Here is a 72,089-nt window from a genome sequence, read left to right as displayed (position 1 = left end):
AGCGGGTGCAGGGAATGGTGCAAGTGCAGTGTGTGCAGGGAATGGTGCAAGTGCAGCGTGTGCAGGCAGTGGCAGGGGTGCCAAAATAGAAATGAGGTTTGGGAGACAGTTTTTGTGGGTGGTGAGACAATTAAATATGTAGATTCTTCATTCTGCAGGAAGGATCGTAGACATAGAGTTCTGTGCAGTCTTGAAGGAGCAGGAGTGAGGGACATTGAAGGAAGGGTAAACAATATTTTATTGGGTCATTGTAGGAAGTAGTTGGTTGTGGTCCACCTTGGAGTGAATGATGGAAGGAAAGTTTGCTCAGAGGTTTTGAAAAATAGATACAGGATATTGGGGAAACAGCTGAAAGCAAAGGGTTGTGAGGTCATGTTTTCTGGGATTCTCCCAAGATTAGGAAACAATATAGAAATGATGAGCAGAGCGATAAGACGTCAATCAATGGCTCGAAGAACTGTGTAGGGAGGGAGGTTTTACATTAAAGAAACAGTGGGAATCATTTAGGGGACAAAGGGAGTGTTTCCGGAATGATTGCCGTATGTTAAATAGAAAGGGGGGCAGAAAGGTTTGCAGTGGGAATTGAGGAAGGAATTCAGGCTTTTTACCCCGTGGGGTCGAAGCACCGCTCGCGTTCTCTCTTTTCTCGTGTACAGTTCACTTGAACGTCTATTTCTCCATCATTCGTGAACAGAATTCGATGAAAATTGACAGGCATGTACTGGACACACATGTGCAGGCATTAACTGAGCCCAAAGTGGGATTCCGGCCCTTTGGTTTGAGAACCGGACCTTTCGGCCTATTTTCTTAAAATTATTTCTCGGTTAGTAGTGGACGGAACCGAACCAAACTTGACATGTATATTCTAGAGAACATTCCCCAGGCATTAACTGAGCCCAAAGTGGGATTCCAGCCCTTTGGGCCACCAAACGGCCCTTTCGGCCCATTTTCTTAAAATTGTTATTGAAAAAAATAAATACTTAAATGCGCTGGGCGATGCCCAATGCAAAATTAAGTCGCAAATGATGATATGAAACTAGCCTCACCCTTGTGAAGTCTTCTGGTTTCCTTTTATGATGTGATGAAAATCTTACCAAAATTCAAAACTATCTGTCGTCCGTGCTATCGCTCACCTGAGAGCTGTACAAATGAACTCCCACGGGGTATGTTGGCAATTCGAACTTGTTTAGGTTAGCAGAGAGTGGGGAAGCTATTAAGGAACGGATTATGTAATTGTGATTAGTTAGGCCAGGCAAGAAAATATAATTTCAGGAAGGGAAAAGTTAAACATATTCTATACCAATGCCAGAAGTTTAAATAATAAGATGGAAGAGCTTGAAGCCAAAGTGGATAATGAGAAGTACGATATAGTTGCAGTGAGTGAGACACGGTTTAAGGAGGAGTAACTGGAGGACAGGATTAGAAGGCTACAAGGTGTATCGGTGTGATAGGAAGGAGGGAATAGGAGGAGGAGGAGAAATCTGGGTAAAGGACAGCATTGTATCAAGAGAAAGGGGTGACACTAAAAAGGGAATTGATGGAGAGGATTCTGTATGGGTAGAGATTAGAGATTATAAAAACAGTGAGATACTGGAAGGATGCTTTTATAGGGCTCTGGGTGGGAAGGAGGAGTACATGAAGAATTCAAAAGGGCGCATGATTAGGGAAGAGTATTGATTCTGGGGGATTTTGACTTGCCAGCGATAGATTGGGTCCAGGAACATGGAAAGGGAAGAGCAGATGAGGATTTCCTAGTTTTATTCCAGGATTGCTATTTAACCCAGTTTGTAGATAAGCCCACAAGGGGGAGTACAGTGTTCGACCTCCTTTTAAGTAACGATCCCAATATGGTGGAGGAGGTGGAGGTCAGGGAGCATTTCGGAGAAAGTGACCATAACATTGTGTGTGCAAAGATTCTGTTGAGGGTGAGAGTTCAGGATAGTAGTGTCAGGCTATTCGATCTCAGGAAGGCAAACGTTGAGGGTATGAGGAGAGAATTGGGTGATGTAGATTGAGAGACTAACAACAGGACAATCAGTATCCGAGAAATGGGAAACCTTGAAGGACCAAATGTGTCGAGTGCAGAGTAAGTACATTCGAATGAGGTGTAAAACTAGAGGCAGAAAGAGACCAGGGTGGTTGAGCAGTGAGAGAAGGAACACTATGAAGGAGAAGCAGAAGGTATTTATTTGGTTTAAAATAACAGGACTGGAGTTAGATTTATATCACTATCGGAGTAAACAGAGGCAAGTTAAGAAAATAACTCAGCAAGCCAGAAGAGCGTATGAGAAGGACATGGCTAAGAATATTACACATAATAGGAAGGCTTTCTTTAAGTATATCAGGGAAAATAACAGGTTAGGACCAGTGTGTGCCCATTGAAGAATAGCACCGGGAGAGTGGTTAGTGATGAAAGTGAGACGGCAGGCTTATTAAACAGGTATTTTCCTTCAACTTTTACACAAGAACAGTCAAGAGAATTGCGAATAGCTGAGAGTATCTATCGAGGAGGTGAGGAAGGGCTTTTCCAGAAGATCAAGGTTGGAGTGGAGGAAGTAAAGGAACAGCTGGGTAATTTAAGAGAAGAAAAGGCTCGGGGTCCAGAAAATATGCACCTGAGAGTATTGATGGAGGTGGCTGAGCAGGTAAGCGAGATGTTAACGGATATTTTCAATAGTTCACTGGAGTCAGAACAGGTACCAGAGGATTGGAGAGTAGCAAACGTAACACCATTATTTAAGAAAGGATCCAGAGAAGAATTGAGAAACTATAGACCTGTTAGTTTGACTTCAGTTGTGGGGAAGGTGTTGGAGACATTAATTGAGGACCAGATGAGGAACCATTTAAATAAATACAAACTAATTAAAGGTAGTCAGCATGGGTTTACCAAAGGTAGTTCCTGTGGAACAAATCTTTGAGTTCTTTGAAGCAGTTTCTGATTGGGTGGATGAGGGAAAGGCAGTGGACATAGTATGTATCGACTTCAAGAAGGCATTTGATAAGGTACCACATCGGAGGTTGTTAGCCAAACTGAGGGCTTGTGGAGAGGCTGGTCAGGTAGCTAATTGGATTGTAAACTGGCTTCGTGATCGGAAGCAAAGAGTGGCTGTTAGTGGAAGGATGTCTTGCTGGGAGGATGTAAGTAGTGTGGTACCTCAGGGATCAGTACTCGGACCATTACTCTTCCATATTTACATCAACGATTTGGAGAGTGGGGTGAAGAGTAAGCTTTCCAAATTTGCAGATGACACAAAGCTTGGAGGTGAGGTGGATAGCAGAGGGGTTGGTGATCAGATTCAGGAAAGTATTGATACTTGTATAGATTGGGCAAAAGATTGGCAGATGTAATTTAACCTGAGCAAGTGTAAGGTGTTGGGGATGGGAAAGAACAATGAAAATAGAGATTACAGGATGTAAGGGGTAATTTTGGATCGTGTCACACAGGAGAAGGATCTGGGGGTGGTAATAGATACGGGAGGTAAGCAGGCAGCACAGTGCCAGGCAGCTATAGGTAAAGCAAATAAGGTTTCAGGTTGTATTCGGAGGGGAATCATTTACAAATCAAAAGAGGTGGTGTTTACATTGTACAGGAATTTAGTGAGGACCACATCTGGAATATTGTTTGTAGTTTTGGTCACCACAACTCAGGAAGGACATAAATGCCATGGAGAGGGTTCAGCGTCGGGTTACTCGATTGATTCCGGGCCAAGCTGGACTCAGCTATGAGGAGCGACTGAAGGAGACAGGGCTTTATACACGAGAAAGGAGGCAGTTACAAGGAGATATGATAGATATGTTTAAGATAATGAAAGATATTGATAAAATAAGTGAAGATGAATGATTCAACAGAGTAGAGTGACAGGAGCAGGAGGCACAGACTGAGAGTAATGAAGAGGAGAGTTAAGACGGTAGTGAGGCTTTTACTCAGAGAGTAGTTAATGCATCGAATGGTCTCCCTGGAAAAGGTAGTGGCAGCAGAAAAAGTAGATAAGTTTAAATTATAATTAAATAGGTACCTGGAAGTTATGGAGCTGGAGGGGTATGGGGATGTTGATAAGACTTTTAGGTAGTTTGAGCATTGATGGGTGATTGTGTGCATGTGTGCGGTGTGCTGTTGGTGGTGGTCTTATCAAGGGGGATTGTGTGGTTGATGTGTGTTTTTAACCAAGCCCATGTCCCCTCCCCGGAGAAGGAAAAAAAATACAAACTCCCCCCCCCTCCCCAAAAAAAACCCCACAATTATTTCATTAATTAAAAACTTTTTTTGCATTTTCTTCCTTGGATCTTGTGTAGATGGATTAGTGTCGTGTTCGCACAGGCATGACTGGCTGAATGGCCTCCACCTGTGTTGGATTTTCTTGTTTCACCAGTAAACCTGGTGGGGAAGACGGTTGAGTCACTGACAACCCGACCATTAAACAGGTTACGGGTTTGCATGGTACCTGCACTAAGTCACAGATCTAATCTGGCTTGACCTGACAATGATGATCAGGCACAGGACAGATTTTCTTGGTTGATGGGCAAATTGAAATACGTCAGTGTGATTCACTCGGGGCTGGAGAAGAAAACTCGTGACAATTCTCTCCACACACTTCTTTACCAGTGAGGACAATGCAATCGGCCGGTAGTCATTCAATTCAGAGGGTCGTGCTCACTTGGGGACTGGGATAATGACAGCAGATTTCCAGCTGGATGGGATTGAATGCAACTCCACTGACTGCTGGAAGAGGACAGAGTAGGGAGAACTGCGTGCTGTCTGGAGCATAATTTAAGGACCCGGTCACGTATCATATCCTGACCGACTACTTTGCGAAGATTTTAAATTCTTAAAGCTTTTCCTCTTCATTGACTTTGACTATAAGCTGGCCTTCTGTTTCAGAGGGAGCAGAACACTGCTGAGACCAGATCACTGAAATCACGAGTCAAAGCGATTGTGAAATTGATCAAATTCATTTGCTGTCAACATTCGGTTCCTAAATCAAGGGACGAGTCTTGTTTGTTTGTTTTTTGAAACCTGTGATATTTTGCAGTTCCTGCCAGACTTCTCTTGAAGCAGTTTTCCATTCTTTCTTTATAGTTTTTGACTGAATGACAGTTTTAATTTCATCCTTCCTTTGAAAAACCTGCTCCATTTTCTTTATTTTTAAGAAAATAATAAAAAACATTTTTTGAAAAGTATCTCTTAAGTCCTTTGAAACACAGCGTTTGTGTCATAAGGTTAGGTCAGGTATTGGAGCATGCGCACGTGCTATTGGAACAGCACGTCACTGCGTCCCCTTTCTGCCAGTACTCCAGGGGCCTCTGTCTGGCAATCCCCCTGACAGATGCCTGGCCAATCCCCATCTCCTTGAGATGCCGATCAACCTGCTGCAAACACAAGGCACGTGGTCGGCCCGCGGGCTACCTCCGCTCAAGAGGCTCCCTCGCTGAATCTGGTGAGCCGGATCAGCGTCAGGAAAGAGCCACATGTCATTGGGATATTTTTTTTACAATCTTTACGAAGATGTGAAGGTCAAAACAAAAATTCACATATCCGTTGATTGTCAGTGATGATTATAATCATCGTCTACATTTTCTTTCAATGACAAACACTTCCCATTCATTGATTTGCATCCAGATGGCCTTTTTCTGTGGTTTGTAAGTTTTAGTTTATATTTCGGCAGATGAACAATGTTATAGTCAGAACAACCGATACCTGCTCTCATGATTGGTTTGTAAAGCGTCCTTCACTGAACCGAACAGCGGTTGAGGATAATATTTCCCCACGTAACCTCGTCGACATTTAAAATCATGGGGCAAGATCGCATCCAATTTGCAGTCATTGAAATCACCCAAAATTAACTTTAGCGAGTGTGGTGACGAGTCCAAAATATTACACCGAGAAACACGTATCCACATTCCGATGCCATGACAGGCCACTGGAATAAGGGGAGAGGTGGAAGGATAGCGAGGATGGAGAGAAAGAGGGGAAAAAAATGAGTGCAAATATCTCAATCCTAGAGATCTGAAGAATTCCTTCAACTTACCGATGGCTTCATTCAAAGACCGTCCATATTAGGTGCTGGAGTTTCCATTATCAAAGTTTCAACCTTACGACCTCTTCCTTGGCCCTCATAGAAGAGTCAGCCGGTAGGTCTCCAAATTGTCAATCTGGGTGGGGTCTCACAAGTAGGATGAATCGTGTGCGCCACACTTCGAATGGATGTTAAACGGGGCATCCCATCTGCTGGCATTAGTTACTGGACATTAAATATCATATGATGTATCTCTGAAGAGTAGGTGAGCAATCACCGGCACTGTGAATAAATTACCAATTCCTGCCCTGACACACGGAATTGTATCAGCAGCACAGCCAATGATGCCACCCTACAGCCTTGTGCTGCGTATGAAAGAAGACTGGGCCAAGATTGAAACAGCTCAAAATGGACTCCTCATAGCGTTAAAGGTATCCTGACAAGTTTAATGAGGAAATGTAGGACTTCCGGTTCTGGTTTTTGAAGCGACAGCTGCTTCTCTCAGGGGTCTCTGCCAACTCTAACATAACTTTTCAGTCGTTGTTTGTCGCATTTTTTGAAAGCACAAATTTTGAAACAAAACTGATCTCAGGACCACACAGTAAACAGAGGCAACAAAATAAACTATTTGGTGAGTTTTTGTCAGTCTTGTGCTATTGGGTTTCCCTGAGACTTGCCCGTATTCCCATCGATGTGCACGATTGTGTTAGTTTATTTTCTTCTACACTTTTCCCACCACCCTCCTATCTCTCCCAACTTTCCCTTCTGTTTTTTGTCTTAAAATAAAATAAAAACAACCTTTTCCCTCCTGACCTGTGCAACTTCCTCTACCAACACTTCTTCATCCTTCTACTTTAGCCAACCCACATTCACCATGCATTCATGATTTTTTTTCTTTACCTAATCTTATAAAAAAATAAATAAATAAATAAAATATCCCACTGTAACATTTTTCTCCATTCTCTTAATTCTCCCTCATTGCATCCCTCACATAATGCCTTCGATTGAATCTCTGACCAATACAATTTTAAAATCCTACTTTGCAAGGCATGGTCATGTTCCATCAATCATCTTTTTTTCGTTTTTCCAACTTCAGTGCCAATTCAGCATAAGTCCTTGAATCTACCTCCTCACCGCTTATACCTCTCCTTACCCCACCTATCTTGCTCCTCATCCTACCTCTGCTCTTGGCACCTCTTCACTGTCTTCTGCTTCAGTATCAAGGCCTCCTCTGTTGTCCCAAAGTGTGTGGTGTTCTAGCATTTGTGGGCTCCATTCTAACCGAACAGATATCTCACTTTCACAATCAGTACACTCATCACCACAAACATGCTTCTTCTTTCCTTTCATCACACCTCCGACCTCCCACTGCCCACTCCCTTCTTCAGCATACCACGACCAAGTCGCATCCTTCCCCTCTCCCCACCTCTCCTGCTCCCATAGCTAACCTCTCAAAGCAACCTTCACACTCTTCCCCCTCCAAGCTTCCCACTCACCCTTCTCCCTCAACTCTCCTCTCTCACCCTTCTCGCATCCACAATGCTCCCTCCTTCCCCTGCCCTCTCTTCCATCTCATCATTCCACCTCTTCCAATCTTCAACTGCCCTCTTTCTCAACCCATTACCACCAAGGCTTTTCTCCTCATTCGGCCATCTCCCCCAACTCTTCTGTAACTCCCACCCTTTCAACAATTCTCCATACCTCCTCCCCCTCCCCTCCCCTCCCCTCCACCCAAAGCCTCCTCTCCCCTCCTTCTTCCTCAACAGTATGGACCTCAAACATCCAGGACCTTCACTCAAACTTGACAGATCTTTCCACACAGGTTCCTTGCAACTAACAAACCAGACAATTTGCTTAACAGAAACTTTCTTCCTTCAAGACGTCTCTGACTCTCGGGTTACTCCCTCCTGCGGTATGACAGACCTGCACCTCGCCCTGGTGGCAGAGTCACTCTCTTCAAAGACTATTCCTCACTCTCCATGCCAATGCCCTAACTCCCCCACACCCTCAAGATTACAGCTTCCCCTCCACTCCCACCTCATGTTTATATGCGTGTTGTACCATCCACCAAACAAACAGGGATGACTCCATTTACATCTTGCTCTCTGAAAACATGGACCAACTTCTATCCTATCATTCCAACTCTCACTTCCTCATATGTGGTGACTGCAGTTGTCATCATGCCAAGTGGCTCAGTGTGGGTACCTCCCTCACCTACCATTGCACTTCAGCAAACGACTTCTGCGACTCATTGGGACTGACAATCTGTAAACTGCCCGACCCGGATCTCAACCAACGGAACCCCATCTCTTCTGGATCCGATTTTGACCAATTTCCCTGAAAATATCTGCTGTTCTTCCTCCGTTCCAATCGGTTCATCTGATTACATGCCTGTCAAAGTGGACATCGTTCTGGCTGTTATTAGAGAACCACCTCAATGCTGTCAAGTCTGGCAAAACACTCAGGCCGACTGGCAGGGACTTTAAGCAGCCAAACTTCTAGACTGGTCTCCCATCTCTACTTTCTCCATCAACTCATCCTGGGAATTCTTTCAAAGAAACTTGCTCCGTCTGTCATGCACAGATTTATCCCATCTCGTCTTCAGTTGTCCTACCCTCCCTTCCACCCATGGTAGACTGAAGCTTGTGCCGAGGCAGTTGTTCTGAAGCAACTTGCCTTCACCTCATGGAAGGCAAATCCAACTAAGGGTAATCTCAGTTCCTTCCACAAAGCTCAGAACAAATGTGTCTACCCTGAGGCAAGGCAGAAAACAACAACTTTATAAGCTCAAGTCTAAACCCTCAAACCTGTCTCCCTCCTCAAAATCCTTGTGGCATCTAGTTCAGTCTCTGGTGTATGCTCTCCCTCTATCCCCTCCCTTACCTCAAATGGCCACACATTTGACCACACGAAAAGGCTGAATGCTTAAACTCCATGTTTGCTTCAAAATCTTGTCCCATACCCATCACTTTCTGGACCCACCTTACACCCAACTGTCCCTGGACTCTGTCTTTTTCTCCTGACAAAGTGGAGAGCTTGCTGTCAAACCTTGACTCTGATGCTGCAACCGGTCCAGACGGCATCAGCTCACATGTCCTAAAAACCTGCTCCTCTGCTCTTGCTCACCCACTCTCTGTACTATTCACCCTCATTTGCTCAAGGTCATCTGCCATCTGCTTGGAAATCAGCAAACATTACCACCCTGCATAAAAAAGGTGCAAAAACTGATGCCTGCAACTACAGACCAATCAGACTTCTACCAATCATCAGCACGGTTATTGAATCTATCATCGCTTCAGACATTAAATCCTTCCTCTTCTCCAATGGCTTGATTTCCGATAACTTGGATTCAGACCAGGTCTGTGGGAATGGCAGGAGAACTGCAGATACGTTACCTGTTCTCCTTAGCATTCTACACCCTTGGTTTCAATTTAATCACAAAATTCCTTAAAATGTACAAAAATTATATTTACAAAAGTTCTTCATAAATTTTGCCCACTGTACTCAGTTCAAGATGCCCTAAAAGCAGGGAGAGATAGCAAAAGCACACAAATAAGCAAGCTGACTTTACACAATTTAACTTGACCAATATATATATATACATATATAAAAATAAACAATCCCATCTTTTGATTCCATCCCCTCACCTGGGTTTGAATCTCAGCCCAGCTATACGGTCATCCCAGTTTCACAGGTAAAGGGATTCATCTTTGTGTGCTGTCCCTCGGATGGATGTCAAACTGGGTGTCCCGGCTGCCGACCATAGTTGGTGAATGTTAAAATCCCATCGCGTTCTTTGTGAAGAGTAGGCAAGCTAATGCTGGTACCATGGCCAAATTCCTGTCCCAACTGTCAGAGGGCATTGCATCAGTGGTATCGCCACACCCTCATCCAATGATGCTACCCCACAGCCTTGTGCTGCATATGAACGACGACTACAACTTCGAGTGAATGTGACTTGCTCCATCTGTCAGCTTAGCCCAACTACCCAATTTAGGAATTTACCTGGTCAATTTCATGGGCAACCTGCCCTCATATAGCACATTTCAAGTTGCACGTGACCGAATGCAAAATTCCCAACTCACAGCAATAACATTGGCCATAACATTCCCATCATTCCCTGCAAGGCCATGGTATCACAATTACCTGCAGGTGTAGCCTCAACTGAGCAGTGGGAGGCCCTAAAAAAAACTGGTAGTGGTGGATGGGGGGGGGTGCATCAGTGTGGGGGTGCAGCAGGGTGTGCATGCCCACAGCATGTCACACTGCAAGATGGATGAGGCCCAAGATTTTGTCAATCCCCCACACAACAGCCGTTTTATTTTTTGAAGTACAGTACACCCTGCCGGATGGGGGGGGAGGGGTCTCCCAAATGGCGCTTGCTGGGCTACTGGGGGCGAGGCATGGCCGAGTCCCAGGCTTCCTGGTCTCCATCAGAACCCGATAACACGCACCACTTCCGCACCCACAATTATCCCTCCAAGACTGCCATTCATTTCTTCCTACACCTGCAGCACATGCTAAAGGATGTGTTCCTACCGACCAAGGCCTGCATACACTAACAATCACCAGTGCTGGAATTTTATTCAAAGAAAACGTTAACGCTTTTAACCTTTTCCACCCAGTCTACGTGCTTGGCTCTCATGGCCACTCTCACCCTTCACCCATAAATGTCCCCAAACACCTGCACACCATCAAAAGCAAAGCATGGCAAGTCACGACAATGGAGAAAGGTAAATTTAGTACAATCCAATTACCACTGGAGAGGTTGTTCAATGTTGTACGAGAGCAGTACACAAAGTCAGACTCAAACATCTTGGCATTCATTGCCACTCGACACAGCTTACCAGTTGCTGTGCTGAGATGCGATCGCTGGACAAACGACACCAAACGCAAGATTGATACAACTCAAAACTAGAGGGGGAGCACGCGGGAGAGTGTAAAACCTCCGCTGCCAATACTGCTGGGTCAATCAAGTGAACCTTATATCTTATTCATTAAATATGATGTCAACAGTGCTGACAGAGTTATAGTTCTTTTCTCCAACATTTTTTTTTTGGGGGGGGTTGGAAATGACTTAAAACATTAAAAAAAAAATTTTCTCTAACAATTTTTTTTTGGGTGGGGGGGGGACCAAGTCCAAAATCTAATGGCATGATCCTTGGACGATACCTACCTCCCCCCCCCCCCACCAAGTTTCGTCGAAATCCGTCAAGGAGTTTTTCCGCAATACTGTTCACAAACAAACAAACAGAAAGGGGTGAAAACAGTAACCTCCGATCTTCGATGGCGGAGGTTAATAAATAACAAACAGCTTGGTCAAAATAAGAAAATAACTGATCCAAGACCAGGTGACAAAATACCTGTCCACAAGTGTGAATGGGTCTTCGATGCACCTCATGCATCTCACTTCAGTATGGAGACATCAGATTAAAATAATCAAATGCATTGTGGAATCCATGTTCATTCACCTGAATAAACACCACTCATCACACGATGGACTTGCGACCTTCGTGGCTGAGGCATGTGCCATTGTGAATTGTTATCCCATCACTACTTTCATCAGGTGCAAACAACCCACACACATTGAATCCTGTTGTGCTCAAGATGAAAATGCAACCACTCCATGCACTCCCTGGCAACTTGGTGAAAGAGCAGCTCTCCAGACAATGCTGGAAATGCAACAAGTACCTCACTGACCAGTGCTGGCTATGATGGAGGATGGAACACCACCAGAAAGGAAATGAGGCCAAGGCTTACAGCTCACAAAGAGATGCACTTTACTTCTTTGGGAGAAATTACTTGTCTTTATTGCCAGTCATACTCGTTCGAGCGATGATGGAAAGATCGAGAGTGAACACACTGGCCTGCAGACACCGCTCCAAGAGTTTGTGGTGGTAGAGGAGGCACCACCTAAAAACTGACATGATGCCCAGACTCCATAAAAATGCTTTCTCAATGTTTACTACATCTTAAAACAGATGAATAAAACTGGTTTGCACTGCCCCCCCCTCCCCCCCCCTCTCCGTCCCATGCTGTTGTGTGACGGATTGGTTCTATGGGGCTTGCAGTTATTGCATTACAGTATAAAGGTTTACCACTGTTGGTGGTGGTCATCATTGTCAAGGTGAGCAATTCAATTCAAACGCCAGAGTAAGGCCGACATCATCCTCCTGTGAATCAATCACAATCTCCCAGGGGTAGACATTTCCTCGACCCTAGGATTTTCAAATTGCAAAGATTTACTGCCTCCCCCTCTCCCACAGTTTCTTGGCTAATTTGCTAGTGATGTCTTTTTTATGATTAAACCCTTGCCTTCTTAGATGACTCAATTTATAGATCATTTGGGATAAGCATTTTCATTCTCGTTTTGGTCCTTATTTTCATTTTGGAAACTTTTTTTTTTTTTGGTCCAGTGTTTCAAAACCATTCTGTCTTCACAAACAGATTTATTAATTAACATGGAAGCAACTTCTTGAACTAGGTGATGGTGTGCATTCGTGAAATAATCATTCAGCCCTCTAACCAGGTTCACCAGCTCCTGTTTGGCAATTCATGATTTTTTTAAAGGAAATTCGACAAAAGTTAAGAAAAGGAATCTTCACATTACAAACACTCTTCACAGCAGTGCTATTACTGAGCCGGCAACAGCCGATGATTGGAACACTGCAAGTTTACGCACATTTCTCCCCACCAAAGCTCACGGTTTAAAAGCTTATGACAAAGACGGCCATAGAGTTCATTTATTTTAAATGTACATTAAACAGAGCAGATCAATAAAATAAATGAATTCGTTTCATTCATCTTTTGAATTTGCCCGCAGCGGCACTTCATAATTGTGAAAAATACAACCGGTAATGCTAGCGCAAAAGCTGACTGATTTGATCAAAAACAAAAACCATGTGATGCTGGTGAAGAGCTTCAGCGTACGGCACATGGGGAAACGCCACGTGTGTGCATCTGCCTCCAGACTAAAAACAAAAAAAAACAAAAAAAAACAACATCTAATGGCTTCGACCAGCACACCTGACAAATACACTTTCTACTATACAAATGCAAACAAGCCTGTGGGCCTTCGTGCTGGGAATACCCATTACAAGTACAGCAGTGACAAACGGATGCCAATGGCGATACAAGCAACAGCATTGCAAATTAGGGGATACATGATAACATGTTTGAAAAGCAAGTGGGCAGGCAGGGGCAGAGAAGGAACAAGGGGAATGGGAAGACAAAAGGAACAAGGAGCCAAGGAGCAGGATCTTTCGTGCACTTTTGACAAACATTTGGCAAGAACAATGGTGGGAGATCAGGGTGAATTATTTAAGAGTGAAAGAGTCGTACAAGAAGAAGATGGTGGATCATATACTGCAAGCTTCCTTTGATGCACCAGATGAGAAACCTGCGTAAAACAGGACAGTTAAACCATTGCTTTAGGTTACCAGGTGCAATCTGCAGTTTGCGGAGCCAACCCGGTGCTTCGTTTTAACGTTGTGCACAACTCACCTTTCAAACAATCTCATACTGATTTGAGTTGATGTGCTTGGCAAGACAGCAGGCAAGTATCATTCCAAAAACCTGATCAAAATATCAGTTGACAAACAAGACAAAGCATTTACCAGTTGGAGCATTGCCAGGGTATTAGTCTTTGTGGCTGCAAAAACTAAAACCCAATTCAACTGTTACAACAAAGCTGCATGCCAGAGTTCCAATTTTCGATTCTGAAGCACCGAACAATTAACGTTATACAATACATTACATCCAATCACAGATGAACACCCGCAGGTTGGACCAACAAGGACAATCACATTCAAGATTAAATTCGATGAAAAAAAAAATTAAAAAAACCCCCAGGAAAACAAACAAAAAAAAAAACAAGCAGTCATAGACTGGTACTTACGAAATCATCAACTGGACCTCTGACCTTGTCTAATAAAAGCATGAATCAGTCAGAAGCCCAAGGGGAGCTTGAATTCTGAATTCATTGTGGTCTACGATGTTACACTGTGGTTTGCAGATAATGAGTCCCAGACAAAAACTAGATTTCTTATAAAAATTCCATTTTTTTTTGTTTTTAAAAAAAGTGATTCAGTACCAGGAGGATATGCCAGATAATAGGTGTATTACTTTTCAGAAGAATCTGATAAAAGACTTATTATTTATGGTGTGTGTGTGTGTGTGTGTGTGTGTGTGTGTGTGTGTATATATATATATATATATATATATATATATATATATATATATATATATATATATATATATATATATATATATATATATATATATATATATATATATATATATATATATATATATATATATATATATATATATATATATATATATATATATATATATATATATATATATATATATATATATATATATATATATATATCAGTTATTCATCGCTGTTCCAGAATTTCGACAACCGAGTTTTAAGCGTCCTAAGCGATCGCAAAAACTGAAGACAAAATTAAAATCGAAGTTAAAACGAACTCGTAACGTCGAGCGAAGCAAAAAATCTCCATTTCTCCACGCAAAACCTTAACGTCACTCAACGACGCGTCTGCTCGAGCGCACTGCATCATGGGACGACCCGTGACGCGTCGAGTGAAATATTTTTTATACAATCTTAAAACGTCTCCAAAACATCCGATTTTTACCAGAATTTCGACAACCGAGTTTTAAGCGTCCTAAGCGATCGCAAAAACCGAAGACAAAATTAAAATCGAAGTTAAAACGAACTCGTAACGTCGAGCGAAGCAAAAATACTCCATTTCTCAACATGAATTTACGGAATTATGTTTGACCTCACTGTGACCTTGACCTTTGACCGATGTTGACCAAAATCCAATCAGCACTAGCCATCACCCTCCTGAACCACGTGGTATAATTTGACATTGGTAGCTTCTTCCGTTCGAGTTATCGTGCCTACAAACAAACAAACAAACAAACAAACAAACAAACAAAAACAGAAACGGAAGGCATCAATATACTTACGAAATCTTTAGATTTTGTAAGTAAAAAACGTAATGGATAAATTCGACTCCTTTATCGTACGATGACCAAGCCAGCCCTAATTATGCGTATGCCTTAATTAGTAGGCCTCTTGCTGCAGCAATTGAGACCAACATTGGCACCATTATATATTGTGCAAGCAAAGCAGCCAACAGCAGAATTTACATGTCATGCAGGCCCACTGATGCTGCCACACACAAAACTTATAACTACAAATTCCCATTTCTTCCCAAATATTTCCCTTCTCTCACTCTCAGCTCCTCCCTTCCTTCCCCCACACCCACCTTTTTTTTAATTAAAAAAAAAATACTTGACAATAATTAGGGGTCCAATGAAAACCAGATTTGATTGCAAACCAAGAAACTTTCTGTGCGAGAAAATAATCTTTCCTTATGGATGGATCAATTCTTCCAACAAACACCACACACACTGTTGCGGGCTGGGGGTTGGGTGAGAAGACCACGAGATGGGGGAAGTTATCTCGGTTCCCACCAGACTCCCCAGAATTGTAGGCCATCACACACGGATAATTCCATGACGTGGCGGGTCGCTTAACCGACCGTGGACACCAGTAACTCAACCACGTGACCTCGGGTCCTCCCGTCTATGGGTTAATCGGGTTACCTAATTAATCACGTGGTTTAATAACCGGGGAACACGCCCTCGGTACGCCTTGTCCGAACCGGATCACTCTACCGGATCGGATGCAGCCGAGCAACATTGCCAAGGACGTACCGGCTAAAAGGAACGGATCGTTGGAAATAAAGTCCTGGCTAAACTAGGATTCGGACCATGCTGGATCAATGGAAGAAGAGACAAAAACGAGCAGGGAATATTTCTAATAATAATTTATTTACAATGGCCGAGGAATGGTATGTGGCACGATCAAGATTTATTGGGGTGTTGTGCAAAGGTTGGGGGGGGGGGAGGTGTGGTGCAGCAAATAAACAGGCAACTTACAAAAGGGACACAGAGCAGACTTAACGCAAAAATAATAATAATAATAACAATCTTCTGCAGTCTTGCTTAAGCAGACAGGTGCCAGCACACCACACACACAAAACCCGATAAAGAGGGAGTATTGCAACACGAAGGGAAAGGAGTTGAGGCTATGATCTCGGTACCTTTGTGCTTGATAGCACGACGCGCCACCAATACATTTCAGGGGTGGGGGGGGGGGGGTGTGCTCCATCATGCGGCACCTGGCAGCTGGTTTCAGCAGAGTGTGTGGAGACCATGTTCGGGAAAGAGGGGCTTGAGTGGAGAAGGGGCAGAGTCCAGGGTGCATGGACGGAGTGGTAGGCTGGTGGGGTTGACGTCATGTGGGCGGAGTCCAGACAGCAGGAGGCAGGTCGTGCTGAGGGACGAGGGCGAGGCCAGATCGAGCGAGCGAAAGAGAAAAAGAGAGAGAAAGGCGGAGGGACTGCTCCGACCTTTATTGGACTTGCCGCGTGGTGGAAGGGGCACCCCAAAATTGAAACATCACCTGAATCAGGCGCTCCGATTGGCCCCGACCCCTCGAGTGGCCTGCTAACTTTGGCCGGAAACCGCCTCACTTCGTTTCCGGCAAGGCCATCTCAAACAGCTGCAATACTCCTCTCCGACCCCACGACATGCCAGAGCCTTCCAGATTGCATGTGGACCTTTGACCACCTCTCCTCGCTTGCGGCGGGCCCACTTCTTGCACGACTTATCCCACGTGTAGTACTCTGGCACCTCGTGGTATTTGAGCATCTTGGCAAAATAGTCATGACTGCAGAGGTTGAAGAAGGCAGTCAGCATAGTGGCTGGAGGTAGTCGCTGTGCCCTCTCGACAGCATTGTCCACACTGAAGTCGACTCGCTGGCCATTCTTAAGGTGGACGGCTAGGCCAATGACTGGAGGGAAATGCTCGGAAATTGGGTGCTCCAGGATCCTCCAGATTGGCTCACTGCTGCTGACGTGGCATGCATTCTGGAACCGAGCTACCTCATCCACTTGACGGTTTCCGGCCTCCTCATTGGCTCACTGCAGTTCAAACACTGCCTGATCGGTCCCCTTGGTGACATACTTGAGATCTGCTCCAGCATCAACTGCATCAACGTTGATGTGGCAATTGAATTGGTGGAGAAGGAACGGGTTTGTAGGGTACCACCCACTGGCTGGTGACTACCTGTACCACCTGTTTTCCCTGCTGGCACATCTTTATCTCACCGATGTGACCACAATCTTCTGGCTTGAGACGGCGATACTTGGGGTAGCTGTCATTTCCTTGCACAGTGCTCTGCAGGAATGGCTTTGGGAAATCCTTTGAGCACTTGCGGTCCTTCATGCAAGGGTTGTTCTGGTTGAGGTTTCCGCATGGACCGTGGATCATGTGTGCAATGACCATCTTGTGCAGCTCTGGATCTTGCTCATTGTCGGGAATCTCAGCACTGATGACCAGGTCTATGTCTTCGGGCTTGATCTTGTCTTCCTCATGCCCACACCCTCCTGTGGGTCGCTCCAGAGGACCACGCTTCTGGTACTTAATGGTGTACAGGAAGGCTCTCATCTTCCCAAAAGCTCTCTTCTTTAGTAGCTTCTTGTTCTTTTGGCGAAAGACATGGGCAATGATGTCTGGCCGATCGTGAGGCTCTTGTCCTGGCAGGAGGTTTTCCTGGACCTCGGTCCATTTGGGATTTGTGGTCATCATGATGAAGTCAGGCTTTCATGCGGCACACAGGCCATGGCATCACTGTTTCTCATGCATCTACCTCGGCCCACCGGTGTATGTTGCTGGAAGGACCACCCTTTGTCCAACATTGCGAGGGTCGCCATTGCTGGCCATGAGGCTGTCGTGGAGGTTGTCGTAGTTATCAGCAAGCAAATTATTTTGCTCCCGGAGGATAAAGCCCAGTCGCTGTCTCGATCTTGCAGTAGACATTGACCAGAAACTGCTGAAAGTCGTCGCATCTGCAGTATGTGGTTTCCCTCTCTCACCATGAGGTGGTAGCTGTAGTACTGCAGCTGTGTGAGTTTTCATCCATCCTGTCCAGTTGCAGTCCTGGCCACCAGATGGATGCTGTAGCCATCTGTTCCAAATGGGAACACTATGGGATACTGGAGTGCATCATAAGATGCATGCAGCTCACTGATCCTTTTAAGTGCCCCATCGCAAAGTCTGAGGACAATGTCTCTGGGTTTTGTTGGCTCATTGTCCATTAGGATGGCGACTTCTGGTGCAGACTGGGGCAGTGTAGCGGCGTGCGTGCTCTCCTTGTGGTCGGTTGTTCTCACTGATCTGGCACTCTTCAGAGTTGCCTCCTTCTGCAGGTACATCTCTTGCAGTCTTGAGCTCACAGACCAGATGGTTATTCTAGTGAAGCTCTTTGTGAGCATCTCAAGGATGTGTGGTTTGAGGATGCTGTGGTTCCTGGCAGCCAGCTCCTTGGCGTGAGAGTCCAGGAAGTAAACCTGTAGGAACTTTGGCTGGCCTTCTTCAGGCGGGAGCAAGCTGCCAATGAGGTGGAACACTTGACCTTGGATCTGGAAGCTCGGGTTCCAGCCCTGGACTTTAGCTTCCTTGTGCCCGAAGCTCGTCATTGTAAAGCTGCCATTATAGGTCCAAATGTTGTCAAGGAAGTGCTTGCTGAGGGGACCTTCGCCTGAGAGAAGTTCCTTCAGCAAGGGCAGGAGAGGGATCAAGGACGACCTTGCCATCGCTGCAGCACACACCCTTGGTCTCTCCATTGAACTTGTAAGCAGAGCAGTGGGTAAACACTAAATCCATTTGGCCAATGTCTGCAAGAGTTGTTGGGTCAGCCAGGGCATATGTGAATGCCACCCTGTTGGCATTGTGCTCTTGTGCCTGGGCCAGTGCTCGTGCTTCTGCAGTGCGGTGATGCATTGCCTCAAGTCTTGAATCACACTCTTCCTCAGTCTCATTTGCTTGCCGCTGTTGTTGCCCATGAGCCTGTTCATTTAGCCTGGCTGATCACTCTTCAGTCTCATCTTGTCACTGCTGCTCTTGCCTCTGTGCCTGTTCATTTAGCCTGGCATCTTGCTCCTCTTCAGTCTCCTAGTGTGTTTTCACTTGGCTGCAGCTGCCTTGGGACCAATGGAGCTCTTCCTTTTTTGGGGCATCTAAAATCAGAAAGTCAAATTTTGATCAGAAACTTTGTAAATGTTCACTGGTCTGTCCATCCACTGGTCTGTCTGTTTTATTTTGATCAGGTTGTGAATTCAAAAAAGAAAAAAAAGAAAAAAGAAATCGCGATGCGTAAAATCAATCAATTGTGGCAGAAAAGTTGAAACGGCCAAAAAAAGACGAATTTTTTTTCGTTAAAAAAAACATCTAAGGTGTGCTGTCGTACCTCTGAGACGTGCTGATTCCGAATATGCCTTTAGTTTTGCTCTGGGATGCGTAGTTCTCAAGTTATAAGAGGACAAACAGACATACACTACTCCTTTATATACTTGATATTAAAAGATTAGTCGCAGGGTTACTACGAAGGAGGAGATATCCCTTGTTTCTCTCCGGACTCACCGGGAATTGCAGACCGTCGCACACGAATAAGTTTGTGTCGCGAATCGAACGCCAATAATTTGACCAAGGGACATAGTGTCCTCCAAATGACGAGCGTTCAACAGTGGACTCCATACATGAGGCCATCAATAAAACTTTTCCATCGATCAATTTCACCCGTGAAGAGGAGAAGAATGGAGCTCTTCCCTTCCTCAACACGCTTGTAACAAGTGATCCTAAAGGAACTCTGAAGGTCACAGTGTATACAAAGCCTGCACGCATGCACGCTACCTCGACTTCGATTCCTGTCATCCATTGGAGCACAAAAGATCGGTGGTACATCCCCTCTCAAAAAGAGCACGAGATATACTATCCTCCATTGAAGACAAGATGAGAGAGGTGGACAATCTTCAAAAGGTTTTGAGGGCTAACTGTGACACAGACAGCTCGCTACTAAAAAGGAGAATGATCCTACATGGCCCACGTAACAGACTGGGACCAAAAGAACAACCCAGGGGTTTTTGTGTTCTTCCTTTGATACTGGCTGTATCACAGAGGATCAGCAGAGTATTGAAAATGGCAGGAGTCCGGGTAAGTTTAAAATGGGTTTTCATTCTCAAGAAAGCCCTTATGAGGGTAAAGGACAAGTGAGAGGAATGAGAGGGTGGGGGAGGTGTATGCAATACCCTGTGGTTGTGGAGCAGAGTATGTGGGAAAAACAGGAAGGACCTGAGCCAATGTATTGCTGAAAATTGCAAGGCCTTTGAGTGCAATTATCCCAACAGGTCAGCCATTGTCAAACATGGGATCAAGGCAGGACACACCTTCACGGGATAGGGTTTGCATTTTGGACTCGACCCCAAACAGGATCAGAAGACTGATTCTGGGGGCTTGGCATGCAGAGGAAACGATAACATCGATCACGCAGGTGTTGGTGGATTTACCTTTAGCGTTTGGACCTCTCTTGCATAAATGCACCGGGAATCCTGGACATTGCAAGGGGAATTCACGTAGTACGTCCCCTAGCTGTTCCGTCAGGACTGCCCCACATGGCCGCATTTGCACTGTTGGGAATTTACTCATTACATGCATATAGTGGCATGCTTGACTCCTAAGTGTTTACTTGCAATGAGAGTGAACGATTATTTGCTGATGTTATTTGGTGCAATCCAATTGGTTTACATGAGTGTCATTTGATCCGTTAATGTGCTCATCTATCTATAATTCCAGCAGTGTGTGTGTGTGTGTGTGTGTGTGTGTGTGTGTGTGTGTGTGTGTGTGTGTGTGTGTGTGTGTGTGTGTGTGTCTGTGTGTGTGTGTGTGTGTGTGTGTGTGTGTGTGTGTGTGTGTGTGTGTGTGTGTGTGTGTGTGTGTGTGTGTGTGTGTGTGTGTGTGTGTGTGTGTGTGTGTGTGTGTGGTGTTTCTCGACAACAACTGGTCCGATCTAATTTAAACTTGCCAAATATGTTGCTGGGGACCTGAGGATGTGCCTTTTCAAGGTTTGATATTAATCAGACAAGTGCTTCCCAAGTTATGGCCATTTATTTACCAAACCAATGACAAGACACGTTGTTGCGTGGGCGTGGCCGATGGGGGATGGGAACCTCAGCCGCGCTCCCCATTACGGGTTACAACGTACGGGCTTCCGGAGAATGATGACTTCGTGTATTCTAATAATTTCTCGATTTCTTATGCGCATTTATAGATAAACAATGCCCCAAGTTATGATAGTTTTCATATTAGACGGTGCATAAATTTCGGTAACATCAGAGCAAGCTGGTATGCTCCGAACCAGGAAGTAAAAATAAAATTTTCTCTTCTCTTCTCTTTTTGTTTTTCCTTGCGACGACATTGCGAAAAGGCAAAATACATTGGCGCTAATTGAATAATTGGCCATTAAAACTAAATTGCGAATAATCGTAACTGTGACATGCGAACTTCCAGGCCACGCACGTACGGGCACGCAGAGCGAAGAAACGGCCTGTGTGGTTGTTGTTTCTTGCTCGCGGTTTGAATTTTTTTTTTTTTATTATTTTATGGGCACGTACTAGTGGTTTTTAAATTTGTTAACGGTCAGAATGATGTCACGAGGGACGTGGTACGGGCGTTGATTGGCTGTCCAGAAAAGACACGTGACAGGGACACATCAAAACACACGGGGGCATGGTCAACAGCGACGAGTGACCATGGTAATATTGGTGGCTTTGGGGACAAAATGGAACAAATTTGCGAGAATAATGGACGTGTGCATGAATGCACGGGGAACGCGAAGGGTGAGTCGCCGATGTGAGTGTTCCGGTGAGAATGTGATTTCATCGGGATAAGTGACGGATGGTAGCATGGGCATGGATATGGAAAAGGGGGGCGATTGCAAGGATGAGTGACGGGTGGTCGTATGTGCATGAGGTTCGTGCACTTTGTGTGCTCGAGAAATCGTCACACGATGCGCTCGTGCCTGTAACGTGCGTGACGACATTTACAGCCTGCCTCATCCACACAGCCACGTTGATGGGTCCATGTGAGCAGCACCAGATGGTTGCAAACAGCACCGAGAGTGTGAAATGTGATTTTAAAGTGCACGATTCGAACCGGGTGCCTCCTTTGACAGGTTCTGGTGCCACTGTGGAAGTACTGAAGTACCCCAGAATGGCTGATAACTCCTCTAGCCGATAGTACCGGTCTCGATTCACTCCAACGTTGGGGTAAGGCATGGTGAACTGTGTAATTTATGCGGAAGCGTCGATTTTTACGCCTTTTTTTCCCAGCGTTCCCAGCTGCCAATCCACCAATTTGCAACTTTCAGACAAACCGTGGTTCGTAAAGGTCGCGAAAACAATTATGTTGTCCACGGGATTCGGCTTGACAATAAAATACTGGTCTGGGCCATCATCTCATGCTTGGAATTCACCTGGTTTCTCAGGACAGAAAAACTGTGTGGCAAAATCTCTGATTTTATGGCAAGAAGCAGCCGATATTTTGGAAAAAGGGTCGGGATAATGCCAAAGGGCGATTCACAATCACTGCTGTGACGTGCCTTGACCATGAGGACTAGCTGAGCCGACTCCCACCTTTGGGACGTTGTGGTAATGTTCATCACTGTTGAGAAAAGTTCATGGATGCAAGGTGCGTTGCACATGTTGTTGATCGAAACAGTTGAATCATTGCTCAATTACAGGTTGGAGAATCTACCGTGGAATCTGTTTTTATATATTTATAGTATAGGGTGTACATGCATGTGTATATCTACTTAATAAAAAATTTAAAACCCCAACACATACCTGTGAAAAGGCAATACCAAAGGCACAACCAGCAATCACTGCGAGGTTGCTCTCCATGAATCCAGTTACGAGGCTGAAGCAGCCCTGCACAAGGAAGACGAGCAGATAAAGACCGATGTATCCTTGATACCACCAACAGTTCATTGCACTATACTACTATAGCAACCCAAAGTAAAGCCTTAGTCAGCTGAAAATACCCATCCCAACAATATGCAACACGAGTAGAGGATAAATGGGGTTTCTGAGGCAGTCATTCAAATGAATGGGGGGAAAGGGAAAAACCGACTCAAGCCCCAAAAGCCCAAAATAGGAGACTGATTTTCTCCCCACCTATCCCCTTCCCTCCCATACAAGCAAATGTAAAATTGAGACTGACTGATTAAAGCACTTCTTCCCTTTCATATTTTCATTCCACTCAAAGAGCGAACCAATGAATATTTGTCCATGTTCTACTTTGGGGAATAACAATTTTCCGATTACATTCATCACCATCGAGTATATTCACAAAGATTACTTTGGAACTTAGTTCTGGGTTTAAGTATCTTTGTTGAGCAGAAATGAAAAGATAAACGTCTCTTAATGCCATTTAAAATTAAACTCAAACATGAATACATTACACACATTCTGTAAGCTGAGTGCAGCTGAAAACAAGAATCTTAGGAAAAAATTCCATAATTATTGAGCTGTTGAAAAACAGGAAAGAGAACAATGAGACAACTCCAGGCAAAGATCAAAATGACTTCCTCCAACATGGTTTATAAGCCAGGCATTTATCTTCTGTTTATCGGTTTTTCATTATTCTCATCTTGACCCAATGGTAAATGACTGAGACATGAACCATCTTTCATCTGACGAAGAATATAACCCATCACAATATTGGTAAGTTTGCGTGTTTGTATTGTTAAGTCTGGCTTCCTCTTTGAATGATGGTGAAGCAATTGATTAAATCATGATACGACTAATAATTTTTTTTCTCCAACAGGTTGGCCCCAATAAGAACATCGTTGATAGCTGATGTTGAAAATGAGTTATTTGAATTACATGACGAGTGGATAAAAATGAATGACTTTCTTGAAGACATTTATTCGTTTCGGAAAGAAGTGAATGATATTTTTCTTGGATGGCAAGAAATTCTCACGTCCTCTGATCTTGAATGACCTGAGTCCAAGGTGAGAAAATTATCGCTGTGTGTGTGCGCGTCATTATTATTTCAGTTAAAACACGTCTGGATGAACCAAACATAACTTAATGTTCTGGAGGAATCTGACATGACACTATCTTCTGGAGGTAAATTTAATATTATAATATAATAATCTTTATATACCCTAATTGTTATTCACTTCGTTTTGAACAGAATATGTTGATCGAGTTTCAAAATCACAAGACATCTGAAGCAGACTGCTGGGAAAGATCGTCCATTCTCGCAACTGAATATTTACCCAAACAAAAATGTTTAATATTTCCAATCTTGATTAATTATATTTGCTTTGCTTTCAATTATTTAATTCTTAATTATAAAAAAAAGAATAAAGAAGGTGCAAAGGAGGGGGGGGAAGGTGCGCTCCCCAACGACCCACCACCCCCCTATGTGTGTGGGGAAGGGTGGGGTGGGATGAGGGGGGTGGTGGGTCAAAGGTGGAGCTTGTGTGGGTGGAGCTTGTGTGTATATGTGGTTTGTGTGGGTGGAGCAATTTTTTTTTAATTAAATAAACATGTGTGTGAGGAACTAATTAACGAATCACCAATTATGTGGATATGATGGATGTGGCTTATGTGGGTGGTGTTTGCGTGGGTGGAGCTTGTGTGGGAAGAGTCAAAAAAGGGTGGAGTCAAATGTTTTTTTAATCTTTGTCTTTTGTAATTCCTGTGAATAAAATGAACCTAAAATCTTTCTCCTTTAAATCACATAATTTGTAAATCCAAGGGATTTTTTCAATTTATCTTTGTCTTTTGTAATTCCTGTGAATAAAATGAACCTAAAATCTCTTCCCCTTCTAAATCATATACCTTATAAGTCCAAGGAACTGTATCTTTTACATCAATGATTTTAAAAAGTTCATTTGTCCATCGTTTAGTACAACCTTTTTCAAAATGACATTTCCACCTGTATATTCTTACTATATCACCAACTTTGAACTTAGGCTTTCTGACATTAATCTTTTTCATATTCTAATTTTGTAAATGTTTGATGGTTTAGTATTCGTTGAGGTGTGAATCGTATCATTATGTACTCATCTACAATATCCTGAATGAAAGATCATTGTTGAGAACCGAGTTGAGTGAATTTTTTATTTAGTCTCTCTTTTAAAGTGCGATTGAATCGCTCAATAACAACCGCTTTTCATTCATAAAAGGTGCTGTACAAGATGTTATTTTTAAGAAAATTCATAAATGTTTTGTTGTAAAACTCTGTGCCCTCATCAGTCCACAATTTTTTTAGTTTTTCGCTTGCTTTTATTAAATATTTGTTGGAAAGCCAACAAAAGAATATTACCTGTTTTGATTTTCAAAGGGACGACCCATGCATATCGACTCCTCAAATCAATAATGGTTAAAGCATACTTGTACCCCTTATCATTATTGAGTTCAATCAAATCAGTGGACCAGATATAATCAACTACCTTGGAATAAACTTTCCATCGATGAAACTTTGTGATTATTGGAATATGTAATTCATCAGCTAATTGTTAATGCTCTTCAATGTTAATGACATCATTAAAACCTACAAGTTTTTTGAATTTCCAAGGTCAGGTCAGGTCAGGTATGGAAGCATGTGCCAGAACAGCACGTCGCTGCGTCCACTTTCTGCCGGTACTCCAGGGGCCTCTGTCTGGCCATCCCCCAGGCAGATGCCAGGCCCATCCCCATCTCCTTGAGATGATGGTCAACCTGTTGCAACCATGAGGCACGTGGTCGACCCACTGGCCTCCTCCACTCATGAGACTCCCTCGCTGAGAGAATCTGGTGAGCAGGATCAGAGTCAGGAAAACGAGCCACATGTCCATACAGCCGCAACTGATGCTAACGGACAATGCAGGTAACAAATCTCATTTGAGTCTCTCTCAGCAACCGCTCGTTGGACACAAAATCCGACCAGCGATAGCCAAGGATTCTCCGAAGAGACCTGGTACCAAAGGAATTAAGTCTCCGTCTCAGATCCTTGGTCAGAGTCCAAGTCTCGCACCCATAGAGCAAGACTGGAAGTACCAAGGACCTGAAGACTTGGACTTTCGTCCTCCTGCACAGGTACCGGCAGCGCCACACCCCATGATCCAGTGAATCCATGACTCCCCAGGCCCGACCCAGACGTCTATTGACCTCTGACTCGCAGCCAGCAGAGACATGAATATCACTGCCAAGGTAAGTGAATCTCTCCACGACCTCAACATCCTCACCACAAACAGACACAGACAGGACAGCAGCATCCAAGATGTCACCGAAAGCCTGGATCTTAGTTTTGACCCAAGAAACCCGTAATCCCAACGGCTCCGACTCCTCATTCAGCACCTCGAGGGCCCCCAAGAGGATGTCTAAAGTCTCCGCAAAGATGACTGCATCATCTGCAAAGTCAAGGTACGAGATCTTGACATTCCCAAATGACGCACCGCAACTTGATCTCTCCGACATCCTCCCTAGAATCCAGTCCATACAAGTGCTGAAAAGTGTGGGGGCAAGTACACATCCCTGACGAACTCCAGTAACAACTGGAAATAAGTCAGAGATGGTACCACCACACTTCACAGCACTCTCAGTACCAGAGTAGAGTTCAGACATCAGATCGATCAGTTTTGGTGGCACCCCACAAAGACCAAGAATCCTCCAGAGGACATCCCGATTCACTGAATCGAACGCTTTACAGAGATCAACATAGGCTGCAAGCAGCCCCTGCCGAAACTCTCGTCTGCGTTCGGTGAGGACACGAAGTGCAAGGATACGGTCAATCTTTGACCTCTTTGGTGTAAAGCCTGACTGCTCTGGACGCTGGTGCTCAAGCAGATGGTGGCGAACCCGATCGAGAATTATCCGAGCAAAGACCTTGCCCGGCACTGAGAGCAGCGTCACCCCTCGGTAGTTGTTGCAGTCTTGGCGATCACCCTTCCCTTTCCAGAGAGGGACAACAAGGCCCCTCTTCCAGTCAGTTGGGATGATGCCTGTGTTCCAGGCAGAGCACAAAACTGCATGCAACGACACGAGTGCAGCATTTCCACCAGCCTTGAGAAGTTCGGCATGGATGCCACAGATCCCTGGAGCTTTGCCCCGTTTCAACTGGTTCACCGCAGCCTGTGTTTCCACAAGCGTAGGTGGACCACAGTTGATTCGAGGGTCAGCAACAGGGATTGTAACACCCTTGACGTCCAACTCGACAGTTGGGGGATCAGCCTGGTACAACCGCTCAAAGTAACCGGCCCAGCGGGCCTTCACTTCAGACTCCTCTGTCAAGAGCCTACCACTCTCTGCTCGAACTGTAGTGCTCCGAGGGATGGGCTTGGCTGAACGTAATGCGCGAATCCCCCTGTAAGCGGGACGAGAATCACCTGTCCACAGGTGATTCTCTACCCCCTCACAGATTCCTCGCACATAGGCCTCCTTGTCCACCCTCAGTGCACGTACAGTTTTACGCCTCAGCTCCCTGAACAGCTCAGCTCTGCCATTCAGCCTGGCCCTGCGACTCTGGTCAATGGTATCCAGTGTCCGTTGAGACAAAATTCTTCTTTGCCCTGCGGTGAGCTCCAAGGCATCCACCGGCAACATCAAGGACGGTGGTCTTGAAGGCGCTCCACAACTCTTCAGGACCCCCCAAAGTACCCAGACCCCCCAAGTGTCCACTCAGCCTGTTCGCAAACTCCTCAGCTACTCTCTCATCCCTGAGCTTGGCAACATCCAGCCTCGGCTGGGATGGTACCATTCTCCAGGATTTAAGGTGCAGCTTTAGAGTTGCTACAACAAGCCTGTGGTCAGTATTGAGGAACTGAGCACTCCGGTAGACCCTGTAGTTCTGGATCATCCTCCAACGACCGTCAATGAGGACATGGTCAATCTCCTTTGCCACACCGCCAGCGTTGGAATACCAAGTCCAGCGATGAGCTTGTGGGCGCTGAAACCATGAACCAGCCACCCTAAGTCCATGACTTCTTGCAAAGTCAAGGAACTTAGTGCCATTCTGGTTCATAGTTCCTGACCCATGGGGACCAACACACACCTCATAACCATCCCTATCAGTTCCAGTCGATGCATTGAAATCCCCCAAGACTAGAAGTGTATCTCGTCTGGGGCACTGATCAACCACAGACTCGAGTGTGGCGTAGAATGCATCCTTCACAGTGAGATCACTCGTCTCAGTCGGAGCATAAACAGAGACCAGGGCAATGACACCTAAGGAGTGACGAATCCTTAATCTCATAATACGCTCGTTGACCGGTGTTACCTCAATTATCATTGGGGTCAGCTTATTGGACACAGCTACAGCAACTCCTTGGGTATGGTAACCATCAGAGCGACCAGACCAATAGTAGGTGTAACCACCCACCATTATCTCGCCGCAATCCGGTCTCCGAACCTCAGAGAGAGCTGCAATCCCGATGTCCAAACGCTTGAGCTCAGATAACAGAGACAGGTGAACATCCTCTCTTAGGGATAGGACATTCCAGGCACCCACCCGAAGGGACTGCCTCAGGTTAACCCAAGGAGACCGCCGTCTGGTGGACGACACCTCAGCACCACTCCGACACACTCTCCCGCAATCTGACCCAGGGATGTTACCCCGTGGTTTCCCTCCTATCAAAGATTGGGGGTCCCGAAGGCTTTGCCCCAATCCCGTCATCCGGTGAGCTGCCCTGCGAAGGGAAGCTGCACAGGAGGTACTCCCACAGAGTGGGTTTTCAGATTTTTTTGCGGAATGAAGGGTTTTACGGTGGCCGGAGTGCAAATCCTGCCACCAACCTCCTAATAAGAGGTGACCCAACTGCAGGAGGACGTCCGCAGACACAGTTGGGCACTAGATATGGATGGCCGTTGGCTCACAAGGAGCTCCTCCACCCTTTGACAGGTTTTGTTTTTAATCCTGCTGGGTGTCCATATCCAAACACCCTCCTCACCAGAAAACCTGGTGGGGGAGACGGTTTAGTCGCCGACAACCCGACCATGGAACAGGTTAGTACAGGTTTACATGGTACCTGTAGCAGGTCACAGATCGAATCTGACCTGACAAATTTCCAAGCCCAAGTTTCAATTTCGCACTGATCATCTTCTTCACGATGAATCTATCAAATTTTTCTCTCAAGGTTGGATTTCGTATCAGAGACAAATTATACAACATTGCTCTCTCGGCATGTTTTTCTTCCAACGTTGTGGTATTTCCATAATCAATATCGTGCCTCATGCACACTTCATCAACCCTATTGATAGGTTTGCTCCACAGTTTAGGATCGTCAGCCTCATCTAATCTTTTATTCAAGTTTGTTCCTGGACCACAGAAAGAATACCCTGGTAGATGCAATTCCCCTGGTATTCCAGTAGTTGTAAATTTACTTCCTGATAAAAACTTTTGTATATCTCCTCCACATTTGTGTTTGGAGATAAATTTACTCTTTTTTTGAACCACACACCAAACATATGCCTTTTTGTATAACCCTGTTATTTTTACTTTTAAAATATGAGATTTTTTTGTATTCGTTTTTTTTTTAAACATTTGAGACAATAACTCATTTATTTATGAGAAAAATTCCTTCAGAGTGCAAAAACCTTTGTTTCCAGCATGCACATTTGAATCTTAATTTTTAAAACATAAAGAATCCTCAGAAATGTCTTCACTCTCTCCTCCATTTATTTAAGAAAAAAAATGTAAAACTTTAAAGTCAATCACACCAATAATATAATCTTTTCCTTCTTTCTCTTCACCTTCTCGTTTAAATCTTCTCCCTGAAACAGATGTTAATAGTCTTGACGCAAATATTTCTAATAGACTTGCCAATTCTTTGTTTAACTCCTCGGTGCGTTGATATTGATTTATTTTCTGTAATTCCTTCGATCTTTTTAAAATCTCACTGGTTTCCATATTCTCGCCCTCTCCCCTCAGTTTCTTCAACTCCTTCCTCATCCCTTACTATCTTTGAATCCCTTTCACCCCATAGAATATCATACATATATTCATCAGGATTTCTTGTTATTTCTGCATGTAAAATATATATATTTTTTTTACAACAGGAAACCAATAAAATTTCTTCTGAATTTCTGAAAGAGCCTTGCATTTTCTTAACATTAATTTTTTTTCATTATTTAACATTTCAGTTAAATCCAAAGTTGTTGGTTTATTAACATCAGAATAAAGCCAATATTTTATTAAAAATGCCTCATGCTTATGATGCAGAACGTATTTATTAAAATACCGAATATCCTTTTCTTGAAGGTATGCTTGGACACAGAAATTATAATTTTCTTGAAGCCTTCTTGCTGTCATTTATGTATTAGAAATATATGACATTAATATAATGACAGGAAATACCACCCCATCTTCCCACAGTTAAATCATTTTGTATTTCCTTACTTATTATACATATAATCCTGTTTGTGTTTTCATGATATAAACTTTGGCTAAACCATTATCGATTTTACCCTTATTAAATTCTTTTATTTGTTGTTTGCCAATCGTGCTTCCACAAAACTCATTCTCGGCACCAAGTGGATAATATTCTTCCTTACGAGACCGATTTAATTGTTCAAGTTATTCTTGGTTAATTTTAAATGACCAATTATACCCGAAATCATTCATATCATATCCTCATTGTTCTATTCTCATAGAAACGATACACCCTTCTTTATAAAAAATTGTTTTAATTGGAACTGTGAATTCTGTATGACCTGGAGATAAAAATCAACACTTCTGTATCTTTAGAATACACAGCCGTTTTATTCAAGGATATATATTTTGATAAATCACTTAATCTCACCAAGTCATTCACATCAGTCAGGCTCGGATAATTTATTAATTTATCAGCATTTTTCATGTCAATATTTTTTGCTAAACTATATTTCACTCATTCAGCTTGTGCCTTTGTGTAATAATTTGATAAATCAATATTCAGTTCTTGGGATACACCAAAGATAGAACCATCTTTACCAACATGTCATTTATATAAGTTTAAAAAATAATGTCGTTAAAATATATTTTTGTCGAGTTGAAATAGCACAGAGCCATAATTGACCACAACACTTGGAATTTAATTATTGGGCTTGAAATGTTTGATAAACACCATTCTGTAAGAATTTTATTACTTCAACAGGTGGTGGAAGACCAAAACTATCAAAATAATATTTGACTCGACTATTAAAAAAAAAAAAAAAAAAAAAACCCAATGAGAACCGTTCCCATCATTATCTTTGAAGTTCATAATAACATTATTTGTATGTTTAGACATGTTTGTTAATTAATCTCATACGAATAACCACATTATGAATTTTTAATTTCTTACAATATTTGATAAGTTCTAAATTTGATGTTGTATTCTTTCCAAATTCTTTAAACCACTCATCAATGCTCATTTATTTATTAGAAATATATAATCCATTACCCCTTTAAGTTAATTTTACACCTGCTTGTGCAATAGAAAAAGGCATATCTCCAACTAACAATCTCACTTTATCAGGCAGACTTTCAAGTTTTTCAGCAAAATCTACAATTACACCACTTTCCCTGATTTGTTTCTCCAACTCTTTGTTGTGTTTCTCCAACTCTTTGCTACGTCTTTCCAATTATTTTTGAGCCCGGAGTTGAGCGGTCCTTTCGTTGGCAGTTTTCACAGCTGAAGAAATACCACCTGTCAATGCTCCAGCCGCACTTAAACCAGCAAATAAAGGAATTAGAAATGGGAGAAATCTTCCACTCGTCTCTCATTGAATATTTCTTCAACATTTGAATTTTAAGTGAGCCAGTATCGTTCAAGATCTTCACCTGTTCTCTTGTGAGCAAAATATCAATTCTTACTGCTCCTTTTCTCTGAATTGCATCAACGTTAATCATACAAGGCTTTTGATTTTGAATACAAGATGATAGTTTATGAAGATTGATTTGGTCAACATATACCCCAGTTGGCACTTTACCACTCATTTATTTATCAAAAAAATTATGTGAGACTAATCATAACACCATTATCTGTATTAATCTAATTGTTTCTTCCAAAAGCAAACAATATATCATCAACTTCTTCACTCTCTCCTCTTTCAATGTATAGGGAGGTATCCACTCGATTAGACTTTAGTTTCCTTTTGAGCACTCAGGTCAAACGCATAGATTGTATACAAACTTTTAAATGCTGTCATATCCAAAATAGGTTATTTATTTCCATTGCTTTCACACACCTTTTGGTAAGACTTGTATGCTTCAGCATAATCATTTTTTCCCAATTAATTTCCAATCTATCTCGTGGATAAAATGTTCCATCAAGAGAAACGCGAAGAAGTTTCACCTTAGCATTATTCTTATCAGTAGCAGTATCACCATCTGCTTTTGTTAAAAAATGAGCCACAGATATCATGACTTTCCTTCCAGAACATCCAAATTCCACGTGCAAGTGGTTTGGTTCAGTTTAACGTGTTGGCATCTTCTTTAAAGGTATGATACATCGAGTGGCTTCATCGAGTTGTCTTCTATTTTAAGATTAGGAGTATATTCACCAATAACAAATTTATTCTGATCATAAAAAGCATTAGCCACACCAAAAAGTAATCTATTTTCATTATCATTCCTTTGCAGTTGAACTCTAATTTTAAGACCATACAGAACTGTATCATGATCACAAAATCCAAATTAACCTTTAAGAGGAACTGCCACAGTTAAACTATTACCTGCTTTTGTATCATCATTATACATTCCTTTCCTTTGACTATATCCAAGGTCTGCGTTTGTTACCGTTGACGTATCAGGAATAATACCTTTGACAGCCACCTTTCCCATTCCATCACTAAATGAATATAGTGTAAATTATCATTTCAGATGTTGTAGAGACATAATCAACCGCTTCAACTTCTTGTGTTCCAATGTACAAATGAACACTATCAACCATTTTCCAGAAGAAATCATTTACGAGTGTAGCGTTTGTGTTATTTGCAGCCTAAATGAATGTAAATTTACACAAAAAGAAACTTTCGATTAGATTCAAAGAAGTTTGTTGATTTATTTCAAAACTTTTTGTTCCACTTGCATTCCAGTCATTGCATTTACCTTGAAGTAGTCTTCTTTTTTAGTAGAGTTTCAGGTCAGGTATGGGAGCATGTGCCAGAACAGCACGTCGCTGCGTCCACTTTCCGCCGGTACTCCAGGGGCCTCCGTCTGGCCATCCCCCAGGCAGATGCCAGGCCCATCCCCATCTCCTTGAGATGATGGTCAACCTGTTGCAACCATGAGGCACGTGGTCGACCCACTGGCCTCCTCCACTCATGAGACTCCCTCGCTGAGAGAATCTGGTGAGCAGGATCAGAGTCAGGAAAACGAGCCACATGTCCATACAGCCGCAACTGACGCTCACGGACTATGCAGGTAACAAATCTCATCCGAGTCTCTCTCAGCAACCGCTCGTTGGACACAAAATCCGACCAGCGATAGCCAAGGATTCTCCGAAGAGACCTGGTACCAAAGGAATTAAGTCTCCGTCTCAGATCCTTGGTCAGAGTCCAAGTCTCGCACCCATAGAGCAAGACTGGAAGTACCAAGGACCTGAAGACTCGGACTTTCGTCCTCCCGCACAGGTACCGGCAGCGCCACACCCCATGATCCAGTGAGTCCATGACTCCCCAGGCCCGACCCAGACGTCTATTGACCTCTGACTCGCAGCCAGCAGAGACATGAATATCACTGCCAAGGTAAGTGAATCTCTCCACGACCTCAACATCCTCACCACAAACAGACACAGACAGGACAGCAGCATCCAAGATGTCACCGAAAGCCTGGATCTTAGTTTTGACCCAAGAAACCCGTAATCCTAACGGCTCCGACTCCTCATTCAGCACCTCGAGGGCCCCCAAGAGGATGTCTAAAGTCTCCGCAAAGATGACTGCATCATCTGCAAAGTCAAGGTCCGAGATCTTGACATTCCCAAATGACGCACCGCAACTTGATCTCTCCGACATCCTCCCTAGAATCCAGTCCATACAAGTGCTGAAAAGTGTGGGAGCAAGTACACATCCCTGACGAACTCCAGTAACAACTGGAAATAAGTCAGAGATGGTACCACCACACTTCACAGCACTCTCAGTACCAGAGTAGAGTTCAGACATCAGATCGATCAGTTTTGGTGGCACCCCACGAAGACCAAGAATCCTCCAGAGGACGTCCCGATTCACTGAATCGAACGCTTTACAGAGATCAACATAGGCTGCAAGCAGCCCCTGCCGAAACTCTCGTCTGCGTTCGGTGAGGACACGAAGTGCAAGGATACGGTCAATCGTTGACCTCTTTGGTGTAAAGCCTGACTGCTCTGGACGCTGGTGCTCAAGCAGATGATGGCGAACCCTATCGAGAATTATCCGAGCAAAGACCTTGCCCGGCACTGAGAGCAGCGTCACCCCTCGGTAGTTGTTGCAGTCTTGGCGATCACCCTTCCCTTTCCAGAGAGGGACAACAAGGCCCCTCTTCCAGTCAGTTGGGATGATGCCTGTGTTCCAGGCAGAGCACAAAACTGCATGCAACGACACGAGTGCAGCATTTCCACCAGCCTTGAGAAGTTCGGCATGGATGCCACAGATCCCTGGAGCTTTGCCCCGTTTCAACTGGTTCACCGCAGCCCGTGTTTCCACAAGCGTAGGTGGACCACAGTTGATTCGAGGGTCAGCAACAGGGATTGTAACACCCTTGACGTCCAACTCGACAGTTGGGGGATCAGCCTGGTACAACCGCTCAAAGTAACCGGCCCAGCGGGCCTTCACTTCAGACTCCTCTGTCAAGAGCCTACCACTCTCTGCTCGAACTGTAGTGCTCCGAGGGATGGGCTTGGATGAACGTAATGCGCGAATTCCCCTGTAAGCGGGACGAGAATCACCTGTCCACAGGTGATGCTCTACCCCCTCACAGATTCCTCGCACATAGGCCTCCTTGTCCACCCTCAGTGCACGTACAGTCTTACGCCTCAGCTCCCTGAACAGCTCAGCTCTGCCATTCAGCCTGGCCCTGCGACTCTGGTCAATGGTATCCAGTGTCCCTTGAGAGACAAAATTCTTCTTTGCCCTGCGGTGAGCTCCAAGGCATCCACCGGCAACATCAAGGACGGTGGTCTTGAAGGCGCTCCACAACTCTTCAGGACCCCCCAAAGCACCCAGACCCCCAAGTGTCCACTCAGCCTGTTTGCAAACTCCTCAGCTACTCTCTCATCCCTGAGCTTGGCAACATCCAGCCTCGGCTGGGATGGTACCATTCTCCAGGATTTAAGGTGCAGCTTTAGAGTTGCTACAACAAGCCTGTGGTCAGTATTGAGGAACTGAGCACTCCGGTAGACCCTGCAGTTCTGGATCATCCTCCAACGACCGTCAATGAGGACATGGTCAATCTCCTTTGCCACACCGCCAGCGTTGGAATACCAAGTCCAGCGATGAGCTTGTGGGCGCTGAAACCATGAACCAGCCACCCTAAGTCCATGACTTCTTGCAAAGTCAAGGAACTTAGTGCTATTCTGGTTCATAGTTCCTGACCCATGGGGACCAACACACACCTCATAACCATCCCTATCAGTTCCAGTCGATGCATTGAAATCCCCCAAGACTAGAAGTGTATCTCGTCTGGGGCACTGATCAACCACAGACTCGAGTGTGGCGTAGAATGCATCCTTCACGGTGAGATCACTCGCCTCAGTCGGAGCATAAACAGAGACCAGGGAAATGACACCTAAGGAGTGACGAATCCTTAATCTCATAATACGCTCGTTGACCGGTGTTACCTCAATTATCATTGGGGTCAGCTTATTGGACACAGCTACAGCAACTCCTTGGGTATGGTAACCATCAGAGCGACCAGACCAATAGTAGGTGTAACCACCCACCATTATCTCGCCGCAATCCGGTCTCCGAACCTCAGAGAGAGCTGCAATCCCGATGTCCAAACGCTTGAGCTCAGATGATAACAGAGACAGGTGATCATCCTCTCTTAGGGATAGGACATTCCAGGCACCCACCCGAAGGGACCGCCTCAGGTTAACCCAAGGAGACCGCCGTCTGGTGGACGACACCTCAGCACCACTCCGACACACTCTCCCGCAATCTGACCCAGGGATGTTACCCCGTGGTTTCCCTCCTGTCAACGATTGGGGGTCCCGAAGGCTTTGCCCCAATCCCGTCATCCGGTGAGCTGCCCTGCGAAGGGAAGCTGCACAGGAGGTACTCCCACGGAGTGGGTTTTCAGATTTTTTTGCGTTTTTGCGTTTTGCGGAATGAAGGGTTTTACGGTGGCCGGAGTGCAAATCCTGCCACCAACCTCCTAATAAGAAGTGACCCCAACTGCAGGAGGACGTCCGCAGACACAGTTGGGCACTAGATATGGATGGCCGTTGGCTCACAAGGAGCTCCTCCGCCCTTTGACAGGTTTTGTTTTTAATCCTGCTGGGTGTCCATATCCAAACACCCTCCTCACCAGAAAACCTGGTGGGGGAGACGGTTTAGTCGCCGACAACCCGACCATGGAACAGGTTAGTACAGGTTTACATGGTACCTGTAGCAGGTCACAGATCGAACCTGACCTGACAGAAGAGTTTGAGATGACAATTTGAATCATCCAAATCATAGATACTTTCAATTGCTTCCATACTTGTATTTATTTCGGAAAAAAAAAAGATGTTAAAACTTTTGAAACCCTGACCCAAGTATTTGAATTATTTTCTGTCATTCTTGGGGAGACAACTGAGTTTTGCCTTTCTTAATTTCTTTTATTGCTTGTAATTTACGAGATTCCTTTTGGGCATCTTTTATGCTCTTTATAGCACCCACGACATTTCCCACAGCTGAAGCAGTTGAACCAATTAGGTCTTTATGTTTAAGAATAGTTGAACCTATTCCCATTGGAGTATCAATTATCCAATTTCCTTTTTTACTAAATTGATGTCCAACACCCCTTTGTCTCTTAGGTTTATAGTATCCTCGACCAAGATACATACCTCCACCCTTATAGTATGGGGAAAGGAACTTCCCATCCCCTGCAATTATGTTATATTTTCCCAACTCGTGTTGCCTCACAATAACCATCATATGTATTTTTTGGAAAACTTCACGTAGGTGAATTCTGATGGATATAATTTCTCCATAAAAAGAAATCGTGATTATCTTGGTCGGTTATCCTAAAATTTACTCTGTATATGGTTTTTCCTGACACAGGGAGATAAACCCGATTTTTGGGTTCCATATTGAATTTATAACCAATTGGGGTTGAGTCTGCACTGAATGAAAATGTTGTATTTGTTCTTATTCCATCATTATGAGCACCATCAATTAAATCACAGTGAATTAATACCAAATTTATGCCTGATATTATCACTGTAAAACATCCCATTAGTTTCAAAACAAAACAATTGTTATTTCCAGCCTTTTTACTGCCCAACAGCAATAAGTCTATTAACTATTTGTGATGGTTCATTTGGAAGAAAACTAACACCTGAACCAAGGCAACGTAAAGCCTGAATAATGTGTTTCTCCTCCTCATTCTTCCTACTTTTACCAGATAGACTAACCCTATAATTAAGAGAGTGCAGCAGATCAATATATATATATATATATATATATATATATATATATATATATATATATATATATATATATATATATATATATATATATATATATATATATATATATATATATATATACTATATCATCCTTAATTTTCATATCCAATGGTTTATCAAAATACTTTGATTCACCCCTCACAGTTAAACATTGTTTTCCATCTTTTGTGAGAAGAAACATTAATCTCAGAGTTAGTTTAACAGGGGGTTGAGCAGAACTCAAGAACCTTAATTCATCATTAAATATCAATCCCTGTTCTTGAACAAGATGGAATATTGCTGGTTGTTGTGTTGGAATGAGACCTGCTATGGTATTTGAATCTGTTGAATATTCATTGTTTTGGAGAGCATTCACAACATAATCAGGGGGTGATTGATCTCTTTCAGTTGCTAGGATATGATTATGAAGGAATATTTCAATTCTCCTATATGCTCTAATTCTTTCTCTGTCATTTGACTGAAATCTTTTAACATTTGAAGTTTTTTAGGAGTATATTCTATTGTGGGAACTATGGAAGCATCTATAATTTTTTCTTGGGAAGTTTTTAAAAGTGGTTTCAAAAAATTTCTCGTTTTCTTTCAAATGCTTCTTCACCCGTTAGTTTCTGTCTGCGTTTCTTCTTTACGTCTTCCTGTTTTACAACTTTTGAAACCAACTCTTGATGTTCTTTAAACCTTCTTGCTCATCCATTTATTTATTGGAAAATATCATTGAATGAATTCTAAAGATCAACAGGGAAATCATTCCTTTTCTTCATCATCATTTCTTCATCATCATCATTCATTCAAATAAATCCTTTTCTTTAACTATTTGATCAAATTATTTATTAACATTAATCAGAGTTGTAATTTCTTCTTCACGAATACTTGTATCTCTGCTTTCAATACCTTTGCGTTGAGTTTCTTAATCAACATCAAAACCGAATGATAAAATCTTAACCCCATTACCACTCAGATGTTTAATAATTTCATTCCTTCTGGATTAGTTTCTAATATCCCAAGACCACCAGATTTTACTTTCTTTAACTCACTCGTACAATGTGAATATTTTGTTGTACCAAGAGAAACTTCCTCAAATATTTGACCTTCATTCCTGAATCGCATATGTTCCTCCACTGAAATATAGTAATAATCTTCACTTTCTACTTCTCCAGGTCTTCTTGCTCAAGTTGTTGATACAATATGAACTACATGGTGCTTTTTAAGCAAATTTACAATATTCTCATTTGTACGATTCAAGAACCTTGATTTATGAAAAAGTTTTTTTCCCAGAAGCAGATTTACCCACAATATTTATAATCATAGTTGTTATATATATATATATATATATATATATATATATATATATATATATATATATATATATATATATATATATATATATATATATATATATATATATATATATATATATATATATATATATATAAATTGTTTATGAAATAAAAAAAATATATCCCTCAATACCTCATCTTGTTTCACAATACATTTATATTTTTCAGTCGTGTGCTTCACATAATCCTCAAATTCCTTTTTACTCCATAAAGTAGAACAATTGTCTCTCCAAAAATTGTTTATATCTATTGAATTTAACTTGAATAAAATAAAAGCATTGGCATTGTTTCTTATTGAGCGACGAGGGAGTTGAAAGTATGATTGACCAAGATAAATACATTACAAGAAGAATGTCTCCCTCTTGTGTAGTAGCTATCCATTACCGTTTGGTTTCGCTCGTTAGCACAATCAAAGATAACGAGGTTCTTTTTTGATTTATCCAAATCTTGGGGAGAAGTTACATCATCTGTATTATCACGATGAATACAAGTTATCAGTTTTGATTTCTTTTTGTACCTGTGTTTCACAAAATAGTTGTATCATATCTTCAATGTTGTAATCATTTAGTTTGTTTTGAAGTTTAAATAAATCGATTACATCTTCTTTTTGAAGACCAACATTAAAACCTTGTGAGAGTAGTTGATACTCAGGTTGAAAACTTGACTTTGTGAAAATTATCATAATCCAAAAATTTGGGAGTGAGGAGCATCTTTAAAAGTAAGCAAGTTTTTTCACACCCGCTTGAACCAACGATGAGACATCTTAATGAATTTGGAAGATTTTTATGGTTGTTAAATTTTATCGTATTTTCCCAAATGGGTAAAAAAAAAAAATCATTCATTTATACATTTGGAAAACAGGTTATTTAATTTATTATTGGCTTTTTTAGAAGCTATATTTTATCCTCAGTTTAGGTTTTATTTCAAGATAATCCATTATTTTATTTATATAATATCTTGTGTTGATATTTCCCTGAAAATGACAATCGTGAATAATATACAACAATCCTTTGAACATTTCTCTGATACGTTCAGTTTCTTCCATTGTAAGGAAAGGTGTGTTATCACCACCATACTTTACATTTATTTCTCTAATCAATCTTGTAAAGCAATTCATTTTTGGTGGAAATCTAAAAGAATTATATTCCTTTTTATATTTTTTATCATCATTAATTAGAAGATAATCAGAGAATATACATTGTTTTTAGGCTTTTGACTCTGTTTAATCCCACTCTATCACATGCAGGACAATTCTCAAATTTATCATATGGAGAATCAGGGAATTCAAGGAGCTCAAGATCTAGTATACTATTCATATTTATAAAATAAAACTTTGCTTAAACTAAAATTAATATTCGGTATCATCTTCGTTACTTTCATTGGTGCTTTCACAATCATCGATAAAACTACTTTCATAATTATCGTTTGAACACAAACTCTCGGTATCATAACTGTCTTCTGTTCCAACAGAGATACTATCATCACTCGTAATCTTCAAAATCTTCAGTTGAATGATGACTCATTTAATTAGTGCAAAAAAAAAAAAATTACCATCGATATCTATATACTTTTTTGCATTAAGTTTCAACTGCAACATTTTTTATATTAAAGGTAATTTTAAAATGATCCTTAACTACTATTGAACGAAATGTCATTTCACCTGATATATTAACATCCTTTAATTCATCAGGATTTACATCGTTAGGGTTGTTGAAAAAAATACAAATTTCTCCTTGCATATTACAGATGGTCTTATCTTTTCTTTCGGAAGCTTCATCCATAAGGATTTTCTTTTTTAATTGCTTTTTCTACTTTTGAATATATTGCCAGAAGGAGAAGAGAAACTTTTGTTGGAGCGACTTCAATTGATGTTCTTCCAGATATACTAAAAGCCCTTCCACTGAAGAAATCATATTATTCACCATAATTGTTTTTATCCAATAGTTATATTTATCTTTATTCAATTTAACATCCTCGACATATTTCTCAGTATCTTTTACAAATGAAGAGATTGATTGAAACTTGTCTTTTGTGTCTTGATACATTGTATTTATCAAGTGAAAAAGTTGGAGAGTAAAATGGTTTTAAGCACAGATTCACCTATAAATTAAACAAAATTTTCATCAAGAATTTTATTTCAAGCAAAGTTTTGTAATACAATTATGGTGAATACAACAAACTGCGATGTTTGTAATCATGAATACAAATGCTATAAGAAACACTTTCAAACCAACAAAAACACATTCAATCTTTTCAGACAAATATCTCCACTTGACCAAGAAAAACATTGTGATAGATGTGATCATGATATTCTTAAATTTTTTTTGCAATAAACACCTTCAATCACACAAACACAAGAACAATGAGGAAAGGGAAGGTGCCACTAAATTCTCCATTGAAAACACTGATGTGGCATTTAAAGGACATACAAAAATAAGATTGTTCCGCTTTCAAGACCCTGGACCATCTTCAATCATTGAAGCTGTTGATATGGTTAAACAGAGTATTGAAACAATAATTAAAAACACATTAAGTGAAATGAAAACTTTTAAGTTTTATATGGGAGTAAAATTGAATATGGTAAGAGAAGGTGATGAAACTACTCCCTATGAGGACAAACCCTCACTTTCTCTCATCATTTCAAGATTTTGTAAGATGTGACGTTTACGATGAACTCCAGAGACAACAACAAGATGTGGATAACACTCGAGTAGGTCGTGGATTTGCCATTACAAAAATAATCTTTTTAGATATACACATCTTAAAATCAGATCCTCTTCAAGCTTCTTCTTATATTGATTGACCAAAAGAGATAAAACTTAAGAAAGCGGTTGTTAATATTCAAAACAAAGATAATAAATGTTTTCTCTGGTCTGTTCTTGCTCACTTACATCCTCCACAATGGAATCCTGAAAGGGTTTAACATTATAAGAAGTATGAGAATACAATAAATGTTAAAGATTTAAAGTTTCCAATGTCAGTGAGAGATATTCCTAAATTTGAGAAAATGAATAATCTATCTGTTAATGTATCTGGATTAACGAATACAAAGTTCAGATATCAAAAATTTCAACCTATAAAAATGATGAAACACACACTGACCTTCTCTACTTTACTTCAAAGGAAGAAAAAAAAAAAAAAAAATCACATTACGCTTTCATCCAAAATTTATGAAGATTAACCAAATCACAACTATGCAAGAGAAAATGTAAAACATATCCTTGTAAGAGATGTCTCAACTTCTTTCATACAAAAGAAGGATTAAATCAACATTCAAAATATTGTCAATCAAAAATCAACCGTAATCAATTTACCAAAAGCAGGTTCAAACATATCATTCAAAGAATTTAACAAATATCTAAATCATCCATTTGTGATATATGCTGATTTTACAAGTATCCTTGAAAAGATCGATACCGTTTCTCCAAATTCAAACGAACTATGGTTTCTGTTATTATATCAAATAATCTGTTGGTGATCAATACAAGTTAGAACTTTATAGAGGAGAAGATGCCTCAGAGGAGTTTGTAAAACGATTGGAAAAAGACTACAAGACTAAGAGAAATAATGGTTAAAACCTATAAACCAATGTTATTAACAAAGGGAGAGAAAAAGGAATTTAGAAAGAACAGTATCTGTCATATTTGTGAGGAAAAAATTGAGGGAGAGTTCAAGGTTAGGGATCACTGTCATCTTACTGGTAAATATAGAGGTCCAGCTCATTCCCATTGTAATCATAATTACAAGCCCCCAAACTTTATTCCAGTCTTTCTTAACAACACTCACTATGACAAACATCTATTTATAAATGAACATTCACAGACCTCTGGAGATATTTCTGCCATTCTGAACACAGATCAAAAATACATCTCATTCACAAAAACAATTCATTCATCCCCATAACCCATATCAGATTTCTTGACACATACAAGTTTATGGCAAGTCCATTATCTAACTCAGCATCAAATATTAAAAACTTACCGAATCTTAAATCTCATTTCTCAAATCAAGAAGAGATTGATCTCTTATCACAAAAGGGAATATGTCCATATGACTATATGGATTCATTTGAGAAGTTTAAAGAAACACAACTTCCTTCAAGGGAAAGTTTCTATGGTAAGTTAAATAAAACTCATATTTCCGATAGAGATTATACACAAGCTAAAAATGTTTGGGAGAAGTTTAATATAAAGAATCTTGGAGAATATCATGATTTGTATCTCAAAACTGATGTATTGTTATTGGCTGATGTGTTTGAAACTTTTAGAACAGTCTGTCATAATAAAAATTCTTATGGATTAGACCCCGTTCACTATTACACAGCCCCAGGTTTGGCTTGGAGTGCTTTGTTAAAAATGACAAAACAAAATTTGGAATAAATCAGTGATATAGAAGGCTAAAACAGGAGGAATATCTCAAGTCTGTTCCAAGAGATATGCAAAAGCAAATAACAAATATCTTCCTGATTTTAATGAGAATGAGGACAACTCTTACCTGATGTATTATGATGTGAACAATTTGTATAGGTGGGCTATGTCTCAATCTTCACCTTATGGAAAACTTAAATGGGTTAAAGAAAAACATTGTCTCCTCTCAAAAAGAATTGGATGAAGCTGAAGTTGGATATTATTTTGAGGTCGATTTAAAATATCCAGAAGAACTTCATCACAAACATAAAGACCTACCTTATGCACCTGATGAAGAAAGTCCAAGAAAAAAAATGGTTAAGTGATTACCAACAGTCATTCAATATAAAAGGCAAATCTCCAGAAAAACTACTTACTATATTAAATGATAAAGAAAGTTATGTTTTGCATCAAAGGAACTTGAGACAATATAAATCTGCTGGGTTGAGAGTGAGGAAAATTCATCGGATTTTGGAATTTAAACAAAGTCATTGGTTAATATAAAGAAGTATATTGATTTTAATACAAAAAGAACAGAAGCAAAAACAGATTTTGAGAAGGACTTTTAAAAATTCATGAATAATGCTGTATTTGGAAAGACTATGGAAAATGTTTGGAATCAACAAAACATAAGACTTGCTGCAACTTGGAAAAAGGCTTCAGAGTTAATTAATAGACCAAGTTTTTGAACGAGCTGAGGTGTTTTCAGAGAACTTTTGTGCTATTCATTTGAAAAAAAAAAAAAAAAAAAAAAAAAAAAAAAAAGAGTATTGAAATGGATAAACCTATTTATATAGGAACATCAATTCTTGACTTGTCAAAGTCGTCAATGTATGACTATTACTATAATAACTTAAAATCAAAGTACAAGGATAATGTGTGTTATATATGGATACAGATAGTTTTATATTAGAAATTAAGACAAGTGATGTATACGAGGATATGATTTATAATATTTATATATATATATATATATATATATATATATATATATATATATATATATATATATATATATATATATATATATATATATATATATATATATATATATATATATATGACACAAGTAATTATAAGGTCAGGTGATGTGTTGTTTTCATCAAAGAATAAAAAGGTTATCGGTAAGTTTAAAGATGAATTGGGTGGGAAGGCCATGAGTGAATTTATAGGAGTGAGATCAGTCTTATGCTTCAACGTATATTGATAATAATAACATTGAAAGGTGTGATAAGAAGCTAAAGGGAATAAAGAAAAATAGAATCAAGGAAACAATAAACTTTAAACATTATTACAACTGTTTAACTTTAAAGAAGTAAGAGTACAGAAAAATGAATACAATAAGAAGTTATAAACATCAATTACATACAGAAGAGATAAATAAGAAAGCATTGGGAGCTTTTGATGATAAAAGATATATTTTAGAGAATGGAATCAAGTCTCCCTTATGGTTACAAGTATAAGTGTTGAGATATTGGGTTTGGAATTTTAACAGTCTTTTTACTGATTTATAAATGATAGAACAAAGCAATAACCAAACCAAAGAGTGGAGATGTAATCAGCCTTGGTATTTAAATGGAAAACAAAGAAAGTGAGAAATATCAAATAAGTCTTATTGAAGAAATAACTGGGGTAAAAGTAGATAAAATAAGCGGATAAATTTAATTACAAATAAGTTGGAGGATGTAAAGAAAAAAAATATATATATCCTTGAATGGACTGAAAACTTTGATGGTTATCAATTGAACAATGGAAAAACAATTTACTACAATCGCAAAATGATGTGCCTCAGGTGGTGGTCAAACAAGAGCATCGAGAGAAGTTTATGATTTCATTTCTGCTCAACAAAAATACTTAAACCAAGAACTAAGTTCCAAAGTAATCTTTATGAATGTAAAAGGAAAATTTAGTCATTCCCCAAAGTAGAACATGGACAAATATTCATTGGTTCGCTCTTTGAGTGGAATGAAAATATGAGAGGGAATAAGTCCCAAACCCATCACTATCTCTACCCACTTTACCCAGTCGCACCCAACTGTCCCTGGACTCTGTATCCTTTTCTCCTGACAAGGTGGAGAGCTTGCTTTCAAACCTCGAGTCAGATTCTGCAACCGGTCCAGACGGCATCAGCCCACGTGTCCTCAAAGCCTGCTCTTCTGCTCTTGCTCACCCTCTCTCTGTTCTATTCACCCTCTCATTTTCCCAAGGTCATCTGCCATCTGCTTGGAAATCTGCTAACATCACTGCCCTGCATAAAAAAGGTGCAAAAACAGATCCCTGTAACTACAGACCAATCAGCCTTCTCCCAATCATCAGCAAGGTTATGGAATCCATCATTGCTTCAGACATGAAATCCTTCCTCTTCTCCAATGGCTTGATTTCCAGTCATCAATTTGGTTTCAGACCAGGTCACTCTACCCTGGATATGCTGCTACTGCTCTCCCATCAATGGATGGAGGTCCTCAATGCCAGACAGGAAATCCGAGCCGTATCCCTGGACATATCACGTGCTTTTGACACAGTCTGGCACCCTGCCCTACTCACCAAACTCTCTTCCCATGGTATTCAAGGCCATCTCCACTCATGGCTCGCAGACTTCCTCTCCTGTCGCAGTCAACGTGTGGCCCTAAATGGAGTTCTTTCATCCCCTCTTCCTGTGCAGGCTGGAGTTCCTCAAGGTAGCGTTCTGGGCCCTGTTCTTTTTCTGGTTTTCATCAATGATCTCTCGGACTCTCTGGAAAATCCTCTATTTCTCTTTGCCGATGACTCCACCCTCTGCCGTACCATCTGTCATCCCTCAGACCGGCAAGCAGCAGCTTCTTCGCTCACTGCAGATCTGGATAAAATCACAAACTGGTCCAACACGTGGAACATGTCTTTCAATCCACACAAATCTCACACTCTCACTATGTCTCTTCGAAAGGACCGTTTACAAAACCCCCCATCCACTTTCTCAACAATCCTCTGGAAGAAGTCTTTTCTTTCAAGCTTCTGGGTCTCACTATCTGCCATGACCTTTCCTGGGAAAGTCACATTTCCAACCTTGCCTCAAAAGCCAGTCGCCGACTGGGAATCCTCCGTCGTGCAAAGTCCTTCCTCGGCCCTCTTGAGCTCCTGACTACTTACAAAGCTTTTGTCCGTAGCCTGATGGAGTACTGCTCTCCCCTCTGGGCTGGTGCTCCTGCCTCCCACCTTTCTCGACTTCACGCTGTCGAAACCAGGGCTTTTAAGATCATTGGCATCTCCCGCAATGAAGCTGAGTCTTTGGGCCTCTCACTCAATCACCGCAGGTTGGTCGGTGGTCTTTCTGTCTTCTAGCGACTCCTCTCCAGCCTTGCCCGGCCTGCTCTCTCTGCGATTTGTCGCAACCACATTTCCACAGGGCGCTCAAGGTCCGCCAACAACCCCCTTCTGGTAAAACTACCAAAATCACGAATCACTGCTCATCTTCACTCTTTCATTCCTCTTTTTTCCCGCCTTTGGAATAAACTTCCTCACTCTATTCTTTCCCATTCTTCCCTCCAGGCTTTCAAAACAGCTGTTCACCACCACCTCTTATCTTCCCCCATCCAAATCCTCGATCTTTTCTACCCCCGATAATCCACCCAAGCCCACTTCCTTCAATTCTCCTGCTTTCCTTCCTGAAAGTCCCTGTAATGTCCATCTTCTCCTCGCCATGTTCCCCGTCCCATCCCCATCCCTCTCCCTTCCACAGTTCACCTGTGTCTGTTCCCCAATGTTTTGTCCCTTCCACTCCCACCCCTCTTGTCTCATGCCTCCTTGCTGTGAGTTGTGTGTTAGCTCTCATTCGAGCCTCGACCAAGGTATACAAAAAAAAAAAAAAAAAAAAAAAAAAAAAAAAAAAAAAAAAAAAAAAAAAAAAGTGCCTTAATCAGCAAGTCTCAATTTTACATTTGCTTGTATGGGAGGGAGAGGAAATCAGTCTCTTATTTTGGGCTTTTGTCAGAAAGCTTTCCCTTTTCCCCCATTCATTTGAATGACTGCCTCAAAACCCCATTTATCCTCCACTAACATGGGTCTCCAAGGACCACTCAAGCACTGGAACAAAGATAAAATTTAACATCAAGATTGCATCAGGATGGTCGTCGATAATTGACCAATCGTACTCAGTCTCATATCGGAAGTGTGGAACGACGCGAAGCACCGGATTCAGGTCGGTATTCAATGTGATAATATCAGTTAAACCAGTTGCAAGGCAAAATGTTGGAAATATTTTGTGGTGCCGAGAAATTTAGAAAAAAAATTGTGAGAATTTATCGCGAGAACGTGAGTTTCAACCGAAAAGTCATGAGTCTCACGGCAAAAACGTGCGAGTTTACAGGTGTGCCTTGATGAAATGTTGCATCGTTTTCTTCTTTACACTCAGAGAGGACTGTAGTACAACTTACCTTCTGAAAAACGAGGCTCCCAACAACTGTGCTGTTACGTAGCCCACTAGGTGGACAGGCCTCCGGTTGGTGGCAACAGCTGGCTGGAACCCCATAAGTTTGCCCATACACAGTTTCCTGCCAATCTGTGTAGTTGGTCAAGCCACAACAATGGAGCTAAAATACCGAGGGGGGGGGGGGGAGAGACACAGAGAGAGAGACACAGAGATAAAGATGAAAATATTTTTTCAAAATTATTTCCCATGAATGATAAATAATTCTCAATAAACAAGTTTGCAGTTTCTGTAAATTACATCCTCCATATGAATAATGCATCGGCGTCCATCTGGAGCACTCCATATCTAACTAACCATATCTCCATACTAACAGCTCTCACGAAATGTGGTGACAACAATCAAGTGGACCACTTCAAGTTCTGCAATTGGCACCCAAGTTTACTTGCTGTTCCATTTATTCCACAGCTCACAGTCTAAAACAAACATGTCTTAAAGCGCTTGCTACATCAGATGAGGTAATGGCATTCCATATCAACCATAACATTGTTGTAGTATCCATATATTTTTGTATTGTGTTGGTGAAAGAGCTACAACAGAACAGATCAAGACATAAAAGAATGAAAACAACAAAAGACAGTAGTGGAGAGGAGACGTGTGTATGTGTGTATGTGTGTGTGTGGAGGGGGGAGGGGGGAGAGGAAGAGGGAAGGGAAGATGGGAGGGGTGGAGGAGGAGTGAAGAGGGAGAGTGGGGGGGGGTGGAGGAGAAGTGAAGACGGGAGAGTGGGGGGGTGAAGGAGAGGTGAAGACGGGAGAGTGGGGGGTGAAGGAGAGGTGAAGACGGGAGAGTGGAGGGGGTGAAGGAGAGGTGAAGACGGGAGAGTGGGGGGGCAGGGTGGAAGATAAGTGAAGACGGGAGAGTGGGGGGGGCAGGGTGGAAGATAAGTGAAGACGGGAGAGTGGGGGGGCGGGATGGAGCAGGAGTGAAGATGGGAGAGTGGGGGTGGAGGAGTGAAGACAGGAGAGGTTGGCTGAATAGGCTCTTCAGAGCCTTTGATTAGTTTGAACCAATCTTACTGGTGAAGGCTAGTGTTGATCAAGTTAATGGATAGATAAAATTGGTGAAATCAACAGAACGTTGATCGAGGTATGCCAACTCCTATGGAATGTAAAGAAAACTTATGTTTTAGCTGCTGACCCTTCATCAAAACAATAAAATAAAATTCCCTCTAACAAAGGGTTAATGCCCAAAACATCAGCTTCTCATGGTGGTTAGCTTACTCAAATATTGTTGAACAAAGATTTAATTATTTTAGTCATGTGACCAGGTAGGTAACCTGCAGAGAAAAACCTACATTCTTCTGTAGGTCATCCACAGCTGTATCAGTGTTGCTTTGTGAAGATCCCTTGTATCTGTGGATTGCTTTCGAGAGGTTCTCTCTGAATTGGCCCTTTATCTGCAGTCAAAAACAGATCAAATGTAAAACACAAACATTGTTTGCCATCTGAAGATGACATTTTTCTTGACCCTTTTAGTTAGTTTTATGAAACGTACAAGAAAGTAACACTTCTCAGCCCAACTTACATGTTCTTGCAAGACGTTCCGACCCGTGGTTCATACTTTTTATTCGTTTCTAAATTCCTAAATCACGAACCCCTTCACTTTCCCTCCCCAGCCAGGTTACCTCATGGCGGAAGACAAAGCCCGATATTCCAGCCACTATCTCCACAAGGAAAACCAGGAAGAGGAACAAGGCATACTGCACACCACCACGTGGAGGATTGAAAACAAGTGTGTGAAGGTAAAGAACAGGTCATACAGGTGTCGATGCAGTTAGCACAATGGGTTTGAGAGTGATAAAAACAGTAATAAAATGCTGATAATCAAAACTTGATATTAAAATAAATGTATTAAATCTGAAATGGAAAATGTACTCAAATATGGTATGATTCTATGTGCTTGAACATGTATCCATTTTAATTTTACATAATCATATCTTTCCTTTTTATTGAAAGATGTTGACCTGACTCTTAAAAGGTATAATAAGCAGGCCGACCTTTCAAATGAGTTTAATTCAGTTGTCCATCATTTAAAAGCTATCTGGCTTTCTAAGGGATTTTTTTTTTTTTTAAATAAAAAGGCACCAACAAGTTGGACTGGGAATACGATTTCAGTACAACTGGAATGTGGGTTGAAGGAAATGTCCAGATGTATTCACCAAGCTCTAATCGCTTTAAGATAATATATTTTCCCTATCTGGGAGATGCAGACAGACTTTTAACCGACATGCAATAGAAATGTATCAAAATGTCCCAAATGTAGTTGAACTTTGACGTCATTCGGTGCCGGGAGAGAATCAATATGTTTGGGTTTGAAATACATGTTACAACCATTCAACTAAATCAAGTTGGGGGCTGCACGAAGGCTGAAGATGAGCTTCACCTGGGGAATGTCAACACCTGACAAACTGTGGTGCCACCGTTTGGAAATAACAAAACATACGATGTCTCACTGGATTCGATATAAAAGGATTTAACTTTATCATGTATTTCAGAGATCTGGAGCAAGTGTGTGTTCAGATCTCTCCACATGCACATAATATGTATGCGTTTGTTATCCCGCCCCCCGGAGGGAGGGAGCGGGATATTGTAATCGTCCGGTCTGTCTGTCTGTCTGTCTGTCTGTCTGTCTGTCTGTCTGTCTGTCTGTCTGTCTGTCTGTCTGTCTGTCTGTTAGCAACTTTACGGCAAAATTGCTTTAGCAAACACTATCAAATTTAATTCACAGGTGGGCAATGAACCTTGGATGACCCCCATTAACTTTTGGGTCCAATTGGATCAAAGGTCAAGGTCACGAAAAGATCAAAATCGTTTCTCATAACTTCATCAAAAATGATCTGATTTACTTCAAACTTAGCTTATAGTGAACCTTATTCTATTTGTCACTTATAACCCCACCCATTCCTATAGTGAAAACTGCATATTTGTGAAGATCGGTAGGGTCCGAAGACTTTATACCTTAAATGGGTGGGATTTATTGTGCCTGGCACCACTTGTTTGTATTTGTTTATGTTGTTTGTTAAATGAATGGTCAAATGTACAGGATGACTTAGAAATTTTTGACACAGGAAACTGGGAGATGAAAAACACCTTTACAGGATTTATAAATAATTTTGAGATTTCACAGTTGTCTATTATATTGTTACAAATCTGGAAGCCTTTGCACACAGACAGCAGTCCCCATCGCTTAGTTATTGCAATAAGTATGTGTTTACAGTTAGAATCCCTCCTTCTGTCTAATGAGAATTTTGTGTGTGCGCCAAGTTATTTTGTAATTGGGTTATTTAAATCTCCAGATCACCTCCACTTGCGGCCACAGTATCTTTCAGCGCTTGCGCCCTTGCCTCGCGGCCGTAGCATACGAGGAAAGGTCCTCGCGTGCTTGATTCGACTTCCTCGAATTGGTCTGCATTCCATCACCATGAAGCAAAATCGTTGTTTCTCTAACAAGAGGGGTAGACACACGTAGAAGGGGTGGGGTTTTCCTGGCTCAGCCATAACCCCATCCAGAAAGGGCGGATCCATGGAGGTCTCTGTCCAATCAGGGCATTCAGCGAGTCAGCTCGACAAAGCCCCGCCCTGCTCAGAGTGGTGTGTGTGTGTGTGTGTGTGTGTGTGTGTGTGTGTGTGTGTGTGTGTGTGTGTGTGTGTGTGTGTGTGTGTGTGTGTGTGTGTGTGTGTGTGTGTGTTTTTTTGCTCGTTCGAGTTCGGAGAGTTCAGAGAGTTCAGAGAGTTCAGAGAGTTCAGAGAGTTCAGAGTTCAGAGAGTGCTTGCGTGTCCTTGGGAGCTCTTGAGCATTCTTTGGAGGGAGCAGTTCTGTTCTTGGACGGCAGTTTGGGTGCGCTGTCATTGCTGGAGCTCTCAGGCCTGGAGTCTCCGCTGGCCTTCTACAAGGAGCGACCCTGGATCCACTATTCACCATCCAAGCTTCTACGGACCACGGGCCCCACACATGCAGTCGCGAGCCAAGCCGCACGAACGCGGTCAGGTGCCCCGACAGAACTCTGACCCCCCAGCTCGACTATTCCCTTGGCTGTGAGGGTCGAATAAAGACCAATTGGGTCCTCTTTTTGTTTTGGGTGTGTGTCTATGTGGCGCCGTCCTACAAGTAAAACTGTTTAAGTGTTTATGATCATTGTAAATATTTGCTTGCATATGGTCGTGAATAAGTCTACACTTCGTCCCTTTCTTTTATTCCTGTAAATAAAATAATTGTTTAAATGGTCCAGTTCGTTTCTGTCCTTTCTCCGATTGACCCAGCATGGTTCGGACTTAAAAATTAGTGAGGCCGTTTGGGCCGGTAAATTGTTCATTTGGACCGATGGATCTTGGTAATCCCCGCTCGGTCTACACCCAGATCGGGCTCGGTAAACGGTCCGTTCCGCCCGAGGTCCGTCGAGGGTGTGGTTTTTCCCCGGCAGCTGGACGACGTGGGTATTTAGGTATATTTAAATTAGGCAATTAACCCTACGCCATCGAAATATTGGCGACCACTGTCCTTCAAGTGACCCGTCGGCTCCGGAGTTATCCGTGGTGACGACCTATAAATTCCAGGTGTTCGGTGGGAGACTGCTCTACTGCTACACCTTGTGGTCGTTTATCGCCACCGAACCCTGGCCCACAACAATATCAGGGACACAAAAAGAGTACCCAGGAGGTTTGGAAATAGAAAATTACATTCACTACATCAAGGTGAAATTAACAAGACAACACACCACACAAGAGATATTGCGACAGTACTGGCAACCTATAGATGCAGTTCCTGATATAAAAACAAACAACGGCACTCAGTGGAGTGCATACCTCTACCAGGCTGAACAGTTTACGTTTTGTATCCCACCACGAGACTGGATAGACACCAAAATTTAACTTGGCTTGTTGTCACCTACCCAACTCATCAAACTACAGTATTTTGTCATAATCCGTCCACATCTTGAGATATTGTGCTTTATACCGTTTTTTTGCCCCATCTCTTAATGGTGAAGAAGCACTTAATTTATATATATATTGTTGTGGTTACCAAATTCGCAAACCACCATTCAGGTCCCTTAGGTGAGGTATCTCGGTAAGTGCATGTGTAGTTAGGCCCAAACCCGTTGTCTAGTGGGAATACATGTCATTTATGCGAGCTGCGACTCTTCAGGATAGCCGTTTTTCTTTTACTATCTTTATTTTGGACCAACCGCCATGATCACAACCACATCATCAACCACCGACCACAACCACCGCTTCACCACAACCGCCACGACCTTCACGCACACCTCACAACCGTAGCATCGCCACCGTTCTTGCCCCGCTGTGGGTACCGGTGTTGGACTCATGCAGAACGCGCGTCGAACAGCGTGTACAAAACCACGGATTTTCTGCTTCAAAAACGGATCAAAAACGACACACGCCCACTTTTTGCCGTCCAATCGGTGAGCGAGGGGCGATTTGGCCCCGCCTCCAGAACGATCGATATATGCAAATTTGTGGATCAAAAAGCCTTCACGCCCACTTTTTCTCGGGCCAATGGGGAGCGAGGTGAAAGGTCAAAGGGAGGGGGTCAAAGGCTAAGTTACGGGGGGATAAAAGGACGGTGTTCGTCAGTCAGTCGGAGTCAGCAGAACGAGAACGAGGAGTCGGAACGAGAGAGTCGCAAACAAGAACGGTCGGAGAGTCAAGAAGAGGAGAGTCGGAAGCAGAGGGTCAAGACTTCGCGGGCGGTGGAGCTGCTCGTCGTGTGCGTTGGAGTCGGAACGGAGGGGACGGAGCTGTGGAAAGGCGGCGACGTCGGACGAGGGGGTGCTCGCGTCGGTGCCAGGAGCTGCACGCCCGAGGGAGGCCGGCAGCGCGACCTGGCCGAGGTGGAGACGCACACCAGGGATAATAAAGATCCTCTATACCCCGAGCATCAGCAACCCCCTCCTGTTTCCCCCCGCGCTGAGATAGTGCGACCAAGGGGGCCCCGTTCCCACCCCCAGCCAGGCACTGTCCACGAGGCCCGCGGGTTGCGGGGCCATCGCCGCTCCGCGTCTCATCACCAGACGGGTAGGCCCGACCCGGTCTCGGCCTCAGGCCTACCCCATTCTTGGGGGATTTCTTTTCCTTGGTTTTGGGTATGTGTTGTCGGCGCCATCTGTGAAGTAGAATTGTATAAGTGTTGCCGTGTGCTCGGTAGTCGGTATTAGCTCTGCACTGTGTTTTCACTTTTATGTTTGCTTTTTGTGTAAATGGAATTGTGTTTTCTTTTTTTTGTGTGCATTTGGTGGAATTGTATTTGTGTGGTTTCCGTTCGTCGCGAATAAATGTGCTTTATTGTTGAACTGTTTCCCGCTTCGCTTCGTCTTTTTCCTCCATTGAATCCCCATCTTGCTTCACGTAAAGGGTTGGTAGTGGGCTGAATACGCCCGATAAATAATCGAACCGTCGAGGTCGACGATAACACCGCTCGGTTATTCTGATAGTACGGAACGGGTCGCTTAAGTGGCCCGTGTCCGAAGTCGACCTGCGGCGAGGTGCGATCGCCCGGTCTACCCTCCGCGTGGGTACTTAGGTAGTTCGAATTTGGCGAGCAACCCTATCCCACGCGGGGGCTGATTGGCTCGATCGCGGTGAGACCGAAAGGTCCACCCGTGACTGGTTCCCGGCGTTAGTCCGAGAGGGTCACGACTGGATTGTCCGTCCGGTGGGCGACGTGCCGCAATTCGAGTTACGTGGCCGTCGCACGCCGGCGGGCGCGAATCCGCAACAATATATATATATATATATATATATATATATATATATATATATATATATATATATATATATATATATATATTTATTTATTTTAATAGTATGTGGGTCCAGATCTTCACCAAAACCTAATCAGTTCGTCCGTCACACACCCAACCTGTCCAGAACTTTGAGATATCGTGCTCACAGACAAACAGTGGTGAAAACACAACCTCTATCCACCTTTGTTGACGGGTAACTATGCAAGATATGCCATTTTGTGAGATAATTGCAAACTTCACATACAATTATATATCAATTTGAACACCTGAAGAAGGTTCTCTTGAAAGCATCAACAAGTCTTGCTTGGCACCATATTTTTTGGTGCTGGCTATGATGCTCCGTTGGTATCGATATACCGGTGGGCTCATGTCGGTATTTTAAATGAAACAAGCAAACATAAATAATTAAACAACCAATTTTTTTTTTTTTTTTAACTTCCAAAACACGCAACGGTCCATGACGCATTCATATTTGATGTACACACCATTGACACATGATAATTTTGCAAAGTGTTCCCACACATGGATCCCCCCACCAACCCCCACATGATGAGAATGGTTGTTTTACTTCCAACTTCAACTTGTATTAAAAATGGATCGCAGTGTTGGTAATCAGCACAGGCGAAAGCAAACCAAATTCATGTAAAAATAACCAATTGGCAGAAAAAATAAAAAAGCCACGAGGGCAAAGAAAAATGAGATTGCTTGTCCGGTGCTCGGGTGCTGATGTTTAAAATTTGAAAGCGACTGTACCGACTTCCTGTAACGTCTTGACGTTATACGTTCCACTGTTCCAGGTGTAGCCGAGTGCATCAAAGCTTCATAAATCATGTACAGTATTTTTAAGATTGTGAACACCCTTCTTCGATTTGTTCGTCATTGTATATCGACTGATTTATTAATTTATTCCACCGTACGAGCAGGCAGCAGCTGTTCATCTCGCATGATGACAATGGTAGCACCTATGATGGGGTTTTATTGCGAATTTTGCAGGAAATAATTTAAGAAAAGAAACAAATCTATTAAATTCCACATTAATCATGAGGGGGGTCCTTTGTACATAATCGCCTACAGGAAAGGAGTTGATGGGATAATTTGGGTCATTGTACTGAGGCAACCGAGCTAATAGGGTCATTAGTGACAGGGTGGTGGCGGTGAAGATGGTTTTAGATGTCAATGAACAGGGTTGGGGGGGGGGTTGAAGGGCATGGTATGAAGTGGGGCTTGGGAGGGGAAAAGACGAGGGAAGAAGTTTGAGATTGAGGAACAAACTGGTGGATTCAGGTAAGGGAAGTTTCCCATGGGAGTTACGGATTCAGGTAAGGGAAGTTTCCCATGGGAGTTACGGCGTTTCAAGGACAAAAAAGGGTAGGATCGTGAGGAGTGACTATTTGGAAGCTAAAGGGTGAAGGACCGGCAAAGGATGGGTAGTTGGAATTAAAGGGTTGAAAGTATCACAGATCACGGTACCAGGATGACCATCATGGATCACCATGTCGGTAATCGGTACAAACTTTCTGAAGCACACCTGATACATTCACTACAAATAAAAAAATATATAAAAACCAATAGGCAATCGCTTTAAAAACTGCCACGAAAGCAAAGAAAAACTCGATTGCTTGTACGGTGCTCAGATGCTGAAATTCAAATGTTAAAACCTATATACCTACTTCCTGGCACGTCTTGACGTTTTCCGCTCCACTGTTCCAGGTGTTGCGGAGTGCAAAGGATTCTTTTTAAATCATGCGCAGCATTTAAATATTGTAAAAAGCTTTGTTCGATTTGTTGGCAATATACCGGGATTTTTTTCGTCAGTATGCCAGTATATTCAAAATTTCAAGACCATTCTATCGATACGTCACCGGACCCTGGAGCTGGCAATGCTCTAGGCAGATTGTACAGATCAAGCAGCCACTGCAGCACTTTTGGGTTGAGGTGCGACTTAACAATGGACGTCATCCAGGCCAACTGCCTTTTTTAACCGCACGGCTGTTGCAGCACGCATGGTTGGCTTAACAGCCGATCGCGGCTCAAAATAGATCAAAATGTTCAAAAAAACAAAACAAAAAACAAAGCAACATATTTAATAATAGGGATGGGGATGGGGACAGGAAGTGAAGATGCAATTCAAAAAAAAAAAAAACCCAGACAGCCAAACAGCAGAGCTTACTGGATGGGAACAGCTTCCATGGCTGTTCTTGACACAGGCAGACTCAGTGGGGAATACAAGACGAACAGGAAAGCAGGGTGGATGTGGGTGAGTGAGTGTGGCTTTCCTAAAACATCAAGAGGTGAGACACAGGCACGGCATCGGACCCCTCTCCCGGTTCAGTCTTGTCCTTGGCTGTCCGTTGCTGCACAGCTCTGGTAGGGTGTCCCAAGCTTGCTACAAGTGGCTCTCCCAATCACTATGCACTCACTATAGTCCTGCCTATATAGGCAGCCCACTGGCCCTGTTGTGCATGTCTTGAAAAGGCACTCAAATGGCTACACAATGTTTCGAGACTGGACATCACACATGCCCTTAATGTAGAGGTGTGATTTAAGATACATGATTGGGAGATGGGAAAATATACGAGACAGGATAACAGGGAATCCAAATAGACGTGCGATTATGGCCAATGCTTTAAAAGAAATAAAAAAAAATTAACAACAACTACTGAATAATTAATCCCCAAATCATTTTCTTAACATCTGAACACCAAAAGCAACCATTGCTGAGTTACACATCGAAGAGTGCTTTGAAAGAAACATCATAAACAAATGACAATTGATGGTTTCCTAATCAACCTGCATGTGCTTTTAAAAACATTTCCTGAGTACGTGATATTGTTGCGGGGCAGAGTATCGGCTGCGAGCACGACCGCGAGATGGAGCTGCAGGGTCGACTCCACCGATCACCCAGAATTTATAGGTCGTCACCCCGGATAACCCCAGAGCCGACGGGTCCCTTATCGGACCGAAGTTTGCCAATAGATCGACCACGTGGGGTAGGGTCGATTGCCAATTTCAATTTACATAAATACCCACGTTGTCCAAACTACCGGGGAAATTCACCCTCGACGATGCTCGTACGGAACGAGCCGCTAGCGTACTCGAACCGAGTGCGACCCGAGCGGATGGTCACCGAGCTTCTGTCGGTCCTAATGTCCCTTTACAGTGGCAACAGCCTGGCTAATTCCCCAACACGCACCGTTTTAAACCAATAAAAGAAAGACAAACGAACCGATAAAATAAAGGAAAGACAAAGCACTTATACAATTTCTACTTACTGGACTGGCAAAAAAAAAAAACACACACACACACACACACACACACACACACACACACACACACACACACACACACACACACACACACACACACACACACACACACACACACACACACACACACACACACACACACACACACACACACACACACACACACACACACACACACACACACACACTTTATTGAGGCCTTCAGCTCGGAGGGAAGGTGAGCTGAAGACCAGATTCTGCCTCAGACCTGTCCACCTTGTGTGGTCTTCGTGCCGATTCAAGCCGGGCACCAGCGAGGCGAGCCAAATCCAGCGGCAGGGACGCGGAGCACAACCCCCATGGCTCTCAAGCTCTTGATCATGAGGAGGAGGAGGAGGAAGAGGAGGAGGAGGAGGAGGAGGAGGATCTCGGTCCAAACGCGCTGCACCCTTATTCACCCTGTCTCTGGGGGGGGGGGGAATGCCTCCGCCCCTCTCGCTCTCCCTTACTGGATGGTTTTGGCGCGCAGAACTGCTCGTCACCGTCATTGGCCAAAAGGAGCTGCAAGTCCATTGATTGGCCCGGGGGAAGTGGTGACGTCACGCAGACCCCTTTCCTCCTGTCGCGGGATCTGACTGGCTGAGTGGCTGTCACCCCACCCGTAGCACGCCGATTACTCGAGGGCCACCACGAGGCTCCTCTTTGAACTCCGCCCACCAAACAGGCAGAGGAATATTATTTCTGCGTGGGCTCCGCCCACCAAACAGCCAGAGGAGCTGTATTCTGCGTGGCCCCCACCCACGTACGTGCTGACACGCACGTAGGTGATGGTGTTGGCCAGAGCGAGGTGAAGGTGATGCTGGTGTTGTCGTAGTGATGAGGGGTGTAAAATAAAAGAAAACCCCGACTATCAAAGTAACTCACAGTGCAAGTACATTTATTCACCAATTAGACTAGGGAAAGGGAGCAATCTATCAACATTCACTTATCGAAATAACTGAGCTGTAGGACCTGAATGGTGTGTACTCATGGCTTCCAGATTCGCAACAATATAACGATTTAGCTCCTCAGATGGATGACAGGATGGCCAAGAGGGGCGCAATCACCTGGGTTTGAATCCAGACCCAGCTATAAACTGTCATTCCAGGGGTTTACAGGCAGCGATTAATCAATGTGCGTGCCTTCCCTCGGATGAATATGAAACGGGAATCCCGTCTACCGGTACTAGTTGGTGGACGTTAAAGATCCTACCGTGTCCTTCACAAGGAATCGGCAAACCGGCACCAGCACCCTGAACAGATTCCAAATTCGTGCCCTAACCTACAGAGGGCACTGGATCAGCAGCACAGCTGTGGCCTCAGTCAATGATGTGCTACATACGAAATGAGTATCTCCTTGGAACCTAGATTTCAGTCTGAAAATGTTTAATTATTATTATTTAAATTAGAGCCCCAGTTCTGCATTCCTGCAAAAATCCAAAAACCAGCAAAACATGGTACAGCACATGCACAAAACCATGACGATGAAAACTACACATGAGGACAATGAAGGAACAAATAAAAATAAAACCATACCATCTTGAGCATCCATGGGCTACCCTTGCATGTGGCCAGGCAACCAAAGAGGCCGAAGAGAAGGATGGTGGTGCCCGTGCCAATGAGAACATATGGAGCTGTTGCATTACCTTCAGCAACTAAGTCCACATATGGACCAAGGCTCAGCTTGCCCCATACTCCAACAGCCAGGAGGATAAGACCGGTGACCTGTTCCACAAACACACATCATCATTCAGGATCAACAATTTTCAAAATCAATTCAAGAGGTGAAACCAGTCTAGACATCTGGAGTTCACTGAGATTTTAAAGTTATAGTAGTAAAAGGAAGTGAACAGCACAAGCGGTGGGTGATGGAACAGGGGAGGGATATTTCATTAGTAAGGAGGTGAGACTTGGCACAAGGTCACTTGTGAACCAGGAATGCAATTTTGGAATTTCAATCATAACTTTCATTTCACTTCCTCGCTTCGTTCGCATTTTCTGATTTTAGAAATGCTCGGCTTAAAAAAAACAAACAAACAAAAAAAACTCCTGGATTATCTTACATTAATGGATCAAACACGAAACAACAGAAAACAAAACCTCACCTCGGTAGCCATTCATCCCCATAAGGCAGGTTAAATCGTGGGTGTGCGGTGTGTGCGGTGTCAGGGGATCACAATGGGGTTCAGAGCTGTTAACTAGCCAAACCAACGTCTGACTGAAGTTAACAAAACAAAAAAAAAAACAAAAACTGACACCATGACCAGATTATGGCAGGATACCTGAGAGATATTAACATTCACTTCTGAGCTGTCTAGCTCGTGTTCGAACCAGTCAGGCTACAAACTACCGACTCGCCTGGTGTTTTGCAGGCAGGACGATTCATCGAGCGATTCACCATCGGATGGATGTTAAGCTGAGCATCCAGTCTGCCGCCATTCAAGATCCCACAATGTTATTTATGAAGATTAGTGAAGCTATCGCTCACACCCTGAAAATTTATTTAATTTTAAACTCTCACCCTGACGAGCACTGGGAAGGCAAAGGCAAACCACCCAATGTAATTGCCATGGGGCAGAACACCAGGAAAGATCCAATTATCCTAAAAAAATAAAAAAAATGTGTGTGTGTGTATATATATATATATATATATATATATATATATATATATATATATATATATATATATATATATATATATATATATATATATATTAAACATGACCAATGAGAACCAAAAAATTATTTATAATCCCTTTTTAAAATTATTTTTTTGACAAACAATTTGATAAGCCAAATGCCTTTAAACAAAGTTTAAAATCCTCACTTTGTTCTACAGTCATGACCAAGGGAGTGTTCAGTTACCAAGCAGCTCGATAGCGCTTGCCAAGCCAGCCGTTCCTCATCCAGGGTTTCAACTGAGTGCTTGCTGGACCTTAAGCCGCTTGGTAACCGAACACCCCTGGGTATAACCATTCATTGCCTTGTACGACGTGGAAGGAAGAATTGCACAAACAAGCAATTAAAATGATTTATATAAAACAAATCCAGAACACGTTGGATTTCATTATATAGACAATTTATAAAAATTAAAATTCAGTTTATTTGGCAACTCAATTAAAGGGGGGGGGCATTAAACAACAAAACAAGTTTACTTTTCAGTGATAAAGCGGGATCAAAAACTAAATAAATAAGTAACTCGAGTAATTCGACTGCGCGCAGTCGACGGGTATGCCTCCGCTCTCCCGCACAAACCCTTGACCTTTATCATATCTGGCCCAAAATCTAATCATTAATTGCCCTGTCTAACTTTACCTTCACACCAAGTTTGATGAAATTCTGTCCAATATTTGAGTTAGGGCAAAAACAGTGAAATTTCAGAGTTTGACCTTGACCTTTGACCCTTGACATTTATCACATTTCACCCAAAATCTAGTCACTTAATTGACCTGTCTTACTTTACCTTTTTACCAAGTTTGATGAAATTCTGTCCAATATTTGAGTTAAGGCATAAACAGTAAAATTTCAGAGTTTGACCTTGACCGTTGGTTGACCCTTGACGTTTAACCACATCTGGCACAAAATCTAATCACTTAATTGCCCTGTCTAACTTTACCTTTGTACCAAGTTTGATGAAATTCTGTCCAATATTTGAGTTAAGGCATAAACAGTAAAATTTCAGTTTGACCTTGACCTTTGACCCTGATAACATCTGGCCCAAAATCTAATCACTCAATTGCCCTGTCTGACAAAGTTTGATGAAATTCTACAATTTGCTTCTCGAGTTATCGCGTAAACCAAAATCCGGACGGACAGACGGACGGACGGACATAAAAAGTAAAATGAAATAAATAAAAGTAAAAAGGAATATTTAAGCAATACAAACAGATAATACCAATAAATACACGATTTGGTTAAACAGAGGATAAAAGAAAACAAATGCAGTTTGAATTGAGACGTTTCGGTTAGAAAAAAAAAAGAAAAAAAAAAAAAAGAAAAAGAAAAGAAAAAGAAAAAAAAAAAAAAAAGAAAGAAAAAAGAAAAACAAATAAAAAAAGGAAAAAAGAAAAAAAAATAAAGATGTGCAACACGATGTGGTCCGATCGCCGCCGCCCGCCCATACGCCACGCACCCAGAACACGAAGCTGTAGAAGATGAGAAGAGTCTTCAAGCAGCCGATCACCGGCTTGGTCTGAAGGCGCCGCGACGGCATCGCGAACGGTCTGAGAGAGATTGCTGAAGGAAACGCCGATGAAGTGACGACAAAGTTGAGCAAACAAAAGGAACCTCGGCGTCGTGTCTCTGGCTCTCTCTCACTCTGGCTCTCTCTCTCTCACTCACACACAGACTTCGTACCCAATTCCCTGGGAATAGCGGGACGTGTGGACGATGACGTCAGAGGCACCCTCCTCGCCTCATTTTATTGCGCACACGGTTCGTTGGCATAATGTTTTTTTTTTTTACATCGTTTATATCCCTTGTAAATCACGTTGGTCATTTAAAAATAGCAACATATATACTGTATATATAAATAAGAGAGGGGCGAGGAGAGAGAGACGGACAGAAAAAAAACGGTGCGAACTAAGGCACTAACATACAGAATTTGTGCTTATACACCGCCCACAATTTCAAGACACAAAAATCAACAGAAAGGACATCGATGTATGTTATGTCTTCGTTGACTTTATTTCTTTGTCGGTTCAAGAGTTATATTGTAGGGGAGGCCATTTTTTCCCCCGTATAATACCCTCCAGATGGAGTTTTACCGTTTTGTATGATCAGCATTATTAAATAAATCCCACACAAACATCCCTGTTAAACTCAGGTATTAAAGCACAGCAAGCTACACCTTGGTAGTTGTAATAGTGTGTATGCTTTGCACATGCTCTACAGCCTCCAGGTGAGGTATATTGAGACCATTGCTTATTTTAAACAATGGCTTCGTTATGTATAGATATATGTATATCTTTTTATCGACCCTTTTCAAGTCCATCCATGTTTGATGAACTTGTTTCTGACTTTATTTTTACTTTTTCTTGTTCATGCAAGGAACGTCAATCAACAACCACGGCAAACCGCCACTCCTCCTCCTCCCTCTTCTTCTTCTTCAAACTCCCTCTTCTTCTTCTTCTTCTTCTTCCTCCTCCCTCTTCTTCTTCTTCCAACTACCTCTTCTTCTTCTTCCAACTCCCTCTTCTTCTTCTTCTTCTTCTTCTTCTTCTTCTTCTTCCACCTCCCTCTTCTTCTTCCTCCTCCTTCCTCCTCATTAATTATTTATGCTACAATTCTCTGTCACCACCTGAACATTTCTGTCGTCCTGACAAAACTAAGGACAACAACTAATAAGACCAAGTTACATGACAGCACTAGTCATTAAGTGTCAATGTCAGTGCCAATCACAGAGTCCTTCAACTTGGCTGGTCTTTCAACATCTGCGCGTTGTCACCTCCGGATCAATGATCCTGATCATGACTGCAATGTCTTCTTTGGGCCCACTGTCCTCGGTTTTGTTGGGGGCCACAACGGAGCTTGCTGCTACATCAACTGTGTTCCTGCAGGGAGATCCCCCGCCAGTTAACGTCCTATCTGGTTCTGCGGTTGCCGTTCTTCCGAGACCGAGAGTCTCTTCCTGTCCGTCACTGCCTTCTGCAGTGACTGCCACATTAGGTGTCTTCTCAGCCTGACCGGCAGCAGGTTCGTGGGATTCCTGTTCTGTCTACAACTACTTTCCTGGTCCATGGTACCTCCACAGTCTGTTGGCATGCACAACCTTGGGCTTGCTTTTTGGGTCAAGACCTAATGCGGAATGTTACATCAGACAGGCGATCAATTACTGTCGGGCCCCTCCAGTTGCTCATTGGCTTGGGAGATTGACCTTTCTTCCACTGAGGGTTGTACAGCCACACCTTGTCAGCTCTTGTCAGTCATCAGGTGGCCTGATGCCTTAAGGTCATAATGACACTTAATCACTTCCCCAGAGAACTTCACATTTTCCCAGACCTGATGATGTACCTCGCACAACCTGTCAAAAAGTTTCCTCACATAGGTTGAGGAAACTTTGGGGAGTCCCGCATCAGGTGGTCTTCCTGTCAGAAGGTCAACCGGAAGGCACAGTTCACGGCCGGTCATCACCTTCGCTGGTGTTTACTCAATGGATTCGTGCTCAGCAGAACAGTGGGCCAGCAGTAAGACTGGCAGCTTCTAGTCCCATCCTGTCTGTCCTTCGACACAATACTTTGCCAGCTCCTGTCCTGAAATCCAGTTAAACTTCCCCACCATGGCATCTGATTATGGCTGGAGAAGCGTGGTTCTCATCTTCTGGATCCTGAGCAAGTAGCAACTATCCTTGAAAACATTGGACTCAAAGTTTGTACCTTGGTCTGGGTATAGCTCGTTGGGCATCCGGAAACTGGCTGAAAAACTGATCCACCAACACCATGGCAATCGTGACTGCTTCCTCATCAGGAATGGCATAGGCCTCCGGCCACTTCCTGAAGTAGTCCATGGCAACGCATATGGAATGGTTCCCCACAGTGGTCAGCAGCAGTCGTCCAGCTATGTCGACTGCAACCCTCTCCATGGGTGCACCCACTTGATAGAGCTGTTGTAGAGCTCTTCCAGCTCGCATGGGTCCTTTCTCAGCACAGCATGTGTTGCACGATCTACACCACTCTTCTCCATCCCACAGCATAATATAACAACGCAATGGAATCATTGCTGGAGATGAATGAGAGTCTTCTTAGCACCCAAGTGTCCACTGGCAATGTTTTCATGTGTCTGTCGGTATGTCAGGCCTCACCCTCCTGGGGAGCACTGTCTGCCAGCATTTTGTGAAGCCATCCACAGACTCCCATTTCTGCTGGAGTAATCCGTCTTGCAGTCACAGACTGTCCTACTGTGCCCAGTAGTTCTTGGTGGTGCGACTTCTGGCCGAGACTTTTTCCCAGGCTGGTTGCACTGGGTGATCCTCCAGGTAATGGAACAGGTCAGGTCAGGTATGGGAGCATGCGCCAGAGCAGCCCGTCGCTGCGTCTACTTTCTGCCGGAACTCCATGGGCCTCTGCCTGGCCATCACCCAGACAAATGCCTGGCCCATCCCTATCTCCTGAAAATGTTGATCAATCTGCTGCAACCATGAGGCATGTGGTCGGCCCATTGGCCTCTTCCACTCACAAGGTTCACTCGCTGAGAGAATCTGGTGAGCAGGATCAGTGTCAGGAAAACGAGCCACGTGTCCATAGAGCCGCAGCTGATGCTAACGGACAATGCAGGTAACAAATCTCATTTGAGTCTCTCTCAGCAACCGCTCGTTGGACACAAAGTCTGACCAGTAATAGCCAAGGATTCTCCGAAGGCACCTGGAACCAAAGGAATTAAGTCTCTGTCTCAGATCGCTGGTCAGAGTCGAAGTCTCACATCCATAGAGCAAGACTGGAAGCACCAAGGACCTGAAGACTCGGACTTTCATCCTCCCACACAGGTACCGGCAGTGCCACACCCCATGATCCAGTGAATCCATGACTCCCCAGGCCCGACCCAGACGTCTGTTGACTTCTGGTTCACCACCAGCAGAAACATGAATATCACTGCCAAGGGAAGTGAATCTTTCTGTGACTTCAACATCCTCGCCACAAACAGGTACAGACAAGATAGCAGCATCCAAGATGTCATTGAAAGCCTGGATCTTAGTTTTGACCAAGGAAACCCGTAATCCCAGCACCTCCGACTCCTCATTCAGCACCTCGAGAACCCCCAAAAGGATATCCAGAGTCTCCGCAAAAATGACTGCATCATCTGTGAAATCAAGGTCAGAGATCTTGACATTCCCAAACAATGCACCGCAACTTGATCTCTCTGACATCCTCCCCATAATCCAGTCCATATCAATGCTGAAAAGTGTGGGAGCCAGTACACCCCCCCCCCTGACGAACTCCAGTAACAATTGGAAATAAGTCAGAGATGGTACCACCACATCTCACAGCACTCTCAGTTCCAGAGTATAGTTCAAACATCAGATTGATCAGTTTTGGTGGCACCCCACGAAGACCAAGAATTGTCCAGAGGGCATCTCGATTCACTGAATCAAACACTTTATAGAGATCAACGTAAGCTGCAAGCTGCCCCTGCCGAAACTCTCGTCTGTACTCGGTGAGGACCCAAAGAGCAAGGATAGGGTCAATCATTGAGCTCTTTGGTGTAAAGCCTGACTGCTCTGGGCATTGGTGCTCAAGCAGATGGTGGTGAACCCTATCAAGAATTATCTGAGCAAAGACCTTGCCCGGTGCTGAGAGCAGCATCACTCCTCGGTCGATGTTGCAGTCTTGGCGATCACCCTTCCCTTTCCAGTGAGGGACAAGGCCCCTCTTCCAGTCAGTTGGGATGATGTTTGTGTTCCAGACAGAGCACAGAACTGCATGCAACGACATGAGTACAGCATTTCCACCAGCTTAGAGAAGTTCAGAATGGATGCCACAAATCCCAGGAGCTTTACCCCATTTTGACCGGTTCACCGCAGTCTGTGTTTCCACAAACAAAGGTCGACCACAGTTGACTGAAGGGTCAGCAATAGGGACAGGAACACTCCTGACATCCAACTTGACAGCTGGTGGATCAGCCTGGTACAGCCGCTAAAAGCAACCGGCCCAGCGGGCTCTGCCCGCTTTGCCTGCTTCACTTCGGACTCCTCTGCCAAGAGCCTACCATCCTCTGTGCTAACTGCAGTACGCCGAGGGACAGGCTTGGAGGAACGCAATGCGCAAATTTCCCTGTAAGGAGGACGAGAATCACTTGGCCACAGGTGATACTCCACCCTCTCACAGATTCCTCGCACATAGGCCTCCTTGTCCACCCATGGCGCACATACAGTTTTACGCCTCAACTCCCTCAACAGCTCAGCTGTGCCATTAAGCCTGGCCCTGTGACTCCAGTCAATGGTATCCTGTGTCCCTTGAGAGACAAAATTCATCTTCGCTCTACGGTGAGTTCCAAGACATCCCACAGCAACATCAAGGACGGTGGTCTTGAAGGCACTCCACAACTGTTCAGGATTCCCCATAGCACCCAGACCCTCAACTCTCCACTCAGCCTGTTCACAAACTCCTCATCTCCCCTCTCATCCTTGAGCTTGCCAACATCCAGCCTAGGCTGGGATGGTACCATTCTCCTGCATTTAAGCTACAACTTAAGAGTTGCGACAACAAGCCTGTGGTCAGTATTGAGGAACTGAGCACTCTGGTACACCCTGCAGTTCTGGATTATCCTCCAGTGACCATGAACGAGCACATGTTCAATCTCCTTTGCCGTACCACCAGCGTTGGAATACAAAGTCCAGCGATGAGCCTATGAGTGCTGAAACCATGAACCAGCCATCCTAAGTCCATGACTTCTTTGAAAGTCAAGGAACTTAGTGCTATTCTGGTTCACAGTTCAAGAACCATGGGGACCAACACATGTCTCATAACCACCCCTATCAGTTCCAATCGATGCATTGAAATCCACCAAGACGAGAAGAGTATCTCGTCTGGAGTACTCATCAACCACAGACTCAAGCGTGGCATAGAATGCATCCTTCACGGTGGGATCACTCGCCTCAGTCGGATCATATACAGAGACCATGGAAATGACACCCACGGAGTGACAAATCCTTCGTCTCATAATACGCTCGTTGACCGGTGTTATCTCAATTATCATTGGAGTCAGCTTATTGGACACAGCTGCAGCAACTCCTTGGGCATGGTAACCATCAGAGCAACCAGACCAATAGTAGGTGAGTAGGGTAAGAATACTGATTCTGGCTCACTTTTCCCCATGTAAATGAATGGGGGATTTTCAGCGATTCATATTTTTTTCCCTAAAAATAAATCCCCTTTTTATCCCAAGGTATATTTATTTGTCTCCCCTTTTAACTTGGAGGTTGAACCTCATTGAATTGAACACCTGGGGGTTGAACAGCTCACTCATTGAACCTATAAAGATTTGTTCATTCTCAAATTCCTTCAATAGTTTAATTTTCTTTGCACAATAATCCCCATCTAAAATATTGACAAACAAAACATTTGAATCTTTATATTTTTGAAGATACCCCTTTTGTGCCATTACGAAATGATAAACTTCTCTTAATGCTCTCATCTGGCCACCTCCTGAGCCACATATCATTTTGAGATTATAGTAAATTGTTTTTTCATTGTTCAATTGATAACCATCAAAGTTTTCAGTCCATTCAAGGATATTCATTTTTTTCTTTACATCCTCTAACTTACTAGTTTTTAAATTAATTCGCTTATTTGTTTTATTTACCTTTGTTTTAGTTATTTTTTCAATAAGACTTATTTGATATTTTTCACATTCATTATGTTTTCCATTTATATACCAAGACTGAGATTTTCTCCACTCTTTAGTTTGATTAATACTTGGTTTAACCATTTATATATTGTGAAAAAACGCGGTAGCCCTTAAAAAACCCTAACCCATCTTCCCATCGTTAAAACACAATCTATTCTATTTACTCTATCATACAATATCCATATGGAACACAATCTATTCCATTATCTAAAATAAATCTCTTATCATCAAAGGCTCCTAATGCCTTTTTATTTACTTCTTCACTATATATGTTATGTTTATAACTTCTTATTGTATTCATTTTCCTATATTCTTCTTTCTTATTCATCAAACAATTATAGTAATTTCTAAAAGTTATTGATTTCTTTATTACATATTTCTTTATTCCCTTTAACCTCTTATCAATCTGTTCACCATACTTATAAGCATATGCCTTTGCTCTCAATCCAATAAACTCACTCATTACTTTTCCACCCAACTCATCCTTAAACTTACCAATAACCTTTTCATTCTTTTTGGAAAATAACTCACTCTTCTTGCTGAAATTACTTGTATCATATACTCCAATATTTTTCTTCATATCTTCATCAACATCATCAGTTTTTATATCTAGGATAAAACTATCAGTGTCCATATACAACAATGAAACATTTTCACCATACTCTTTCTTTAAGTCATTATACAAATAATCATACATCAATATCTTTGATAAATCAAGAACTGCTGTTCCAATATAAATTGGTTTATCCATTACAATACTTTCCTTTTTCATATGAATTGCAGAAAAGTTCTCTGAAAAACCTCTTCTCTCTCAAAACTTGGTTTATTTATCAATCTCGAAGCTTCTTTCCAAGATGTTGCGAATCTAATGTTTTGCCTGTTTCTAACATTTTCCAGAGTCTTTCCAAATACAGCATTATTCATTAATTTATAAAAGTCCCCTTCAAATTTTACTTTTGTATTTGCTCTCATATCTGTATTGAATTGAATATACTTTTTCACCCAAGGACTTTGTTTAAATTTTAAAACTCTATGAATTTTAGCTACTCTCAATCCTTCTCTCAAAAACTGTTTTAAGCTTCTCTGATGTAAAACATATCCCTCTTTATCATAGAATGTTGTTAATAACTTTTCTGTTGATTTGCCTTTAATATTAAAACTTTTATGATAATCACTGAACCATTCTTTCTTTGGGGTTTCTTTCTCACATGCAAAAGGAAGGTCTTTATGCTTATTATGAAGAACACTCGGGTACCTCAAATCAACTTCAAAATAATAACCTTCTTCTTCGTCATTCAATTCCTCTTGAGAAGAAATAACAATATTCATCAAAGCCTTTTCATAATCCTTTTCTTCCACCCACTCTAATTTACCATAAGGCAGAGATTGAGACATTGCCCATCCATACAAATTATTAGCATCAAAATACATCAAATAATTACTATCTTTTTCACTATCATAATTTGGGAGATATTTATTATTTGCTTTCGCATATCTTTTTGAACATACTTGTGATATTCCACCTCTCTTGGACTTCTCAATCATCAAAAGCATATCAACATCACTGATTAAATCTATATCTTGTTTTGTCATTTTCAACATTGCACTCCAAGCTAAACCAGGAGCTGTGAAATAGTGGGCAGGGTCTAATCCATAACAATTTTTATTATGACAGAGTGTTCTAAAAGCCTCAAACACATCAGCTAACAATAAAACATCTGTTTTTAGATATAAATCATGATATTCTCCAAGGTTCTTTATCTTAAATATTTTCCATATTTCTTGTGCGTGTTTATATTCCTTATCACTTATCTCTTCTTCATAAAGGTTATTATAGAAACTTTCTTTTGAAGGAAGTTGTGTTTCTTTAAATCTCATAAATGAATCCATATAATCATAAGGATAAATTCCCTTACTTGTAAGAATTTTCTCTTTACTTTGAATTTCATTCCTTGTTTGAATTTCCTCTCTCGTAAGAATTCCTTCTTTAATCAGAATTTCATCTTTAATCTGAATTTCCTCTTTAGTTCGAATTTTCTTTATAATTAGAATTTCATCTTCAGTTAGAATTTCTTCATTAATTAGAGTTTCCTCTTTACTTTGAATTCTCTCTTTAATCTGAATTTCCTCTTTAGTTAGAATTTCCTCTTTTGGAAAGAATGAATTAAGATTTGGAAAAGAGTCCGTGGAGCTTAGATTTGATGCGAGGTAGGCTAGTGGTGTTCCCATAAACTTGTAAGAATCTAGAAACCTAATACGAGTTAAAGGTTTTGTGAATATCATTTTTGAAAATGAAATATACTTTTGACTTGTGTTTGTTATAGCAGAAATATTCCCTGGTGTTTTTGAAAGTTCATTTATAAATAGATGTGTATCATAGTTGGCGCTGTTGTGAAGAAAGACTGGAATAAAAGAAGGTAATTTATAATTAAGATTACAACAGGAATGAGCGGGACCTCTATATTTACCAGTAAGATGACAATGGTCTCTAACTTTAGACTCCTTAATTTCCGCCTCACAAATATGACAGATATTGTTCATTCTAAATTCTAATTTTTCTTCTTTGGTTAATTTCATCGGTTCATTTGTTTCTTTCATTAATTTAGTGAGTCTTATACAATCCTTTTCTAATCGTTTTACAAACTCTTGTGAAGCATTTTTTCCACGATAATGTTCAAGTTTGTTATACTTTTCTCCAACAGATGATTTGATATAATAACAGAAACCACAAGGAATATGTTTTTGATATTTATTTGTATATGGTTCTTTTGGATTAGGAGAAGCAGTATTTATCTGTGTAAGGATACATGGAAAATCAGCGTATATCACAAATGGGTGCATGATAGATTTATTATAATCTTCAAAATAAATCTTTTCACCAGGTTTAGGCATTGTAATTACAGCTGATTTATGATTACTACAATATTTTGAATGTTGTTCTAATCGTTCTTTTGTATGAAATGAATTAAGACATCGCTTACAAGGATATATTTTGTTTGCTGTTCTGAATACCTGAGAAGAGATTAATCTTGATAAATTATTGATGTATGTGTAATGTGAATTCTTTCCAACACTAAAATATAAAAGGTCAATGTGTGTTTCTTCATTTTTATAGTTGTTTGAAATTTTTAATATTTGAACTTTGTTTGTATCCGTTAATCCATATACATTAATAGAAAGATTATTCTTTTTCTCAAATTTAGGAATATCTGTTAGTGGCATTGGGAATTTAAAATCTTTAATGTCCAAGGTATTCTCATATTTCATATATTGTTTTACTCTTTCTGAATTACATTTTGGTGGATGAAAGTGAGCAAGAACAGACCAGAGAAAACATTTATTATCATTGTTCTTAATATTAACAACTGCCTTCTTTCGTTTTATTTCTTTTGGTAATTCAATATAAGAAGAAGCTTTAAGAGGGTTTGATTTTAGAATGTGTATATCTAAAAAGATGATTTTTTAAATATTGAATCCACTTCCTACCACTGTATTATCAACATCCTCCTCTTGTCTTGATAGTTCTTCATAAACCCCACTATTCAAAAAATCTTGAAATGATGTTATAAAATGAAGACCTGTTCTCATATAAGGAGTATGTTCTTCATCTTGTCTTTTCATATTCATTTTCACTCCCATATAAAACTTTAAAGTTTTCATTTCTTTTAATGTCTTTTTAATAAATTTTTCAACATCGGGTTTCACTATTTCAATTGATTCAGCTATTGATGATGGACCGGGTTCTCCAAATTGAAAAATCCTTATTTTTATATGCCCTTTAAATGCCCCATCAGTGTTTTTAATATAATAGTCTCCCTTTACTTTAAACTCATTTTTCTGGTGTTTTTGTGATTGAAGATGTTGATTATAACTACTCTTCAAAACATCCTTTGAACAGATATCACAATGTTTTCTTTCCAACTCAAGAGGAGATATTTGATGAAATAGATTAAA

At 42.1% G+C, this 72,089-nt stretch overlaps 1 protein-coding gene across 2 annotated transcripts; it reads right to left on the bottom strand.

Moving 5' to 3' along the window:
• Positions 1-12,743: 12,743 nt before the first annotated feature.
• TSPAN7 (tetraspanin 7) lies at positions 12,744-62,207 on the bottom strand. Of its 2 annotated transcripts, XR_015062739.1 has the most exons (9): positions 61,927-62,207; positions 59,331-59,519; positions 49,379-49,453; positions 49,049-49,150; positions 47,699-47,854; positions 22,797-22,880; positions 13,518-13,589; positions 13,356-13,413; positions 12,744-12,985 (listed from the first exon to the last, which is right to left on the bottom strand). XR_015062739.1 is itself a non-coding variant. In XM_085899756.1 (8 exons), the coding sequence occupies exons 1-7, from the start codon at positions 62,005-62,007 to the stop codon at positions 13,521-13,523; spliced, it is 756 nt and encodes a 251-aa protein (XP_085755882.1). In that variant the 5' UTR covers positions 62,008-62,207; the 3' UTR covers positions 12,744-13,413; positions 13,518-13,520. The 2 variants fall into 2 exon arrangements, 1 of the variants encoding a protein (XP_085755882.1); XM_085899756.1 differs by having other exon boundaries at positions 12,744-13,413.
• Between the last annotated feature and the right edge of the window lie 9,882 nt (positions 62,208-72,089).

This window comes from Eptatretus burgeri, chromosome 10 (assembly GCF_056783735.1).
Source record: "Eptatretus burgeri isolate ZD-2024b chromosome 10, Ebu_testis_v1, whole genome shotgun sequence".
Classification (NCBI taxonomy): Eukaryota; Metazoa; Chordata; class Myxini; order Myxiniformes; family Myxinidae; genus Eptatretus; species Eptatretus burgeri.
This window is presented reverse-complemented; position numbering and strand designations above follow the sequence as displayed.

Bases quoted from the DNA above. Each gene is read 5' to 3' on its own strand.
- TSPAN7 (XM_085899756.1), bottom strand. From the start codon at position 62,007: ATGCCGTCGCGGCGCCTTCAGACCAAGCCGGTGATCGGCTGCTTGAAG. The intron at 49,454-59,330 runs GTATGGTTTTAT...GGTGGTGTGCAG, and splicing joins GCCCATGGATGCTCAAGATG to TATGCCTTGTTCCTCTTCCT. The intron at 49,151-49,378 runs GTAACCTGGCTG...TTTTGACTGCAG, and splicing joins GCTTTGTCTTCCGCCATGAG to ATAAAGGGCCAATTCAGAGA.